Below are 72,089 nucleotides of genomic sequence, written 5' to 3'. Positions count from 1 at the left end.
GACCAAACTAAGATAGATGTAGTTGAAAAAATTACAGTGATGTATGTCAATTATTTCTCAATGAAACTAAAAAAAAGGGAGGAAAAAATAAAGTAAAAAAAATTAAAATATGATGAAAATGTTGGCTGTAATTAAAGAGAGCCTATGAGCTTCTTACAGTATCCATCAAGGTAGAAGTTCCCAAACTTACACAATCAGAAGAATAATCTAAGGTTCTTATTTAAAAAACACATATCCCCAGGTCCTACCATTGAAAATTCCAATTCTATTGTCTGTGGGGAAGCTCAAGTATGTAATTAAGTACCCCAAAGATACTTACAATCATGTCAGTTTAAGGATACTCCATGCTATGCAATGGAATTTGGGACACATAAGAGAGAATATGCAAACTCTACCCCCATCACCAATATTATCATACAGAAGAGCACATCTATATCATTACTGTAACTACAAATGACTCATGGCAAGTATTTCCCAGTCATGTAACTCCCTTCCCTTCCTCCTAACAGTTTGTGTAAAACATGAGACTGAGTTGATGTTATGTGCACTACAATCTATAAAAATGTTTGAGACGCAAACGCTTGAGACGTCCAATACAGTGAAGTATTTTTCCTAATAACCTTACAATCAGCAAATTGCTCCTACTTGAAGAAATTTCTTTAAACTTTATCCTCAAAAGTGAGCAAATTAATGAGTCACTTAAAGACATAATCTGGTAACTATTTCCTTCTGAAGCTGTGCTATATTAGGCTTCTAGAAGGTGTGGGAAGGTGTGTAAATGTTCGAGAGAAGAACATTTACTTAACGACAACTAGGTATTCGGTATTATGCTTGTTATGTTTATGTAACGTGTCCATGACTAAAACAACATCTATGTACCTATTTATAACTGCCATATGAAGACTCACAGGTGGAGAGCACAAGTACACATACACACATTGCATTACCTCAGAACATTTCTTACCTGGGAGTCACAACCAGCTGGATGGGTCCTCTTATATCTCCCTCACAGAACCAGACCCATAAGCTCTGTAACCAGGTTAGATTCAGACTAAATTGCTTAGAGAATCCAATCAAATAAAACTGTCAGTTCAATTGTAAAATACTGCTTTAGTCAGAAGGAGGTAAACGTCCAGATCTTATTATCCCTAGAGGTGCTGAAAACATCAGGCTGAAAACATCACTTGATTTAAGATAAATCTTTTGATAGATTGTGAATGGAGAAATTAAGGACCTTTGGGAACCAGCCTTTACCTTGAAGGCTGACTGAAGGAGGATGACCAGATGCCTGCAGGATGACCTGGGGTGAATGTTACAGGCAGACTGGTCAGACTGGGCAGACTCTGTATCTGAGCCAATCAGCAGTTGCTAAAGGTTTGTTGCTATTTGTTCTTAATCTCATTTTTCCAATGTGGTCAAAACTCTATAGGTTTAGCCCTATAAGCATCTCCCCGACTACTAATAACCAGAGCAAAAAATACGTGTGTAACACAACACGCTATCCAGAGAGCAAACCGTTTTATAGAAGCTTCAAGAACGTTAATTTCTTTTAGCAAACAAAGACACATCCTTCAAACACATGAATGTAAGATTCTCCACTTTGCTCTCAGCCTGATTACAGATTAATTTCATCTCTAACAGATTTGATCTCTTCCCCAAATTATCACTTACAGAATATTTTGAAAACTAAAGAAAAAGTAATGGTAACTGATTTATTAATAAAAGAAATATATTTTAAGTCACTATGATTGCCGGACACCAGAGAATTAAAAAGATGTCAATAGGTACAGAAGACAAATTCACAAAGCAGTTAAATTGCAGAGTACTTGCATGAGGCAATCAGGCCTGTTTCACTTCGCAATGAAAACTGTGTACTGATGATTTTAGATAAAAGGCAGCTAAGACCTAAACCAGGAAGTCAGTCTATTGTCCTGTTTTGAAAGGGCAGGGAGAGGCGGACAAATGTTACACATCACAACTGTCCTCCTAGACCGAGTGTTTTCTTGGGAATGTTTGTGAGATGCTCATAAATGCTGACAACTACTCATAACCATCACACACTAGAAGAGATCCCTGAGAAGCTTTCAAAGAAAATTCAGAATCAAAGTTCTAGTTCTTGCTTATCCCCAGCCCTAAGTGAGCCTGGGCTTCCTCACCTACTTAATGGGAAGAATGTCTGTGCTCTGTGTCTTGGAGGATTACCATGGTGATGAATGAGTTCATGTATAAAGGTAGCACAATCTCAAATAATGTTGACTTTACCATAATTTTTCTGCTAAACACTATCAGCTTCCGAGTTTTTAGTCCGTGTTTCAATTTAGTCTTTATTCTCCTCGCCTAATGCCCCTTGTAACTAGTGTGCTGATCTTCCTGGTTTGTAATTCCATAAGGTTCCTTTTATTTTCATTTTTTATTTCCCCTGCATAACCTCCAGCCCTTGCTCCAGTACAGTACTCCATTCTTGAAGCTACACCATCACTGGCCAACAGGACTTTTATGCTCACTGATTAGCCAGTAGAACATAGCCTGGTCAGGAGGTTTTCACACTTACCCAAAGGACCAGAGCAAAGGTGTTTCCCCAGATGAGTGGCTAAACTATGGGTGACCAGAGCAAAAAGCACTGGAGCAGAATTATTTATCTTCTAATAGTTAGAGCTGCATCAAGCAATTTTTATCAGAAGCTTCACAGCAAAGGTATTCCCATTAAACCATGAAGGAGTCTGGAGTAATGGCCTATTTCCAAAGCTGCCAAGTTCATTGAGTGAAATGGAGCAAATCTCACCTACACTTTCTCACTTCCTGATATATTTTTCAGAGATTAAGTAGTTATTTTCATCATAATCATAGACAAGCCTTGCCTATGAAGCATTCACTCACTATGTGTTTGTGATTACATGGTACAAATCTCCCCCCATCAACCCCTTTTAGACTTAACAGAAAAGTAGCTTGAAATAGAAAACAAACAAACAACAAATTACACGCTCTTAAAAGTATGCACCCTTCAACTACAAAACATTGCAGTACATCTTTAGGACAGTGCGGTTAACAAAGAAAGGATGTCATTTCAGTCAGCTGTCACTCCACACTGCTTCCACCCCTAGGCAACAATTGACTTACTACAATCAAGCTCATTAATTTGGTCAATACCATTTAAATCCTTCCAATAAAACACAGAATATACACTTGACTCTCCCATAGTCTCAACTTTTTGAAAGTCTGGCATGAGGAAAAGGGAACTGAGTGAGAAAACGGGCAATGAAGTAGATTGCAAAGAATATTATGAAATTGTTCATTTCTGCTTTTTTATTATTTTTGCCCTCCTCTGAAAGTAACCACTGAATTACTTCATCTTTCTGTCTGTCTACATACAGGTTGTTTGTGCACATGGAGATACACAGTTAAAGCCAATGGTTAATTCACACAACACTAAATCTCAACAGAGGAGGGAAAACAGGTTTACTGTCTTTACCCAAAACAAACTTGGAGAAACTATTTTCCATTACTAAAAGCATAGTAAAAAATGAAACCGATCCAAGAGTGAAGAGAGTATTTTTTTATGTGAAATATATATGTATTTTAGCCAGGCATTGTAACATCAGTAAATCTCTTTGGAAACCAAATTTCCATTCTGTAACTGGGCCTCTGGTGATTTAGAACTGAGTCAATTCAAACGTGATGCCTTTGGAATGCCAACTGGCAGCAGAGTGCAAGGAAGCCTGCATAGTCACCGACACTTCTGAGGCACTTGCAGTCCTGAAGGAAGGACATCCCAGGAACACCTCCTAGGTGCTGTGTGAAGTCACAAACAGGTAGAGCACTTCCACTCCTCTAAAGGAAAGAGAATGTAGCCCGACCTTGCCAGGAGGAAGAATCTGACAAGTTTCCCAATAAGGCAATTCTCTCAACGTGAGTCGCCCACACTCCTCGGGCACAGGTGAAGTTTACAGGAAGTACCATTCCACCTTCCAGGCAGCAGGAACCATGTAATCAGGTTCTGAATCCCAGTATTCAACTCATCTCCAAACATATTTTTATTCAAATTTCTAAAGCCAAAGAATAATATACCTAATCACTGCCCCCAGCCTTCTCTCCTTTTATAGGATTGTTCATTCCATAAATATTTAAGTGCCTATTGTGTGCAAGACATTGTATTTGCTCCTAGATAGAGAATGATTAACAGAAGAAGAAAAAAAAAATGTCCTGCATTCTTGAGTCAAGAGGGAAAAAAAAGAAAAAGAACTGAGACAAGTTCTAAGAAGGAAACAAACAGGCCAATTTAATAGAGATTCACAGGGAGGCATTACTTGGGGCAGTCCCCTGTTCTGCCTTTAATGTACATTCCTGGTCAAGGCGGGGACGAAGGATTATGCGTCTCTTACAGGCTCCAAGGTCTGCAGCTGCTCCACAAACCACATTTCTGAATAACAGAGGCATGATGGTTTCTCTGTACTGGTGGTTCTCAAAGTGTGGTCACCGGACCAGCAGCACCAGAATCACCTAGAAACGTGTGGGAAATGCAAATTCTCAGGCCCCACGCCAAACTTAATGAGTCAGAAGCTCTGGGGGCGGACTAGCAGCTGACATTTTAACCAACCCTCAAGTTGATTCTGATGCCCACTAAACCCCAAGACAGTAGTCACTGGCCACATTTTGAGGCTACTGAGTACTCAAAACGTGGCTAGTCTGAACTGAAATATGCTGAGGTGTAAATCACACACCAGATTGCAAGGACTTGAAAAGAATGTAAAAATATCTTATTAATAATATTTATATTGAATGCATGCTGAAATACTATTTTGAATATACTGGGTTAAATTAACTAAATTATTAACATTAATTTCATCTGTTTTTTTTAGTTTATTTTCATGGGGCTACTAAATTTTTTAATTGAGCTATAGTTGATTATTTACAATATTGCATTAGTTTAAGATGTACAGCATTGTGATTCAAAATTTTTATAGATTATACTCCATTTAAAGTTATCATAGAGGGAGACCTTCAAGATGGCAGAGGAGTAAGACATGGAGATCACCTTCCACCCCACAAATACATCAGAAATACATCTACATGTGGAACAACTCCTACAGAACACCTGCTGAACGCTGGCAGAAGACCTCAGACTTCCCAAAAGGCAAGAAACTCCCCACGTAGGTGGGTAAAACAAAAGAATAAAGAAAAAACAGAGACAAAAGAATAGGGTTCTCTGCACCTCGGGGAGGCAGCTGTGAAGGAGGAAAAGTTTCCACACACTAGGAAGCCCCTTCCCTGGTGGAGACGAGGGGTGGCAGGGAGAAGCTTCGGAGCCACGGAGGAGAGCGCAGCCAGAGGGGTGCGGAGGGCAAAGCGGAGAGACTCCCGCACAGAGGATCGGTGCCGACCAGCACTCACCAGCCCGAGAGGCTTGTCTGCTCACCCGCCGGGGCGGGCGGGGGCTGGGAGCTGAGGCTCAGGCTTCGGAGGTCAGACCCCAGGGAGAGGACTGGTGTTGGCGGCGTGAACACAGCCAGAAGGGGGCTAGTGCGCCACAGCTAGCCGGGAGGGAGTCCAGGAAAAGGTCTGGAGCTGCCGAAGAGGCAAGAAACTTTTTCTTGCCTCTTTGTTTCCTGGTGCCAGAGGAGAGGGGATTAAGAGCACCGCTTAAATGAGCTCCAGAGACGGGTGCGAGCCGCAGCGATCAGCGCGGACCCCAGAGACGGGCATGAGACGCTAAGGCCGCTGCTGCTGCCACCAAGAAGCCTGTGTGCGAGCACAGGTCACTCTCCACACCTCCCCTCCCAGGAGCCTGTGCAGCCCGCCACTGCCAGGGTCCCGCGATCCAGGGACAACTTCCCCGGGAGAACGCACGGCGCGCCTCAGGCTGCTGCAACGTCACGCCGGCTTCTGCCACCGCAGGCTCGCCCCGCCTCCTCCGTACCGCTCCCTCCCCCAGGCCTGAGTGAGCCAGAGCCCCCCAAGCAGCTGCTCCTTTAACCCCGTCCTGTCTGAGTGGGAACAGACGCCCTCAGGCGACCTACACGCAGAGGCGGGGCCAAATCCGAAGCTGAACCCCGGGAGCTGTGCGAACAAAGAAGAGAAAGGGAAATCTCTCCCAGCAGCCTCAGGAGCAGTGGATTAAATCTCCACAATCAACTTGATGTATGCTGCATCTGTGGAATACCTGAATAGACAACAAATCATCCCAAAATTGAGGTGGTGGACTTTGGGAGCAACTGTAGACTTGGGGTTTGCTGTCTAATTTGTTTCTGGTTTTATATTTACCTTAGTTTAGTATTTAGAGTTTATTACCATTGGTATATTTGTTTATTGATTTGGTTGCTCTCTTCCTTTCTTTTTATATACAGATATATAATTTTTCCCCCTTTTTCTCTTTTTGTGAGTATGTATGTGTATGCTTCTTTGTGTGATTCTGTCTGTACAGCTTTGCTTTTACCATTTGTCCTAGGGTTCTGTCGGCCCTTTTTTTTTTGTATAATTTTTAGTGCTTGTTATCATTGGTGGATTTCTTTTTTTTGTCATTAACCTTATTTATTTCAGGGACCAGCTGAAGTTCACCAAAATCCCCAAGATATTTTCCTACTTGACGGTGAAGTCTAGAGGTGCCAGTTAAAATGTTAAAATACAGCGTGCCCAATTAAATTTTAATTTTTCAGATAAACAATGGAAATTGGCAACCATTGGTAGATTTTCTTTTTGGTTTGGTTGCTCTCTTCTTTCTTTCTTTCTTTTTTATTATTAATTTTTAATATTTTTATTTTTAATAATTTTTTTAATTTTAATAACTTTATTTTACTTTTTTTTCTTTCTTTCTTTCTTTCTTTCTTTCTCCCTTTTCTTCTGAGCCTTGTGGCTGACAGGGTCCTGGTGCTCTGGCCAGGTGTCAGGCCTGTGCCTCTGAGGTGGGAGAGCCAAGTTCAGGACATTGGTCCACCTGAGACATCCCAGCTCCACGTAATATCAAACGAAGCAAGCTCTCCCAGACATGTCCATCTCAACACTAAGGCCCAGCTCCACGCAAAGACCAGCAAGCTACAGTGCTGGACACCCTATGCCAAACAACTAGCAAGACAGGAACACAACCCCACCCATTAGCAGAGAGGTTGCCTAAAATCATAGTAAGGTCACAGACACCCCAAAACACACCACCGGACGTGGTCCTGCCCACCAGAAAGACAAGATCCAGCCTCATCCACCAGAACACAGGCACCAGTCCCCTCCATCAGGAAACATACACAAGCCACTGAACCAACCGTAGCCACTGGGAGCAGACACCAAAAACAACAGGAACTACGAACCTGCAGCCTGCGAAAAGGAGACCCCAAACACAGTAAGTTGAGCAAACTGAGAAGACAGAGAAACATACAGCAGATGAAAGAGCAAGGCAAAAACCCACTGGCCCAAACAAATGAAGAGGAAATAGGCAGTCTACCTGAAAAAGAATTCAGAGTAATGATAGTAAAGATGATCCAAAATCTTAGAAATAGAATGGAGAAAATACAAGAAACGTTTAACAAGGACCTAGAAGAACTAAAGAGCAAACAAACAATGATGAACAACACAATGAATGAAATTAAAAGTTCTCTAGAAGGAATCAATAGAATAACTGAGGCAGAAGAACGGATAAGTTACATGGAAGATAAAATAGTGGAAATAACTACCACAGAGCAAAATAAAGAAAAAAGAATGAAAAGACTTGAGGACAGTCTCAGAGACATCTGGGACAACATTAAATGCACCAACATTTGAATTATAGGGGTCCCAGAAGAAGAAGAGAAAAAGAAAGGGTCTGAGAAAATATTTGAAGAGATTATAGTTGAAAACTTCCCTAATATGGGAAAGGAAATAGTTAATCAAGTCCAGGAAGCACAGAGAGTCCCATACAGGATAAATCCAAGGAGAAACATGCCAAGACACATATTAATCAAACTATCAAAAATTAAATACAAAGAAAAAGTATTAAAAGCAGCAAGGAAAAACCAACAAATAACATACAAGGGAATCCCCATAAGGTTAACAGCTGATCTTTCAGCAGAAACTCTGCAAGCCAGAAGGCAGTGGCAAGACATATTTAAAGCGATGAAAGGGAAAAACCTACAGCCAACATTACTCTACCCAGCAAGGATCTAGTTTAAATTCGACAGAGAAATTAAAACCTTTACAGACAAGCAAAAGCTAAGAGAATTCAGCACCACTAAACCAGCTTTACAACAAGTGCTAAAGGAACTTCTCTAGGCAGGAAACACAAGAAAAGGAAAAGACCTACAAAAACAAACCCAAAACAATTAAGAAATGGTAATAGGAACATAAATTTTAATTTTTCAGATAAACAATGAATATTGGTAACAATGAATATTGATAACTACCTTAAATGTAAATGGATTAAACACTCCAAACAAAAGACACACACTGGCTGAATGGATACAAAAACAAGACCCGTATATATGCTGTCTACAAGAGACCCACTTCAGACCTAGGGACACATACAGACTGAAAGTGAGGGCATGGAAAAAGATATTCCATGCAAATGGAAATCAAAAGAAAGCTGGAGTAGCAATTCTCATATCAGACAAAATAGACTTTAAAACAAAGACTATTACAAGAGACAAAGAAGGACACTACATAATGATCAAGGGATCAATCCAAGAAGAAGATAGAACAACTGTAAATATTTATGCACCCAACATAGGAGCACCTCAGTACATAAGGCAAATACTAACAGCCATGAAAGGGGAAATCAACAGTAACACAATCATAGTAGGGGACTTTAACACCCCACTTTCACCAATGGACAGATCATCCAAAATGAAAATAAATAAGGAAACACAGCTTTAAATGATACATTAAACAAGATGGACTTAATTGATATTTATAGGACATTCCATCCAAAAACAAAAGAATACACTTTCTTCTCAAGTGCTCATGGAACATTCTCCAGCACAGATCATATGTTGGGTCACAAATCAAGCCTTGGTAAATTTAAGAAAATTGAAATCGTATCAAGTATCTTTTCAACCACAACGCTATGAGACTAGGTATCAATTACAGGAAAACAACTGTAAAAAATATAAACACATGGAGACTAAACAATATGCTACTAAATAACCAAGAGATCACTGAAGAAATCAAAGAGGAAATGAAAAAATACCTATAAATAAATGACAATGAAAACGTGATGACCCAAAACAGTGCAAGAGGGAAAGGGAACCCTCTTGCACTGTTGGTAGGAATGTAAATTGATACAGCCACTATGGAGAACAGTATGGAGGTTCCTTAAAACACTAAAAATAGAACTACCATACGACCCAGCAATCCCACTACTGGGCACATACCCTGAGAAAACCGTAATTCAAAAAGAGTCATGTACCAATGTTCATTGCAGTTCTATTTACAATAGCCAGGACATGCAAGTGTCCATCGACAGATGAATGGATAAAGAAGATGTGGCACATATATACAATGGAATATTACTCAGCCATAAAAAGAAACAAAATTGAGTTATTTGTAGTGACTTGGATGGACCTAGAGTCTGTCATACAGAGTGAAGTAAGTCAGAAAGAGAAAAACAAATACCATATGCTAACACATATACATGGAATCTAAAAAAAGAAAAAAAAATGGTTCTGAAGAACCTAGGGGCAGGACAGGAATAAAGATGCAGACGTAGAGAATGGACTTGAGGACATAGGGATGGAGAAGGGTAAGCTGGGACGAAGTGAGAGAGTGGCGTGGACATATATACACTAGGGAGGGTGGGAGGGCAACACAAGACGGAGGAGATTGGGGATATATGTATATTATAGCTGATTCACTCTGTTATAAAGCAGAAACTAACACACCATTGTAAAGCAGTTATACTCCAATAAAGATGTTTAAAAAAAAAAAAAACACGATCGTAGAGCAAAGTATTGTCAAGCCTGGAGCAGCAATGTTAGGGGTTATTACGACTAGAGATGACTCCTTCAGGAGTTCCCTCACATGGAGATAATCAGATAAGGGTTAGCTCCTAAGTAATGTATTGCTTTATTCCCTCAAGTAGAATGGCAAGAGACTACCCTCTTCTATGTATCTCTGAGGTGGTCAAACAACAGTATTAAGTCATTGTTACAAATGTAAAAAAAATATTAAAAAATAAAGTTATCATAAAACATTGGCTGTATTCCCTGTGCTGTACAATATATTCTTGTAGCTTATTTATTTTATACATAGTAGTTTGTACCTCTTAATCTCCTACTCCTAACTTGCTCCTTCCCTCATCTCTCTCTCCACTGGTAACCACTAGTTTGTTCTCTATAACTGTGAATCTGTTTCTGTTTTATTATATTCATTCATTTGCTTTATTTTTTAGATTCTACATATAAGTGATAACTTACAATATTTGTCTTTCTCTGTCTGACTTATTTCACTAAGCACAGTACCCGCCAGATCCATCCATGTTGTTGCAAATGTCAAAATGCCATTCTTTTTTGTGGCTGAGTAGTATTCCATTGTATACATACACCACATCTTCTTTATCCATTTATCTGCTGAAGGACACTTAGGTTGCTTTCATATCTTGGCTATTGTAAATAATACTGCTATGAACGCTGGGGTGAATGTATCTTTTCAAATAAGTATTTTCATTTTCTTTGGTATATACCAAAGTGTGGAATTGCTGGTCATATGGTAATTCTATTTTTAGTTTTTTGAGAAACCTTCTTATTGTTTTCCATAGTGGCTGTACCAATTTACATTCCCACCAATAGTATACAAGGGTTCCCTTTCTCTACATCCTTGCCAACATTTATTTGCAGTCTCTTTGGTGACAGCCATTCTGACAGATGTGAGGTTTTATTTTGCTTATTTTCATGTGGCAACTAAAAATTTTTAAATTACACGAGACTAGTATTATAATTCTACTGGGCAGTTCTGCACTAAACTTTGAGAATGATTCCTGTGGAGCAACAGTCCACAACTAGGACAATTTTGCTCCCCTGGGAACATCTGGAGATATCTGGAGACGTTTTTGGTTGTCACAGACTGGAGCAGGGGTTTGATGGACATCTCACAGATAAAGGCCAGGGATGCGGCTAAACATCCTGTAATTCACGAAACAGTACCGCACAACAAAGAACCACCCAGCTCAAAATGTCAGTAGTGCCGAGGTGGAGAAATATGTTCTACCACAGTGATTCTGCACATCCGCATCACTCAGGGAGACTTGAAATATACAGTGGCCCTTGCCCTTGGCCTATCCCTGGACTAATTAAATTGGAATCTCTGGTACAGAGGCCATGGCATGGTTGTTCATTTTGTTTTGCTTTTTTAAATTCCTCAGGGATTCTAATGTATAGCCAGGGTTGAGAACCTCTGTTCCGGAGGGAAGGACAGAGGCCTCACTCATTTATAAATACTGTGTGCCGCCAGCACCCACCACCCCCTATCCCCAGACCTGAGAATTTACATTTCTTTCAAGTTTCCAGGTGATGCTTAAGCGGCTGGTTCAGTGTCCTATGGAGCACTTATGTACCATTCAACACAGCACCAGGCACTTCTACTCTCCGGATGGCCCATCACACAGAGAAAGGAGAGATCCTCATCAGACTAGGGCAGTCATTTCCTGCATAGGAGAGGACAACCCCACTACCAAACGTCTCCCTTGACTGGAATCTGAGGCTCTATCAAAGTGACTTCTCCGTTTTGCTGAGACAGATGCAGCTCTTTTAGAGAGGGGAAGTGGGTAAAGATGTTAAATATTTACTTAAATCTTGTCTGCCCTGCATTGCAAGCAGGAAACAAAAGTATCAGTGACTGGGTCATCTTAGTGAAACCCCTTTCGCTTTGCTCTTCAATTCCTGCCGGTACACAATTGAAATCACTTTAAGTTTTTACAGATTATGAAATTTTAAAGATTAAAACACCTTCTTCCTAACATTCCTAAGAAGGCAGGAGCCAGGGAAAACAAGCTTTAAACAGTTAATGGTTCTGTACTCAATAATTAACTTTTGAAAAATAGATATATAAATCTAAAATAGATGACCTCACACACACACACACACACACACACACACACACACACACACACACATCTCTTTACCTGCTGAACACTTTGCCCACTTGCTCTGCTCCAGTCACCCTGGGCTGGCATCCTGCCTGTGCCTCCCACATGCCAGGCACAAAGACCCTTCCCCCAACATCGTCTGAATGGGGATAACTTCCCACATCCTCCTGGTCTTTGCTCAAATGTCACCTTCTCTCTTCCATCTGGACCCCTCTTCCTCAACCCCTTTTTCTCTGTTCTACTGTTTTTTCCATAGCACATATTACATATAACCAGTACTACGTGATTTACTTACTCTGTTTATTGTCTGTCTTTCATGAAGGAATCTAAGCTCTGTGAGGGTAGAAATCTTTGTTTTGTTCACTGACAGGACTCAAATGCCTAAAATAATGCCTGGCACATGGTCGGTCTGCATTAAATATTTGTTGACCGAATAGCTGTCTCTTAAAATCCAAAAATATTTCATTTTTCCCACAACTGTATTGCTTTTACTAAATTATTTCCAAAATTCTTTTTAGAGTGTGTATCTTTATACTGCATCCCAAGCAAACGAAGAGAAAGCCTACTTGACAGGCCATTACCAACTGAACTAAGAATTCAAGGACCTTCTGGAACTGAAATGCTGTCACTGTGACCGTACCACAGTGGATGAGGGGAAATGATCAAAGTCAAGGTCAAAGAAGCCAGGATATTAAGGGTCTCATGAAGCAGGGTAAAGAGTTTGAATTATGTTTTCAGGTCATTAGGAGGCCACCAAAGGTTTTAGGCAGTGGGTTAAGCAAAGATACTGAGTATCATAACAGGTGATGGAATAAGGCCCCCCAGACTGCTCTAAGAGTGGCATTGACCACGTTTTTATTCAACGATCTATCTGTCCTGATCATCTGATGATGCATAATTTAGCAGGCATGGCTGTTCTTAGTAGGACTGTATCAGCTAGAAGTGCAGAGTCAACCCATCTTCAGAGGAACTGATTTAACCCCTAGATCCCTGCGACTCAATGTGTGGTCTATGGATAAACAGCAGCAGCATCGCCTGGGAGCTGGGAAGAAATACAGAATCCTAGGTCCCACTCTGGACCAAAGAAACTGAAATCTGCATTTTAACATGATCTCCAGGTGACTCGGATGCACATTAGAGTTGAAGAAATACTGCCCTAGGGTACGGACTAGACTGATCCCTTCACTTCCAGCTCTGTGGGGACCATAGTGGAAAGGGGTGGATAAGAGAACTTTCTCCCCATTCTCTAGGTTATAGGCTCATCAGCTAGCTGTCTGTGGCAGTGACTTACATCCTTAACTAAAGAGCCCAAAGAGACAACAAAACCTCCCTGCCTGGTGGTCCTTTCTGACTGCCACTGAAGCAGAAGCATTAGAAAGTTCTCTAAGTTCAAGGTTTCCTCATGCAACATCATTATTTCCAAACTGTTTTCACAGACATTTTCTCTTCATCTTATTAATGCTTCAGAGTGTGGTCAGGGGACTCCGGTGGTCCCCAAGACCCCTTCAGGGGTCTCAAAGTCAAAACTATTTTCACAGTAATACTATGACATCACGTGATGAGTGTACAAAGTATAAAAAGCTCACTGAAGGGGCTTCATATTCCACACTGCAATTAACCCTTCAGAAATAGTACCACTTGCCCATTTTGCAGTGTCAAGGAAGACTATCCTCAGTTATCTGAAAGGTTAATACAATACTTCTCACTCTTTCAACTATATATCTGGGTGAGGCCGGATTTTCTTCATATGCTGCAACCCAAACAACATAGTGCAACAGATTAAACACAGAAGCAGGTGTGAGAATCCAGCTGTCTTCTATCAAGCCAACCATTAAGGAGATTTGCAAAAATGTAAAATAATGCCACTATTCTCCCTATTTTGGGGGTTTTGGAAACAGTCACTTTTCATGAAAATATGTTATTTATATTAACATGCAACAGGTTTATCATTTTTAACAAATTAATCAATATTTTTTAAATTTGTTTTAATTTCTAATACATTGTATGTCAATAAACATAGTCCATGTAAACAACAGCTCTGAGTCCTCAACAATTTTTAAGAGTGTAAAAGTGTCTGGAGATCAGAAAGTTCTGAGAACTGCTACATTAGAGCAAAGTAAAATAAAGACTGAAAAGCCTCTTGTGGGAAAGAAACTTTTCAAGTAGACTTCTGGGTAAGCAGGGTGGAACATACTGATAAGAAAGAAAAAAGTCAACCTGCTTATAAGATAAATAAATAACCATGAGCAGGAATGGAAGTGTCTAAATTAGGTTCTCAATGTTCTCTTTATTGCGGTTATTTCCTCTGTCATAAATAACCAAACTGCTAAAACCAGGCGCATTCCCCACTGAGGATCCTGCTGTTCTCTCTACCCAGAATGCTCTGCTAACAGCTATTTATATAACTAATTTCCTCACCCCACCCCCTCAGGTCCTTGATCAAAAATTATCATCCCAGTGATGCCCACCCTGAACTCCCAACCCAAAATTGCAACCCACCCCATTCCATTCACACTCATTTCCAACTCCCTTCACCCAGCTCTGCTTTTTCTTTTTCACAGACTTACCACCTGCTAAAATACCAAATAACATGTTTGTTTATTACATCTGCTGATACTATCCTCTCTTGCTAGAATAAGCTGCATAAAGGAAACTTTTTTTCTGTTTTGTAATCTATCCCCATCATCTCTTCTAGAGCAGTGCCTGGTACCTGGTAACTTACAGTAAGTATTTGTTAAGTATAAGGAGAGTGAGTTTTGCAGATAGAGGAGGTAGAGCTTAGAAGATCAAGATTGGCTGTTAGACCCAAGCAAAACTTGGATTTGAATCCTGATTCAGACAATTACCAGGCTCAAGCTCTTCAGCAAGTTATTAAACACTCTAGCCCTCAATTTCCTCACATGTAAAATCTACGTCACAGGATTGTGGTAAGAATAAATAAGATAATATCTGAAAACAACATATTGCCTGGAACTTAGTAATTGATCATTAATCACACTGTTATGGTTATTGCACCATTATTAGCTACTTTATCTTTTATGCTCCCAGTAACCAGTGTTGAGGGTTTACTGATTGGATTAAAGGCAATGGACAGCCCCAGGTTCACTTTTGCTACATAAAGAGTAGCTCAATTTTCCATTGCTCAAGAAGATACCTTTCCAGACTCAGGGATATAAGTAAAATAGATTTAACTCATTACATGTCCGTGCTAGAAGCATCATGAGAGGTCATTTAGTTCAACCTTTATTTTATCTTAACAGGTAAGTAAATGGGGGCCTGAGGTGAAAAGGTGTTCTAAGATCACATAGCTTGTTATACAGAAAAGAACCTAAAAATCCAGATTTCTGGATTCCCAGGACAATATTCTTTCTAATCCAACTGTCATGGAAACTGTTTATTGGAATACTTAAAAAATTCTCAACTTTTCATCCTGTGCAAGATTAACAAAGAGAACTAGGAGATAATTGAGATTATGTCTGCATGGACCGAGGATGCCTCTCTAGCACTCAGTAGCCGCTGATAAGACATGCCCATTTTCTTTACAACTCATAATTAATGGTTTGCACAGGAATAAACACTGAACAAATAAATCCTACTATACACTGAAAGAACACTAACTTCATTCATATAACCATCCAGAAGATTCTAATCAAGGAAAGATAAATCAGTGAAGTTATTCCTTCAGAGTTTTTTTCAACCTTAGTATGTTAATTTTAGCTCTTTCAGGCTGCATCTATAAACTGCACATTTGGGCTAAAATTCATTAGTCAATTTAGTCAACTATTTTGGCTAACATTTTTCCCTGAATATTTCTAAAAAGTGTCAGAAATATTAAAATCCATGGAATTTAGTTCTACTCTTATTAGTAGCACCTCCAAAATATATGTTCAAAATTGGCCCACATACTTATATACAGGTAATTATAAAGTTGGCTCTTCCACTTGCACAGGCAAATGACCAAATGATATGCATAAAACGAGAAGCTGTATAAAATTCAAATATCCAAGATGTGACAGTCTAGCCTCTGATCAAGCCTCAAAAAAAAAAAAAAAAAGATATTAAAAATAAACCAAGGAAGCAAACAAAAGAGTTGTTATGAAAACATACTTGAATCACTGAAAGCAAATTAAAGATCCCTCCTATTTGCCAAATATAACCACTTAGACTCTACTGCACAATACAGGCCTGTGCAAATCAACATCATAAAACAATACATGGAAGGCAGCACCATGGTAGACCTCCAAGGTAGCGCAAAACACTGAACAATAGGAAAAGTCCCCTCTGGTAGTTGATTATGAAGTGCTTTACCTGAAGAATCTAATCTTTAATTCAGCTTGAATTCATTCATTTAACAAGTATTTATTAAGCACCTGCCAAGGAGGGTTTGGAACATCTGGAGTTCAAAGATGAATGACATTTTGATATATTACCCAGCTTAGAATTTAGGAAAGAAAGTCCAGACCAAATCTGTTCTGAAAGCAATGGGTAGATAAGGAAATGAAAATGAAAACATCCAAGTTTAGCTGGGGTAGATGTCACACAACCCCCTCCACTGGGCAAAGGCTAAATATATAATTATACAGAGTTGATTTAAGAAAAAAAACAAACAGGAAATGTAAACATTGTTCTAACAGATCAAATTTCAGGGGTTGAACAGGAGGTGCAAGCAGTAATTTCATCATGGCTAAACAGGAAACACATGATCAAGGAAAGGCAAACCAATGATAAGTACGTAGAATGAGAAGGGATGAATAAATGCTGTGTGAGTCTAAAGGATATTTAAGCACCCACTGAGGAAACCAATCATGATATAGTCACAGATGATGTTCTCCTACATGGGCAGTAGGACATCTCAGTAATAAAGTACATTTATTCCCACTCCATTTCTTACCCAACAAGATAATACTCAGACAGGGCCAACACAAAATACATAACAGATTAGGGGGTAATTGGCAAAATACCAAGTACTATGGAATAACAAAACATCTTGGGCCATTCTAGTCTTCTGGAAATCAAATGAATAAATGTCGCCTATTCACTGAGCTCTGGAAAGTTAAGGAATGGGCAGCATTTGGCAATGCAACTTACTTTCCCCAGCTGCAAATAAAAGATTCTGGAAAGGAGGGTTCTTTAGCTTTCAGGGCCCTAAACTTCTATCTACCAGCTCCGAAATCATGGCAGTCAACCAGTTTCTCAAATAATCCTATGAAAACAATTCAGAACTATTCATTCACATTTATCTGCTTGCATGTTTCTCCAGTTCTCCTTCCTGAGGAGATAACATACACTGTGGGTAGGGGCATAAACTCTGAAGTTGGACAGCCTGGATCAGAATCAGGCCCACCCCTGCTGGTTGTGTGATCTAAGAAGAGTTAATATTGCCAAGCTTCAACTTCCTCATCTGTAAAAGGGAAAAGATAGGAGGAAACTACCACTAGGGATTGTTGTGAGGCTTAAAAATGGCTATCACATGGTAGGAGTTCAATAATCTTGGCAATGATTAGCAAATGGTATTCTTAGCAAAGATGAATGTCGTGCCAATGACTATCACTAGCCTGAAAAGAGAGTGCAGTCAGCATGGCTTTTTAATATTTTATTGTCCTTCTTACTAGGCTCCTGTTTAAATGAATTCAAATATAATTATGTATGCACTATTTAGTTCATCTGTGCTATATGGCCCTGTAGAGGTTTTGTGGGATCTTTCTGAACGTCCCCTTTCACCTGTGCTGATGCTCGCATCTAGAAGGATTATGCGTCCATGTCCCTAATGAGTAAGGTTCTGAGAAGGTCAGTTCTCATTCTAGCACTTCTTTTGATGTCCAAGGAAGGCAGATTACACAACTTAGCCCTCACCTCCAAATTCATCCAGTAGGGGCATGGACAGTGTATATCTTCAGGGCACTGCCCTGTGCAGCCTGGCTCAGGGGCAAAGTGAAGCAAGAAGTGGGGAAAATGACTCTGAGAATGGTTTCAAGGAGAGTGAAGGCTTCTAGAACCAAGGGCCCTGCTGGCCTTGGTTGGCTTGGTTTCCTTCTATCCTCGCCAGTGCCTGGACCACAAACTATCATTGAATCCATGGAGGAGAATTATTATAAGGCACTTTAATGAGTCCATGCATGCTCAGAATGCACAAATTATGTTCAATGTACAGTAAATAATTAGATCTTCAAATTATCAAACCAAAGGTAACTATCAAAGTAGAAACAAACCAAGAAAAAAAAGTCTTTTAAGCAGGGGGAAAAAACCAATAACAGGAAGCAGAGTCAACTTTCCTGACCTCTTGGGTATCTTTTACCAGGTTACTTATTTAATTAACTTTTTAACATTTTTATTGGAGTATAATTGCTTTACAATGTTGTCGTACTTTCTGCTGTATAACAAAAGTGAATCAGCTATATGTATACATATATCCCCATATCCCTTCCCTGTTGCATCTCCCTCCCACAATCCTTATCCCTCCCCTCTAGGTGGTCACAAAGCACCGAGCTGATCTCCCTGTGCTATGTAGCTGCTTCCCACTAGCTATCTATTTTATATTTGGTAGACTATATATGTCAATGCTACTCTCTCAGTTCGTCCCAGCTTACCCTTCCCAATCCCCGTGTCCTCAAGTCCATTCTCTACGGCTGCGTCTTTATTCCTGTCCTGCCCCTAGGTTCTTCAGAACCATTCTTTTCTTTTTTTTTTAGATTCCATATATATGTGTTAGCATACGGTATTTTTCTCTTTCTGACTTAACTCACTCTGTATGACAGACTCTAGGTCCATCCACCTTACTACAAATAACTCAATTTCGTTTCTTTCTATGGCTGAGTAATAGTCCATTGTATATATGTGCCAATCTTCTTTATCCATTCATCTGTCGATGGACACCTAGGTTGTTTCCATGTCCTGGCTATTGTAAATAGTGCTGCAATGAACATTGTGCTACATGACTCTTTTTGAATTATGGTTTTCTCCGGGTATATGCCCAGTAGTGGGATTGCTGGGTCATACAGTAGTTCTATTTTCAGTTTTTTAAGGAACCTCCATACTGTTCTCCATAGTAGCTGTATCAATTTACACTCCCACCAACAGTGCAGGAGGGTTCCCTTTCCTCCACACCCTCTCGAGCATTTATTGTTTGTAGATGTTTTGATGATGGCCATTCCGACAGGTGTGAGGTGATACCTCATTGTAGTTCTGATTTGCATTTCTCTAATGATTAGTGATGTTGAGCACCCTTTCATGTGTTTGTTGGCAATCCGTATATCTTCTTTGGAGAAATGTCTATTTAGATCTTCTGCCCATTTTTGGATTGGGTTGTTTGTTTCTTTGATATTGAGCTGCATGAGCTGCTTCTATATTTTGCAGATTAATTCTTTGTCAGTTGCTTCATTTCCAAATATTTTCTCCCGTTCTGAGGGTTGTCTTTTCGTCTTGTTTATGGTTTCCTTTGCTGTGCAAAAGCTTTGAAGTTTCATTAGGTCCCATTTGTTTATTTTTGTTTTTATTTCTATTTCTCTAAGAGGTGGTCCAAAAAGGATCTCTCTGTGATTTATGTCAAAGAGTGTTCTGCCTACATTTTCCTCTGTGTGTTTTATAGTGTCTGGCCTTATATTTAGGTCTTTTATCCATTTTGAGTTTATTTTTGTGTATGGTGTCAGGATGTGTTCTAATTTCATTCTTTTATATGTAGCTGTCCAGTTTTCCCAGCACCACTTATTGAAGAGGTGGTCTTTTCTCCATTGTATATTCTTGCCTCCTTTCTCAAAGATAAGGTGACCATATGTGCGTGGGTTTATCTCTGGGCTTTCTATCCTGTTCCATTGATCTACATTTCTGTTTTTGTGTCAGTACCATACTGTCTTGATTACTGTAGCTTTGTAGTATAGTCTGAAGTCCAGAAGCCTGATTCCTCCACCTCCGTTTTTCTTTCTCAAGATTTCTTGGGCTATTTGGGGTCTTTTGTGCTTCCATACAAATTGTGAAATGTTTTGTTCTAGATCTGTGAAAAATGCTGTTGGTAGTTTGATAAGGATTGCTTTGAATCTGTAGATTGCTTTGGGCTGTATAGTCATTTTCACAATGTTGAGTCTTCCAATCCAAGAACGTGGTATATCTCTCCATCTGTTTGTATCATCTTTAATTTCTTTCATCAGTGTCTTATAGTTTTCTGCATACATGTCTTTTTTCTCCTTAGGTAGGTTTATTCCTAGGTATTTTATTCTTTTTGTTGAAATGGTAAATGGGAGTGTTTCCTTAAATTCTGTTTCAGATTTTTCATCATTAGTGTATAGGAATGCAAGAGATTTCTGTGCATTAATTTTGTATCCTGCTACTTCACCAAATTCATTGATTAGCTCTAGTAGTTTTCTGGTAGCATCTTTAGGATTCTCTATGTATAGTATCATGTCATCTGCAAACAGTAACAGCTTTATTTCTTCTTTTCCAATTTGGGTTCCTTTTATTTCTTTTTCTTCTCTGATTACTCGACTGCTGTGGCTAAAACTTCCAAAACTATGTTGGATAACAGTGGTGAGAGTGGGCATCCTTGTCTTGTACCTGATTTTAGAGGAAATGGTTTCAGTTTTTTACCATTGAGAATGATGTTGGCTGTGGGTTTGTTATATATGGCTTTATTATGTTGAGGTAAGTTCCCTCTATGTCTACTTTCAGAAGAGTTTTTAACATAAAGGGGTGTTGAATTTTGTCAAAAACTTTTTGTGCCTCTATTGAGATTATTATATGGTTTTATCCTTCATTTTGTTAATATAGTGTATCACATTGATTGATCTGCATATACTGAAGAATCCTTGCATTCCTGAGATAAACCCCACTTGATCATGGTGTATGATCCTTTTAAAGTGCTGTTGGATTCTGTTTGCTAGTATTTTGTTGAGGATTTTTGCATGTATGTTCATCAGTGATAATGGTCTGTAGTTTTCTTTTTTTGTGACATCTTTCTCTGGTTTTGGTGTCAGGGTGATGCTGGCCTCGTAGAATGAGTTTGGGAGTGCTCCTCCCTCTGCTATATTTTGGAAGAGTTTGAGAAGGACAGGTGTAAGCTCTTCTCTAAATGTTTGATAGAATTCGCCTGTGAAGCCATCTGGTCCTGGGCTTTGGTTTGTTGGAAGATTTTTAATCACAGTTTCAATTTCAGTGCTTGTGATTGGTCTGTTCATATTTTCGATTTCTTTCTGGGTCAGTCTCAGAAGGTTGTGCTTTTCTAAGAATTTGTCCATTTCTTCCAGGCTGTCCATATTATTGTCATATAGTTGCTTGTAGTAATCCCTCATGATTCTTTGTATTTCTGCAGGGTCAGTTGTTACTTCCTCTTTTTCATTTCTAATTCTGTTGATTTGAGTCTTATCCCTTTTTTTCTTGATGAATCTAGCTAGTGGTTTATCAGTTTTGTTTATCTTCTCAAAGAACCAGCTTTTAGTTTTATTGATCCTTGAGGATGCTTGAGAAGACCCAAGAATTTGCATTTAAAACAAGCATTCTAGGAATATGATACATATATAATTAAAGGGGTGGAAATAGGGCCTGCAGGTAAGAGCCAAGAATGTGACTTATTTAGAAAAATAGAGACAGGATTTCATTTTTTTCAAGTACTGTATATATAGATTATAGATTATAAAGGAACAATTCTCTATTTCCACCACACTGAACAACTTCGAATTGCAACAGGAGACATTTAGTGCAATATAGACTGAAATATACCTGTTTCTGAAATGCCCTAATTAGCAGCATTTCAGAGTCTCTTCTTCTGTCCTGTTGTTTAGACATGGCAATACACTAGCAAGGATAGGTAAGCTTTCAGCAGCAGTCATGAGTAGGGCACACAAGACCGGGAAAATCATTGCAGATCATAACCCACCATAGGAATTCCAAAGAGAGAGAAAACTGGTATAGAGCCAGCGTGTTCCCAGGTACCAATAACTCATCGACAACCAACAGTGGCCACAGAAAGGGACCAGAGTCATGGCTATGCCACTACCTGCCCTTTGCTCAGGCTGATCCTCTTCTGTACCCAGGCCTGAATGTACATAAAGATGTGATGTAAGCAGTGTTTGCTTTGGTTACCACCTTGGTAACTTGGTGTCCTCAAGTCATGGGTTTTCGAGTCACACTAACAGAAGTTCAGAGTTTAGTTTACTAGCTTTTGTGATCTTCCAACAAATTGCTTAACCTCTGCAAGTCTCAGTTCCCTCATCTGTAAGGTTAGAAAAATATAGTCAACCCCACAGGGTGTCATGAGGGGGAATTAAAGTATGTAAAACCCCACAGGGTGTCATGAGGGGGAATTAAAGTATGTAAAACAGAGGCCCAACATATACTCAACAAATTATAATTTTCTGTCATTTCTGTTGTTGCTGTTGCACTACTTAAATCATTGATATTACTATTGTTATTATTATCAACATCATTATTCCAATGGATCCTGAAATTCTTAGACTCCAATGAGTTCAGGAATTCCAGGCCAGGGACCACTGCTTCAGCCCACTGGCACTTTTTCTCTTTCATATCTAAGAAATCCCTAAAATCTTCTAACTTAACTCCAATAAGTGAATTCATCGTGAAGTGTTATCCTCTTTGTCACCGACCCAATTGTCTTCACCAATTTTATGAATATCTTTAAAAGAGTGACTTCTATGTCTTAAATTGAAACCATAATCCTAATGATGGAAATTTCAGTCATTGCAACAGATTTGAGGTCAGAATTTGAGGGTTAGGAGGATGTATCAGTTATTCTTCACTCACAGCAGTTTGTAAGAGACCACCTAAGAATAAGCAGAATCAGTTCTTCCAGTATCTCCAACTTTATTTAGTGCTGGGATAAGAGAGGGTGAAGGTTGAGACTGGGACAGAGAGTTCGGCTACTGATAACGTCTGATTGTGATCTTCCAGTTTCAACACCCCTTTTATCCTTCCACCCGTGTCTACTTTCCAGAAAAAACTGCATACTTCTCACAGCCTGGAAAAGCCACGTCCCTCTTCCCTCCTAGAGGAATCTCAATCATTCTTCAAAGATCAACTCAGAAGTCCCCCTCTTTTAAAACTTCCCTGATAACACAGAGTTGAAGGTAATCACTCATAGAACTAAAGAGTTGGAAGAAAGCTTCTCTAATTTTATGGCTTGAATAAATGCCATGTTTTAAAGATGTAGTCAAGATGTAGGGCTTTTAGTAGGAAAAAACTGTCTGATTTCAACACTCAGCATTCTACTTAGAATTATGAATTGTTTTTTTCAATGTTTCAGCTGCTTGTTTCATCTGCACATACTTGCCTAGGGACCTGCTTTCACAGGAAACCAAGAAAAGCCAGTTCATAATATTCATGCTTTTGAGGGTGTAAGGAAATGATCAGACTCATATACTGTGTGGTAAGAACACACATTCTTACAGACCTTTTTAGGGTAATGAAATAGACTACCAATATTTTTAAAATGCATACCCTGTGAACAAGGCATCCTTCTAAGACTCTCTCTTAGAGTAATCCACATAGGAGCACAAAGAAAGAACTATGAGGATGCTCTCTGTAGAATACTATGTAATAGAGAAATGTTGGAAATATCTGTCAATATATCTGTCAAAATATCTGTAAATAGGAGAATGATTAAGTAAATTACAGTATAAGCATTCTATGAAACATTGTGAAGCTATTTAAAAAGCATGAGTTTGATCTATATTTACTGGTAAGGAAAGATGTTTATGATATACCAATAAGCAAAAAAAATTAAATTAAAAAAGCATGGGTATTGTGTTCTATATCTGTTATTTTCCTCTCTCTTTCTGGAAATACACACACACACACACACACACACACACACACACACATCAAACTATTAGCATGGTTACCACTGGGGAGGCAGATGGCTTAGGGGTAGAAGTGTTAGAGATGGTACAGAAGGGGTTACAAAGGGGAATGCCTCTCTATTTTTTTTTATAAGTGCATATTACCTTTAAAATTGAAAAAGAAAATAAAGGTAATGCATTTGGAAATTAACATCTGAAACATTCTTCACCATTTTAATTTTTCTTAAACTTCACAATCAACATTGGCAGCAAAAAAACTCAGGGGATTTTAGCTGTACATTCTCCTTCTGTCTCACATATATCAGTGTAAAAATGTGTTGTAACCAAATTTAAGCATATAAGTAACCTAAAAAGTAATTAATAAGGGAAATTATCTGTTGACACTATTGTCTTGTATACAATTGCTCGCTCTTTTAAGATGAGAAAATCCACACAAACAAAATATATTTCAAACACTATTATATTTTTCACAAGCAAAATAAGGAAAACCACAATTACAAGGGCAAACAGGAAATTAAAACCAACTATAAATGTACACTTAAACCTCCTGCATTTTTTTGTTTCTTTATTCAGGAAATTAAATGATACCGAATGACAAAGATCTGCAACCTCTCAAGTGTTTAAGAGGAAGTACAGCATTCACTTAGGAGAAAACTACAGCAAACGATGCTATTGTCAGGAGGATTTAATAGATTTGAAAAAAAAAATGCTGTGAAAGACTACCCCCAAAAGCCAACCCATCGTGGCCCATGTGTTTTTGTCTCCAGAATTTGCTTTCCATAGAATTCTATGAGTGCAGGTGAGTTTCAGAGAGAACCTAATGACTAGTTACAGTGAATCCCATAATGCAATGAGAAAGGCATGGGGTGGTGGTGAGAAACATGGCCCCTGCTTGGCTGTGTGATTATGAGCAAAGAATACTAAGCCTTGACTTTCTGTAAACTAGGAATAAATATATAAAATGACAAGGTCGCTCTGAGGATTAACAGAAAAAATGTGCACCAAAGCACTTAATCTAGCTAACGCTACTCAGGTATTGATTTTTGTCATTATTCCATTTCTATTTTTAAAAACTCCTGTGTTGGGATGAATAATAGTAAGATGATCAAAAGATGTAAAAGATTTCAATAATATATCATTTTTGTAAAACTACTCCTATTGACCTACAACTTGATCAATGTGACTGGCAGATATCTATGGAAACTTAAGAGGACTATATAGGCTGATATTGACAAGCAGCAGTAAATAATGTCTATTAAAACTGCTTGGTTAATGATACAGGGTCCATTCATTTGGCTAATGTTTACTGAATATGAACTATGCTTCACACACTGTGTTAGATGCTGTGGACAGACAGTATTGTGTAAAACAGGGCTCCTACCCTAACAACTTAGAATCTACTGCAGATGAAAGGTATTGAAAAAAATACATAATTCCAAGTATGCAGTAGTTTATTTAGGAGATGACCCCAGAAATCACTGTGAGAAAATGGGGAAGTGAGACAGGGAAGGGAGAAAAACCAATAAAGAGTACACTGAGTAGCCAGTTACCTCTATGGTAGAACGGTCAACTATCCCAGTTTACCAGGATTGAGGGGCTTCCCAGGACACAGGACTTTCTATGCTAAAACTGGGACAGTTCCAAGAAATCTGGGATCAGTTGATCACCCTACTCTATGAACAGCTGGGTCTCAATCATTCTGGAAGCCTCCTGAGAGGCTGCATGGAACACAACTTAGAATTATCTCAATGAAAGGCAAGGAAGTAGAGTATTTATCCACCGACCCAGCAGTGAGTTGAGGATCACTCCAAGGCATTATATTTCAGTTACTCCCAATCTGACCTGTGCAGGGGCAGGGCATGCTCCTGTGCCCAGAGAATGCCCCCTGAAAGAAAGACACAGGAAGATGTTGGCATGTTTATGAAGTGTCTGCAGGCAAACTCTGGGGTCAGCCAAGGGGACATGGGCAGGGCATCAACACTATCTGATACATGATTATTTTTTCCCAATCTGATGGGCAAAAGAATGAGCTCAATGTTGTTTTCATTGGGATTCCCTATTTAGTGGGGAGTTTAGAACTAACTTCATATTTGCATCCCTTTTTGAGCATCTAAAGACAGTTTAACGGTAGTTTATTTTCTCAGCCTCAGACAACTGCCCCCGTAATAGAAAACACTAAAAAAATTTCACTGAATTTATCTAGAATATGTGTGTATCAGGGTGGGGATAGAGGTGGGGAGCAGGGCAAACTCTTTCATGTGAACTGAAGGTGAGAACTGACAACTCAGTCATAGTGTTCCCAGTGCCATGATCCTTGCTACACTTCCCTTTACCTTTAAAGGAGAATTGAGATCCTTGAGTTTTATATATCACATTTTTTAGGTTCCCAATGAGTTGACTGATAGTCATGATTCATACTTGTTCCTCTTCCAAGGCTCTTCTCCCATACTCATTTCCTCCCAGGTATATTTTCGGATCACTCCTAATTCCCTGTAAGCCTGAAACCTGTAAGCCTGGGTGTGCACTACTTCCTTTCACTTCTGCTGTGACCATAGCAGGCCATTTCTATTTTCTTCAAGCCTCACTCACTGCAGCCTATTTTGAATTATATTCTAGCTGACTACTAGGGAAATCGGGGATGTTTAATGGAGCTCTCGTAACAGTCATTACCGAAACCCAACATACTCAAATCTCTTGTGTAATTCAAAACCCATGATATGCTTAGTCTAAAAGCTACAGTCGGGGGGACTCACTGTATCATAATAAGAACATGAGCTTTGCACACTCAGAAGATAACTAAATCATAAATTTAAACTGTAGATTCTGTCACTTCACTGATTAAGCTCTCAAACATTTCCCCAACTACCTAAGACCTGTCATTATTAATCCTACCTGGTTTTATGCATTCCGTCTCACATTTCTCAGCACATGTTATGGCCTTTTACCAAGCTTATCCTCCAATCATGATTATAGACAGTATTTTAGAATGATAATCTTTTGATAGTTTTATTACTGAGCAGGAAGCAATCTGTATAATTCCTGTCCCATAAATTAATTGCCTAGACTTTTCTTGCTAACCTTTCATTTCAAAACTTGTCCCTTGGTTTCAAAGAATAAACCAGTCCTTATCTTACAAATACAGCAACTGAGATTCCAAGATGTAAAGTGACTTACCTGAGGTCACCCAACTCGCAGCCAAGGCCAGAAGTCCTCTTCCTAGGCTATCATCCATCTTCTCTTCTTGCTTCTCTGGAAAGAAGAGAACATCTCAGGCAGTAATCTTGCCATCCACGTGCCCGGCTTAGACCTTGGTGCTTTAAGACTCCGTCACCACCATTACCCACCCTTCAGTCATTCCATTTCAGAGACGTTAATACTAGCTTCTTTGCAAGTGCCCCGCAGGGCATGGGCCTCCATATGTGTGACATGAATGCCAGTTGCACTTACAGTCTCTTCCAGACATTTGGTACTTGCTGTGTCCTATGTGGATAGCTATTCACCTCTTTATAAATAATGCATCTGTCTGCACAACTCAAATTCAAGGCCCCTGAGGGCACAAATCATATTTATATATTTCTTTTCATTTTCCATCATGCCTAAATACCTGTCACTATGCATATGGAGATGTTTCACAAATATTTAATAAGGATGATAATGATAACTTCATGGGCACAATCAGTTTTCTTAAATGATGTTCTGGGGCCCAAAATTATATATATATATGCATAATTCATATGTATATATTATAAATAATAATATATATGCATTGTACACATAATAGCTTTAATTTTTTTATTCTTGAGATTAAAATTAATTATATTTAATATTGAAAAACTAATAAGAGATATTGGCTTCCAAATACAGTGCTGCGTGTGCAGAAACCAGAGCAGATCCCACACAAGTGCTCTATTATAATAAGGCAATGGAGTTGTTCTTTTTGTTATGTTTTGGTCTTTGTGTTTGTTACAAGCAATCACATTACAGAACTGAAGAGACACATTTGCATTTACAGAGCTGACAATTTTAGTAGACTCCTGATGCGATATGCTTTATTCGATTTACTTCCCCAGAGGTGACAAAGACCCTGAAGCTGAAGTCGCATTCTACAACATCGAGGAAACTGATGAAACCCAAAGGCGACTTTGTTCTGGAGTTAAAGGTCAAAGGAATACTAGACACAGAAGGACTCTTCTATGGGTCAGTGAACAACAGGGCCAGAGAAAAGCAAATCACATGTTTAATCTTGCCACTGCTTTGGCAAGGTGGTAGGAATTTGAAATTCTGCCTGCATTTCTTCTGTAAGGTACATGTGGAGACCTTTAAAGTGAGTGGTGAAGAAAAGGTTAAGATATAAGACTTAAAGTAGAAGATGTAAAGAAAAGGAAAAAAGAATGGGAGGCTTTAGCTAAACAAAGATCAGAGGTGGTTTTGATCTTCAGGTATTTAAAGGTAAGCCGTGGTTTTACATTTTTACCAAAGTAAGACAAGTGTGAATAGCCACAGGGAAATTAGGCATTTTGTAGGCAAAGGAGAAAGCATGTAATTATGAGAAGAAAATGTATTGCTAAGTTCACAAGGTACTATAAATGCTCCAAACTGGGATTTATGCAAAGCAAGGAGTTTGAGCTGCCATGTGGTAGACTGGTGCAATGAGAATAGAAGTTGGCATGCCTGGGTATGCACAAAATTGTCAAAGTGACTATCTTAGCTTGGATTTTTGACCCAAGTCTTCTACTTCCCTAAAGGAAGGTTAATAGTAAGAGCCCAGTGTTTCAGAGGCCGTGGAGTGGGTGGTATCTGGGGAAAACAGCTGCTGGCATGACACTGGGGGTAACTTACTCAGCATGCCTGAAGCCATCAACGTGTCTGTCAATCAAAGTCTAGACATTTGGGGCTTTCAGGACTTAAAATTATCATTTTGAAAGTAGCCGACAAAAATTAATGAATTTAATAAACTCTGCCCAACTACAAAACATATGACACCACAGAAGGATATGGACACTAACACTGATACCCATTCCATCAGATAACCATTCCATCTGTTCAGAAGCAGAGCTAGAAAGAATGAGGACCAGAAACTGTCACAGAAACCACTGATCTACATGGTTCTGTGGTGCTGGAGAGAAAGCAAAATAGAGACGTTCACATTTGTGAAAACTGGAAACACATGTACATACACATACAGTTAATGAGGTAGTGTAAAGTGAGGAAATCTGGCTTTCCTACTTGGATAGAGTTGACGCGGTTTGGCATAATCCCATGGAAGAATAAAGTGTCAAACTTTTCCTTATGTAAGGTGGTTTTAGAAAAAGACATTGTCTGGGGTATAATCTGCCTTTCTCTACAAGGAAGACCTCAGGACACCAAGGTCAACATGAGACTTTGCATGGAAAATACTTTGGTATTCTGCTTCAAATTATTTTTGGAAGTGGGTAGAGTATAAAGCATAATTTATTTTTTTAATAATATGGAACTTAAAGGTTAAGCATGGTACAATAGCAAGGAAATGTATTTAATTCTGTCTTCACACCTGGACTTGAAAAAGAACAGTAACCATTCCGAACATTTGTCCTTCTCAGAACTAGACATCAAGTTCTAAAGGCCAAAAAGCTGGCACTGATGTAAGACCCCAAAAAGAACCTAGTAGGCTGGACTTCAGCAAGCTAAACTATGTTTACATTCTTAGATCAAGTTTATTCTGAGTTAACTCCCGCATTTTATAATAAGTTATCAAATGCATTTTATCACGAGTTATCCCATGTGGCTACCAGTCAGACCAGGGACAGCACTGCGATAAGAAAAACTTTCTCTTTTTCACCTTCCTGTGATTCAAGGAAATGCAATCCTAAAATATGACAGGACAGTACACTGACAAAGGGTCAACTTTTGAACCTCATGCTTTGGGTATTCAGAATTCACTGATTAGAATACAAACGCCCTTGTCACATCTATCACCTTAGGCCTTATCAGCAGACAACAAAGCTGCCTTGTATCTGTACACAGACAGCCTTTTAATCAAGCCTTCAGTATAACTCATATACATTTTTATAATTTCCTTGCTGGAAAAGTTATCTGAAAAATTTGAAAATAACTGGGGTATTACATAGAAGACTTGTTTAACCTTATAAAGTTGAATCATTATAATCATTGAATTTTAGGAAGAATTAATGATCAAGCATACATAAAATACTAAATTTAAGTAAACTTCATATTGGCCAACACCAGGATGTATTGTATGAAAGTAATGTTTAATGTTCCCAAATGTTTTAAGTGTTTGATATAATTTGTAAAAAAACAAAAGTTTATTTTCAATGTTTTCTTTAAATTTAAAATAAAGCTTATATTCTTGGCCACCAGCAGACAGCAAAACTCTTGTGGGACTTGGGGTCCAAGTTTAGTACAGAGGTGGTGGTTTGGGACAGTGGGAAGTGGAGACCGAAAGAAGCCAAAAAGACAATCAAGGGCAATATTTGCCCCTTAACACTCAACCTAACTCAAAGTTAAGACCTTGCAAGTATAAATTCCAAAGAAAATGAACAATCAGAAATACAATCAGACTACCTGGAGAAAGACAGGTACTGAAGTCAGGATCCTGGAAAAAGCAGGGAGTGAGATATTCATAAACAAAGGAAATCTGGCCCAGGAAAGAGCAGAGGAGACACCAAGAGGCAAAGTGACCAATAGAAACAAGGGGAAATCACTGATTTAGGTGGTAGGGCAGGGGATGTTTTTAGTGAGCAGGCTGCAAGTGGCCATGTCTCTTCTATGCCTTGACACAAGCTTACTGTTCATTGCTCAGCCAGCCTCATTCTCCACTGGGTTTCAACAATCTCAGTGACATCCTGGGTTCTTCTCTCCTTGGTACCAGTATAGCCAGAATAAAGTACCTAATTCTTACCTGTCATCTAGCATGTGCTCAAAAACTATTAATTGGTTTCCTTCCTCCTCTTAACCACAAAATAAGAACCCAGGTTCAGATGTATTTTCCAATTAAGAATTAGAATGAACATATACATACTAAAATCCCCAAAATATTTTTGAACAGTGGAGAGGGTAGGGCTATATCTGAGAAGTTTTACAGACACCTTTGAAGGCTGAGCTCTTAAAACCACCTTGTCAATGAATCTTGAAGAACCAGAAGTTTGGATAAAACTCCCTTGTTATGCTAACATGCTTCTGATTAGTCTCCAAACCACTGACACCCCAGAGAAGGAATTTGAGCTCTCCAGAGCCTTCTTCCCACAACCAAAGAACTTTAATTGTTCGTCTTTGAGGCGACTTGTGGCCACCGTTCCACTAGAAAGCTTCTTTTGAAATCTATGCAGCGTGTTACTGTGTCAAATTCTGAAATGCTGCATGTGCTAAAATAAGTCAGAGATGGTTGGCCAGATTAGGAAAATATACTGTGGGCAGGCAACCAGAAAAGATGTTGGCAAGAAAGGATGTCAGAGGGGATTTCCAAAGTCTCCACACTGAAGAATAGTGATACTGATTACAAATAATTCAACAGTGAGTGAGGAGAATCCACTAGTGGCAGAAACCATACTATTTTTGAAGGAAAAGGAACTTAAGGACTGTAAAGAACAAATATCAAGAAATTTCCCTATAATTATCAATTCTGCCATGAAGAAACAAGGGGAAAAACAGCTGCTTCATGACAAACAATAAAACTCCTCTCCAGTCAAGGTCCTACCACAGATGTTTTTCGGGTCTCTGAAGAAGAGTTTCCAGTAGTTTTGATCTCCACTATACCAGAAAGCATTCTTCCAAGGTTTGTACTATCTCTGTTTATAATATCTGATAATCATGGAACAGACTTCATTTTCAGACAATGGAAGGACTCTTCACAAGGATATGAATTTGTTTGACCCCAGACAAGCTACCAAAAGTACAGGCTCAAATGAATGTTCAAAGTTCTCCAAACACACACACACACACACACACACACCCCAACAACAATATAGACAGGAACCAAAGATCAGTTTCCTCAGTTTTGAGTTGTTGCTTCATCATGAAGAGTTCCCCCCACCATGTATCTCTGCATCATAGAGAAAAGGAAAAGATGTGTATGAGATCCTAGTTTTACCACTACATCAGGTCCTTTCTTTGTGTGAAAACGTCAAGAGTTTCTCATTGCCCGCAGAAAATTTACTACCAAGCCTACAACCCTATGTGGCTTTTTAAAGAACAAGGAAGTGCTGGTGCCTTCCCGTGTGCTCCCACCACAGGCCACACACTCAGGCTGCCCCACGTGGGCCACGGCACCTTCTGGGTGCTAACAATCCTGACCACCAGAGGAAATGTGCAGAGAGGCTCCCAGCCCCTAGCCATCGAAAGCGAAAACAAATACCCCCAAAGGGCACACAGAGAAAGCAACTGCTCTGGCAGGATGTGGTCTAGGGTGGCAAGAAAAGGAAATACAGTTACCAAACCAGACCCAGGGCAGCAGAAGGGCCTGGAATTTCCTTCAGCTGGTGAACCCGTGTAGGGCTATCACCTTGCTGACCTCATAACTCAACAAAATATAGCAGATGAATTGTCCTAGTAGATGGGGAAATACAACTCTTTGAAAGGCCTTCCATCTCCATAAAGTTTTGGTGTATTTAAATAATACTTATATCCTGTATGTTTATCACACGTGTTTTGTGTATTGTAAACAACTGCATTTTCTCTCAAAAACTCTGTAACACAAGCCAAGAAAATCGTCCAAAAGTTATTTCCATTGGAAAAATTACTAAGATTGTTCTCTCTCCTATACAGTCACATGTAGAAGGTAGCCTTTTGGATGGTTACAGCTCTCTGATTTCTAATCTCCAGGTCAGAAAATTAGCCAAAACAAAGGCATCTTCAGAAAACTTGACCTTATTTCTTTAGAGCAAATCACAACAGCATGCTAGCAATACTCCCAAGAATAGAAGATGGCAGACAGGAGGAAAACCAGGCCCTGAGCTGACATTACCTTGGCTTGTGTATGCTTTAGCTACCTGTCTCTATCCAGTGAGGGGAAGCGCTGATTTTTCTTTCCAATGAATGAAGAAACTGGTGTATCTTCCAAACTGTATGACGTAAGATGTCATTAAGTATTATGGGAATGTACTTTAGGACTTCCCTCCCTGACAGCTGGAGTCAGAGTGAGCCTGCAGACCTCCTAGCTCCTATCTGAGGTATTGTAGGAGGCAGACAGGCTGCTTTGGGGCTGAATCACTTTCTTTCTTTTTTTTTTTTTTAATTTTTGGCTGTGTTGGGTCTTCGTTTCTGTGCGAGGGCTTTCTCTAGTTGCGGCGAGCGGGGGCCACTCTTCATCGCGGTGCGCGGGCCTCTCACTATCGCGGCCTCTCGTTGCCGAGCACAGGCTCCAGACGCGCAGGCTCAGTAGCTGTGGCTCACGGGCCTAGTTGCTCTGCGGCATGTGGGATCTTCCCAGACCAGGGCTCGAACCCGTGTCCCCTGCATTGGCAGGCAGATTCTCAACCACTGTGCCACCAGGGAAGCCCCTGAATCACTTTCTTAAGAAGGTACTCAGTGTACTTCAGCCAATCCCTCATAGCTCTGCCTGTTCTGAGTGGCTCTTCTCCTTTTCTAGACACCTGACAATTCCAGAGCTCAGAGAGGAGACCATGAAAAACAGCTGAAAAAAGATCATGTGTTAGGAACACTGGGAGGAAGCTATTGTAGTTAGAATTAATAAAGTTAAAAATCAAACTAGAAGCAGCCCATAGCAGATTAAAGATGGCCAGAAATTCCTTAACATTCTTCTCTTTGAGAGGTGGGGTCTCTTTTCCTTCCTCTTGAATCTGGGTTGGCTGGTAATCACTATCAGAGGAAGACAGTGTGGCAGGAATGACACTCTGCCAGCTCTGGACCTTGTCTCTCAGGTAATGGGCAGTTTCCACCTTAGTCTCTACGAGTGCTAAGCTGCATGTTAGCAGTCTGACTACCCTGCTGGAGAGATCCTGAGACTACATGCAGAAGGACGGCGGCCCAGCTGAACCTTACCTTCCAGCCATCCCCTCCAAGGTAGCAGGCACGTGACCCAACAGGGCAGCCTGGACACCAGGTGAATACCACTAACTCCAGTGGATGCTGTGTGGGGCAGAGGAATCACCCAGCTAAGCCCTGCCTGAATTCCTAGCCACCAAAACAGTGCAATATAACAAAATGGTTGTTATTTTAAATCACCAGGTTTTAGGGTAGTTTGCATTCAGCAGTAGAAAACACATACACAGCCTCCGGGAAGAGTTCATAATTTTAAAAACAAAATCTCCAATTATGGAAAACTTGATATATTCTAAATTTTAGCCACCAGTTAAAAAGTAGATTACAACTAAGTGTATATGCTTCAAAATATGTAAGGAAGAGGAAAGCTAGAGAGAAAAGATAGGCACCTCTTGCCCATTGGCAAGGCTTCCCAAAACAAATGCCATATAATAGGTATGTTTCTGAAAGTTTTAAGTAAACTGTATTATTGTAAATCTTTGCAACAAATATCCAGAGAGTAACTATTACACGTCAGTCACTGTGTTAACCACCAAGGTCATAATAATGATCAAAATAATGATCAGAATCTTGTTTTCTGGTAGGCAACTTAATATGTAAATGTAAAGATTGGCTTAAAACAGGAGTTGGCAAACTTTTTCTGTAAAGGCCCAGACAGCAAATGTTTCAGGCTTTGCAGGCCAACTTTGCCAAAATAGTGCAAAAGCAGCTTTAGACAATATATTAAAAAATGAGAGCAACTGAGTTCCAATAAAACCTTTTTTGTGGGGGGGGGGACACTAAAATTTGAATGTCATATAACTTTCATGTATTATTCTTCTTTTGATTTTTTTTCAACCATTTGAAAATGTAAAAATAATTCTTAGCTTCCAAGCTGTACAATAGGCAGTGGGCTGGATCTGACATTCATACCGTAGCCTGCCAACCTTTGGTTTTTCAATTTGATCAGATGGACCTAAAGCAGGTAGAACTTGCAAAACAAATAAATGAAAGGTTAGTACCATCAGATGAATTTACTGTTTTGGATTGCCATGAATACAAATATCTCCTTTCTATTTCTGATTTCTCCCACGAATAAGGGCATAAACCATCTGGAAGAGCAGGCTCAGATGATTTACCAGGGAGGAGCTCTGGGAAGCATCAAAAACCCAGACGAGGGCTTCCCTGGTGGCGCAGTGGTTGAGAATCTGCCTGCTAATGCAGGGGACACGGGTTCGAGCCCTGGTCTGGGAGGATCCCACATGCCACGGAGCAGCTGGGCCCGTGAGCCACAACTACTGAGCCTGCACGTCTGGAGCCTGTGCCCTGCAACGGGAGGGGCCGCGATAGTGAAAGGCCCGCGCACCGCGATGAAGAGCGGTCCCCGCACCGCGATGAAGAGTGGCCCCCACTTGCCGCAACTAGAGAAAGCCCTCGCACGAACCGAAGACCCAGCACAGCCAAAAATAAAAATAAATAAAAAAAAAAACCCAGACGAGAGGAGATGCTGGCCAAGGAGGGCAGGAACCATAGAGACTGAGAGGGAGGGAGCATCAGCAAAGGCAGCCTGGGGCTGTGTTAGCTTCAAGCAAGAAGCACACAAAGAGCAAAAGTGGGATTTGGACAGAGTGTGATATGTATGAAAAATCTCCCTGCTTTGCAAAATGCCCAGTGCCTGTAAGTATAGCTCCTCTTGGAACAAACTTTAGACGCCTAAAACCATATAAATTGGAAGCACAGAATTAAATAAAGAAGAGAATTTAAGACGAAGACATGCTTCTTATTGAGTGGCTATTTCTGGGGTTTTTTCACCAGGTTGCCACCCACCTTTCCTTTAAACTTTGCCATTCCACTTTATGCTGAAATAAGCTTGCTTTGGCAAGAGACTTGCTAAAGGTTTGATGCTCTGCATATTACAATTTTGTTTGTGCTTTGTTTTTATACAAAGCCTTAAAAGTTATTGTAAAAATTGAAAAATCTATAGAGTAGCTCTCCACAGGAAGCCTGTTGCCCACCCCACCTCCCCCAGCTAGCCCACCCTCTCTGTCCTCCAAGTATGACTGCACGAAAGAGCTATCCCTCCTGGGAGAGAGAATCTAACACACACACACATCTACCCTTTGTAGTTGAGAATGATGTGTATCCTAGCGTATATCCTTCCTGCCTCCTTCCCAAGCTTTCAGTGGCATGAAAGTGTGTTCCCTATGCCCTGGCTAGCAGCTGTGACCTACATTTTCACATTCTGATGTTCTTTGCGGCTTCCTCTTCCCCTCGTGGGGCCTATGATGCCTTCGTTCAAAAGACTCTTTCCAATAGCTGGTGGCTTCGTGTCAGGCAAGTCCCCAACTGCCTCCACCATTCTGTGTAGGCAGACACCCAAACAACAAAAATTAGGTAAGCACGTAAAACAAAACCAACCTAAAAGAGGTCTGAAATGCTTTGGAGAAAAAAAAAATGAAGCTTTTAACAATATTCAGGCAGCATTCTGCATGATTTATATAATAGCAACTAGATGACTAATGTCTTGTAGGTTCCTTTTCACTCAGAAGGTCACATGATTCTTCTCTTGGGTACAAATAAACCACTTCCACTTTGCTTAACTTATGAAAACAAAGGCCTCCAACAGTCAACAGTATCATTTTTTAAGTAGATTCTGTAACACCTCCCTCACCCTGAAAATCATGCTCTTTTTTCACTTAATGCTTTAGCTCTTATTGGCAGAACATAATAAAAATTTTAAAATGAGAATGTGGATAAAGTTTTGCTCTTATGTTTGTGTTTTATGTTAGAATAAGCCTAACTTCGACCCTATGGACACATAACCTATTAGATAAGAGTAGTGCTTATGTAATCATAGTTTCCCCAAACACATAGACAGCACTAATTTGAAAGCTAGAAGGAAGAAAAGAAGGAAGGGAGGGAGGGAGGAGGGAGGGAACATGAGCCAAATACATCAATCAAAGACACATTTGGCTCATATTTCCACCTTTTTAAATTGGGATTCCAACTCTATAAATGTTCTTCCCCACCCATCCCTCTATGCCTGACTTGGTGAGCAGCTTGGCTTTTCCCCTTATTAAGAGAAAAACTCTTCGTACCTTCCTTCTCTACAAACATTAGAAACACCACCATGAAGTCAGGGCATAGAAGGGAGTCCTCAGCCAACAAACGAGGACCCTTCAGCCCTTCCGACTATGACACCGCCTCTGCCCTCCTCGCTCTGCCAGCCAGCTCACCGTCTTTCCACCATCGCTGCTCTTCCAGCATCTGCAGCTGTCAAGAAGAGGAGCAAGAGGCTTTCCTTTCAAGTCAAACAATAGCCTTGGATGATCAAGCCCTACATCCTGGAACATGACCCTATTCCCCACTCATCTTACTCTACGGAGCTGTGGTAGGCAGAGAGAGATCTCCCCCAAAATATCCATGTCCACCTCCTACTGCCTGGAACCTGTGAATACACTGGGTTACACAGCAGAGAGGAATTTAAGGCTGCAGACAGAATAAAAGTTGTTAATAAACTGACCTTAGAAAGATCATCCTCCATTATCTGAGTGGGCCCAACATAAGCACAAGTGTTCTTAACAGTGGAACAGGAAATCAGAGGGATGCAACGTGAAAACAACTCAACCTGCCAGGGCTGGCTTTGAAGATGGAGAGAGATGGGCCATGAGCCAAGGAATGTGGGCAGCTTCTAAAGGCAGGAAAGGGCAAAGAAGAGGTTTCTCTCCTAGAGCCTCCAAAAAGGAACACAGCTCTGCTGACACTTTAACTTTAGACCAGTGAGATCTGCATCATATTTCTGACCTACAGAGCTGAAGATTATAAATGGGTGCTGTTTCAAGCCACTAAGTTTGTGGTTATTTGTTACAGCAGCAATAGAAAACAAATACTGAAACCACTGGTACAAAGCACGTCAATGCTGCTTGGGTAGCCATCCTCCACTCATCCTAGACCCTCCCTGAGGTTGAGGCCCAGGCACACAGCTCATCCCACCTGGGCATGTGGTCCCAGTCTTCCCACTGCCCCCTTCCTGGAGGCTGACATTGGACCACATCTGCATGGCCTAATCCCTCTAGATTTGCTTGCTTCTAAAGCAACTTGCTTCTAAAGTTCCCTTCACAATTCTAAGGATGTTTATGCAAATTACTGTTCAGACTGGCCTGCAGAACATCCCTGCAGATGTGCAGAATCCACCCAATTCTTCATTCATTCATTGAAGAAACTCTTATTGTTGCGCTGAATGATCCCTAAAGACTCTAAAAGAAGTTAAGCACTCATATCAGTGCAAAGATTGTAATTATTACTTCTGAGAGGGAATGTTCAAGAAAATAACTGCTTAAGTAAATGCCTTTGCTATTACTTTCATTTTCTCTCATGTTGATCTCTAGAAATCCTAAAAACTATAGATCAAAAAGCTCTAACTGGCATGCAGTTCATGGCTTTGTATTCGTAAGAATTCGTCTTAATATAAAAAGCCCTATGTTGAGTCGAAACATAAATGAGTTTCCCAGAGAACCAGTCCTTTACCGGTGGCCCAGGGCACTGGTGGAGGCCCAGATACTGTGTTAGACTGCTCAGGTTCACATCCATCCTGGATCTGTTTCTCACAAGCTATGAAGGGATCAAGTTACTGAACTTCTTACTGCCTCGATTTCCCCGTTTGTAAAATGAGCAAAACAATAACATCTACTTTATAGGATAGTTGTAAGGTTAAATAAGTTAACCAGTGTGCATATAAGAAGCTTAGCACACTGCCTGGCATAGAGTAAATGCCACTGACCACTGTCGTACTTTGTCACTCCTTCGGTTCTCTCATCATCATGGTTTTGGATATCCCGATAACTTGTGGTCTCACCAAAGGCCAGCATTTTTCCAAAACATGGCTGTCCAAAAGGAAACACGATGATGTACTTATTCCCAGTGGCCAACCAAATGCAAAATCTATGCTTGGAAAATTGTAAGGTTCCTTTTGTACTGCTAAACTCTTCTTAATTAAGGTTCCAAATAAGTTCCTCCAATGGTTTTAAAGCATAGGTCACTTGAAATTAACTCCCTTAAGCTGTTTTATAAAATTCCTTAGAGTAATTCTTTCAAGTATGGAAGTCGGGCCATCAGCATCAAAAGTACCTGGGTGTTTGTTAAAATTAAATTCCCAGGCCTCACTTAAGATTTAATGAGTTGAAATGGAGGTCCATAAATCTGAATATTAATGAACACGTTATATAGTATGTAATTCTTACGCATACAGGGTTTAAGAAGCATTGCCTTAGCACATTTTTAATTAAGAACCTACACTCACTTTATTATGTTCAATAATTCAGCATGTAAAAACAACTATGAAGAAAGGCCAGCCTTAGCTGACTTGTACATCATTCTCTTACAAGATTCTCTTAAAATAAATCACTCATCTGCTTTCTCAAGAAAGAGAAATACAAAAGCGTGACATACTGAAGAAAGTGACTCATTAACAGAGAAAAGGATTGTTACTTCATAGCTCAGACACCACTGAGATGAATGAATCTTAAAATTCAGTCTAGCAACACAATTACATGTGGTTTTCACAGTAAATATTCCATTATCAGAATCTATATTCTAATATTAGAGTGTTTGAAACATACTCACATGTAATAATAATATTGAAAATTCTAGCTATAGCTGAATGCATTCCTTATTAATTTTCCTTCAACATGTGATATAATTAACTAGCAATCCTCAGCTCTAAAAATAAAAAGAACATTGCCTCAGCATGTTTATTGTGAAATAAAGGGTTACGTGTCAAAAATGTTCTAGGAATACAAGGACTGACATCATCTACAGCTTGGTGATAGGTTTTTCTTACATATCTCCAAAGAAGGAAAAGAAACACCATGTTTTGGTAAGCAATGCCAAATATTTCTTAATTTTTTTTTTCATTTTTATTGGGTTTGTTTTGTTTTATTTTGTTTTTATTGTGGTAGATTAATGTTCAACCCCAAATACTTAAGGTAAATAGTTTTGGGCACATATGTCTTCATGTGGCTGTCTCTAATTTTTCAAAGTATGCACAGTAGCCCAGCTGCATCAGAATCTTCTGTTTTCCTTCTGTCAAATGTAGATGTCCAAACCATACCTCTAGTCTCGGAGGTTAGGGCCAAGAAACCTGCATTTGTAATAAGCTTCCCAGGTGATTCCTACACCCATTACATTTTCAGAACCACTTCTTTGAGAATATATAACAAAATTTAAACTTAATGATGTATCTTTTTTCCTTATTTTTGAAGTACTTTAAAATGATCTTAATGGTGAGCTCAGTAAACAGAAATCCAGAAAATTCACTCATGACATATCCCATTTCACAAGAAATCAAGTCTAAGACTGCAATAAGAATCAATAAATGTTTTCCAAACAAATGAGTAAAATTAATTATTAATACATGAGGAAATAAAATTGAGACAATCACCTTATGAATTTTTGACTTCACCAGTATCAGAACAATGAGTCATTAAAACTATATCATCTCTATTAAACTTGTAGTCACAGGCCAAAGTAACACATAATAACATTTAAACCTATGTATCCCACTGATAGTCTTCATTTTTTTTCACTTATCAAGGGGGAAAATAAAAGCCTATTATGTGCTGACCAGGAACATGAATAAAATGTAAACCAAACCAACAAAGTTTTGCAATGTGTTACTGTTGTTGTTGTGTTTTTTTTAATAGAGAAAATATGTTTTTAATATTATGAAATTATAAGAAACAACCTATTTATTAAACTATCAAATCTTGTAAAATGTGACCAACAAAAAGCAATATTTAGGAACTAAAGTTTAATACATCTTTTTTTTTTTAACATCTTTCTGGGAGTATAATTGCTTTACAATGGTGTGTTAGCTTCTGCTGTATCACAAAGTGAATCAGCTATATGTATACATATATCCCCAAATCCCCTCCCTCTTGCATCTCCCTCCCACCCTCCCTATCCCAACTCTCTCGGCGGTCACAAAGTACCAAGGTGATCTCACTGTGCTACGTGGCTGCTTCCCACTAGCTATCTATTTTACATTTGGTAGTGTATATATGTCCATGCCACTCTCTCACTTCGTCCCAGCTTACCCTCCCCTCTTCCCGTGTCCTCAAGTCCATTCTCTACGACTGCATCTTTATTCCTGTCCTGCCCCTAGGTTCTTCAGAACCATTTTATTTGTTATATTCCATATATATGTGTTACCATACAGTATTTGTTTTTCTCTTTCTGACTTAATTCACTCTGTATGACAGACTCTAAGTCCACCCACCTCACTACAAATAACTCAATTTCGTTTCTTTTTATGGCTGAGTAATATTCCATTATATATATGTGCCACTTCTTCTTTATCCATTCATCTGTCGATGGACACTTAGGCTGCTTCCATATCCTGGCTACTGTAAATAGTGCTGCAATGAACATTGTGGTACATGACTCTTTTTGAATTATGGTTTTCTCAGGGTATATGCCCAGTAGTGGGATTGCTGTGTCATATGGTAGTTCTCTTTTTCGTTTTTTAAGGAAACTCCATACCGTTCTCCGTAGTGGATGCATCAATTTACATTCCCAACAACAGTGCAAGAGGGTTCCCTTTTCTCCACACCCTCTCCAGCATTTATTGTTTGTAGATTTTTTGATGATGGCCATTCTGACCGGTATGAGGTGATACCTCATTGTAGTTTTGATTTGCATTTCTCTAATGATAAGTGATGTTCAGCATCCTTTCATGCATTTGTTGGCAATCTGTATATCTTCTTTGGAGAAGGGTCTATTTAGGTCTTCTTCCCATTTTTGGAATGGTTTGTTTTTTTTGATATTGAGCTGCATGAGCTGCTTATATATCTTGGAGGCTAATCCTTTGTCAATTGTTCCATTTGCAAGTATTTTCTCCCATTCTGAGGGTTGTCTTTTCATCTTGTTTATGGTTACCTTTGCTGTGCAAAAGCTTTTAAGTTTCATTAGGTCCCACTTGTTTATATTTGTTTTTATTTCCCCTTTCTCTAGGAGATGGGTCAAACAGGATGTTGCTGTGATTTATGCCATACAGTGTTCTGTTTTCATCTAAGAGTTTTACAGTGTCTGGTCTTACATTTAGGTCTTCAATCCATTTTGAGTTTATTTTTGTGTATGGTGTTAGGGAGTGTTCTAATTTCATTCTTCTACATGTAGCTGTCCAGTTTTCCCAGCACCACTTACTGAAGAGGCTGTCTTTTCTCCATTGTATATTCTTGCCTCCTTTATCAAAGATAAGGTGACCATATGTGCATGGGTTTATCTCTGGGCTTTCTATCCTGTTCCACTGATCTATATTTCTTTTATTGTGCAAGTACTATACTGTCTTGATTACTGTAGCTTTGTAGTATAGACTGAAGTCAGGGAGCCTGATTCCTCCAGCTCTGTTTTTCTTTCTCAAGATTGCTTTGGCTATTCGGGGTCATCTGTGTTTCCACACAAATTGTGAAATTTTTTGTTCTAGTTCTGTGAAAAATACCATTGGTAGTTTGATAGGGATTGCATTGAAACTGTTGATTGCTTTGGGTAGTATAGTCATTTTTACAATGTTGATTCTTCCAATCCAAGAACATGGTATATCTCTCCATCAGTTTGTATCATCTTTAATTTCTTTCATCAGTGTCTTATAGTTTTCTGCATACAGGTCTTTTGTCTCCTTAGGTAGGTTTATTCCTAGGTATTTTATTCTTTTTGTTGAAATGGTAAATGGGAGTGTTTCCTTAAATTGTTTCAGATTTTTCATCATTAGTGTATAGGAATGCAAGAGATTTCTGTGCATTAATTTTGTATCCTGCTACTTTACCAAATTCATTGATTAGCTCTAGTAGTTTGCTGATAGCATCTTCAGGATTCTCTATGTATAGTATCATGTCATCTGCAAACAGTGACAGCTTTACTTCTTCTTTTCTGATTTGGATTCCTTTTATTTCTTTTTCTTCTCTGATTGCCATGGCTGAAACTTCCAAAACTATGTTGAATAATAGTGTTGAGAGTGGACAGCCTTGTTTTGTTCCTGATCTTAGTGGAAATGGTTTCAGTTTTTCACCATTGAGAACGATGCTGCCTGTGGGTTTGTCATATACGGCCTTCATTATGTTGAGGTAAGTTCCCTCTATGCCTACTTTCTGGAGGGTTTTTATCATAAATGGGTGATGAATTTTGTCAAAAGCTTTTTCTGCATCTATTGAGATGATCATAAGGTTTTTATTCTTCAGTTTGTTAATATGGTGTATCACATTGATTGATTTGCGTATATTGAAGAATCCTTGCATTCCTGACATAAACCCCACTTGACCATGTTATATGATGCTTTTAATGTGCTGTTGGATTCTGTTCACTATTATTTTGTTGAGGATTTTTGCACCTATGTTCATCACTGATATTGGCCTGTAGTTTTCTTTTTTTGTGACATCTTTGTGTGGTTTTTGTATCAGGGTGATTGTGGCCTTGTAGAATGAGTTTGGGAGTGTTCCTCCCCTTGCTATATTTTGGAAGAGTTTGAGAAGGATACGTGTTAGCGCTTCTCTAAATGTTTGATAGAATTCGCCTGTGAAGCCATCTGGTCCTGGGCTTTTGTTTGTTGGAAGATTTTTAATCACAGTTTCAATTTCAGTGCTTGTGACTGGTCTGTTTATATTTTCTATTTTTCCTGGGTCAATCTCAGAAGGTTGTGCTTTTCTAAGAATTTGTCCGTTTCTTCCAAGTTGTCCATTTTATTGGCATATAGTTGCTTGTAGTAATCCCTCATGATTCTTTGTATTTCTGCTGGGTCAACTGTTACTTCCCCTTTGTCATTTCTCATTCTGTTGATTTGAGTCTTCTCCCTTTTTTCTTGATGAATCTAGCTAGTGGTTTATCAGTTTTGTTTATCTTCTCAAAGAACCACCTTTTAGTTTTATTGATCTTTGCTATCATTTCCTTCATTTCTTTCTCATTTATTTCTGATCTGATTTTTATGATTTCTTTCCTTCTGCTAACTTTGGGGGTTTTTTTGTTCTTCTTTCTCTAATTGCTTTAGTTGTAAGGTTTGGGTTTTTTATTTGAGATGTTTCTTGTTTCTTGAGGTAGGATTGTATTGCTATAAACTTCCCTCTTAGAACTGCTTTTGCTGCATCCCATAGGTTTTGGGTCATCATGTTTTCATTGTCATTTGTTTCTAGGTACTTTTTGATTTCCTCTTTGATTTCTTCAGTGATCTCTTCCTTATTTAGTAGCATATTGTTTAGCCTCAATGTGTTTGTATTTTTTACATTTTTTTCCTGTAACTGATATCTAGTCTTATAGCATTGTGGTCCAAAAAGATACTTGATATGATTTCAATTTTCTTAAATTTACCAAGGCTTGATTTGTGACCCAAGATATGATCTATCCTGGAGAATGTTCCATGAGCACTTGAGAAGAAAGTGTATTCTTTTGTTTTTGGATGGAATGTCCTATAAATATCAGTTAAGTCCATCTTGTTTAATGCATCATTTAAAGCTTGTGTTTCCTTATATATTTTCATTTTGGATGATCTGTCCACTGGTGAAAGTGGGGTGTTAAAGTCCCCTACTATTATTGTGTTGCTGTCGATTTCCCCTTTTATGGCTGTTAGCATTTGCCTTATGTATTGAGGTGCTCCTAAGTTAGGTGCATAAATATTCACAATTGTTATACCTTCTTCTTTGATTGATCCCTTGATCATTATGTAGTGTCCTTCCTTGTCTGTTTTAACATTCTTTATTTTAAAGTCCATTTTACCTAATATGAGGATGGCTACTCCAGCTTTCTTTTGATTTCCATTTGCATGCAATATCTTTTCCATCCCCTCACTTTCAGTCTGTATGTGTCCCTAGGTCTGAAGTGGGTCTCTTGTAGGCAGCATATATACGGTCTTGTTTTTGTATCCATTCAGCCAGTCTATGTATTTTGGTTGGAGCATTTAATCCATTTACATTTATGGTATTTATAGATATGTATGTTCCTATTACCATTTTCTTAATTGTTTTTGGTTTGTTATTGTAGTCTTTTCTACTCTTGTGTTTCCTGCCTACAGAAGTTCCTTTAGCATTTGTTGTAAAGCTGGTTTAGTGGTGCTCAATTCTCTCAGCTTTTGCTTGTCTGTAAAGGTTTTAATTTCTCCATCAAATCTGAATGAGATCCTTGCTGGGTAGAGTAATCTTGGCTGTAGGTTTTTCCCTTTCATCACTTTAAATATGTCCTGCTACACCCTTCTGGCTTGCAGAGTTTCTGCTGAAAGATCAGCTGTTAACCTTATGGGGATTCCTTTGTATGTTATCTGTTGCTTTTCCCTTGCTGCTTTTAATATTTTTTCTTTGTATTTAATTTTTGATAGTTTGATTAATATGTGTCTTGGCGTGTTTCTCCTTGGATTTATCCTGTATCTGTGCTTCGTGGACTTGATTGACTATTTCCTTTCCCATATTAGGGAAGTTTTCAACTATAATCTCTTCAAATATTTTCTCAGTCCCTTTCTTTTTCTCTTCTTCTTCTGGGACCCCTATAATTCGAATGTTGGTGCGTTTAATGGTGTCCCAGAGGTCTCTGACGCTGCCTTAAGTCTTTTCATTCTTTTTTCTTTATTCTGCTTTATGGTAGTTATTTCCACTATTTTATCTTCCAGGTCACTTATCCATTCTTCTGCTTCAGTTATTCTGCTATTATTTCCTTCTAGAGAATTTTAAATTTCATTTATTGTGTTGTTCATCATTGTTTGTTTGCACTTTAGTTCTTCTATGTCCTTGTTAAACGTTTCTTGTATTTTCTCCATTCTATTTCCAAGATTCTGAATCATCTTTACTATCATTACTCTGAATTCTTTTTCAGGTAGACTGCCTATTTCCTCTTCATTTGTTTGGTCTGGCGGGTTTTTACCTTGCTCCTTCATCTGCTGTGTATTTCTCTATCTTCTCACTTTGTTTAACTTACTGTGTTTGGGGTCTCCTTTTCACAGGCTGCAGGTTCGTAGTTCCCGTTGTTTTTGGTGCCTGCCCCCAGTGGCTAAGGTTAGTCAATGGGTTGTGTAGGCTTCCTGGCAGAGGGGACTGGTTGCCTGTGTTTTGATGGATGAGGCTGTATCTTGTCTTTCTGGTGGGCAGGACCGCATCCGGTGGTGTGTTTTGGGGTGTCTGTGAACTTATTATGATTTTAGGCAGCCTCTCTGCTAATGGGTGGGGTTGTGTTCCTGTCTTGCTAGTTGTTTGGCATAGGGTGTCCAGAACTGGAGCTTGCGGCTCATTGAGTGGAGCGGCGTCTTAACGTTGAGATGGAGACCTCTGGGAGAGCTCTCACCGATTGATATTATGAGGGGCTGGGAGGTCTCTGGTGGACCAATGTCCTGAATTTGGCTCTCCCACCTCTGAGTCTCAGGCCTGACACCTGGCCAGATCACCAAGACCCTGTCAGCCACACAGCTCAGAAGAAAAGGGAGAAAAGAAAAAAAAAGAAAGAAAGAAAGAAAGAAAGAAAATAAAGTTATTAAAATAAAAAATATATATATTATAAAAATAAAAATATTAAAAAGTAATTTAAAAAAAAGAGAGAGAGCTACCAAACCAATAAACAAATCCACCAACGATAACAAGCGTTAAAAACTATACTAAAAACAAATGGACAGACAGAACACTTGGAGAAATGGTAAAAGCAAACCTATACAGACAAAAATCACACAAAGAAGCATACACATACACACTGACAGAAAGAGAAAAAGAAAAAATATATGTGTACTTATATATATTAAAAAAGGAAGAGAGCAACCAAATCAATAAACAAATCTACCAATGATAATAAGCTCTAAATACTAAACTAAGATAAACATATAAATCAGAAACTAGTCAGTCGCATACAGCAAACCCCAAGTCTACAGTTGCTCCCAAAGTCCACCGCCTCAATTTTGGGATAATTCGTTGTCTATTCAGGTATTCCACAGATGCAGAGTACATCAAGCTGATTGTAGAGATTTAATCCACTGCTCCTGAGGCTACCTTGAGAGATTTCCCTTTCTCTTCTTTGTTCACACAGCTCCTGGGGTTCAGCTTTGGATTTGGCTCTGCCTCTGCATGTAGGTCACCTGCGTGTGTCTGTTCCCGCTCAGACAGGACGGGGTTAAAGTAGCAGCTGATTAGGGGGCTCTGGCTCACTCAGTCCACAGGGAGGGAGGGGTACAGAATGCGGGGCGAGCCTGCGGTGGCAAGGCCAACATGACGTTGCAACAGCCTGAGGCGTGCTGTGTCTTCTCCCGGGAAGTTGTCCCTGGATCACGGGACCCTGGCAGTGAGGGCTCCCAGGAGGGGAGGTGTGGATAGTGACCTGTGCTTGCACACAGGCTTCTTGGCGGCTGCAGCAGCAGCCTTAGCGTCTCATGCCTGTCTCTGGTGTCTGTGCTGATAGCCGTGGCTCACGCCCATCTCTGGAGCTCATTTAGGTGGTGCTCTGAATCCCCTCTCCTCGTGCACCCCAAAACAATGGTCTCTTGCATCTTAGTCAGGTCCAGACTTTTTCCTGGACTCCCTCCCGGCTAGCTGTGGTGCACTAGCCCCCTTCAGGCTGTGTTCACGCAGCCAACCCCAGTCCTCTCCCTGGGATCTGACCTCCAAAGCCCGAGCCTCAGCTCCCAGCTGCCACCCATCCCGGCGGGTGAGCCGACAAGTCTCTCAGGCTGGTGAGTGCTGGTCGGCACTGATCCTCTGTGCGGGAATCTCTCCGCTTTGCCCTCTGCACCCCTGTTGCTGCGCCCTCCTCCGTGGCTCTGATGCTTCCCCTATGCCACCCACCCCACCCACCCGCGTCTCCGCCAGTGAAGGGGCTTCCTAGTGTGTGGAAAGTTTTCCACCTTCACAGCTCCCTTCCAGAGGTTCAGGTCCCGGCCTTATTCTTTGTCTCTGTTTTCTCTTTTTTCTTTTGCCCTACCCAGGTACGTGGGGAGTTTCTTGCCTTTTGGGAGGTCTGAGGTCTTCTGCCAGCATTCAGTAGGTGTTCTGCAGGAGTTGTTCCACTTGTACATGTATTTTTGATGTATTTGTGTGGAGCAAGGTGATCTCCACGTCTTAGTCCTCCACCATCTTGAAGGTCCTCTCTGTTTTGTTACCTTTGTTTTAACTTTTTAGATTTCTCTTGATGCAGGTAGTGTTACCATCCATCCAAGAATCAATACCCATCCAAATGGATTCTTCTTCATGGAGAAGAGTATCTATCTATGGTCAGGTGTTAGTCACTGGCCCCATAATTCATGAGTCCATTTCACTGGCAATGTATAATAAGTAGTAATCACCTGACTGATTACTCTTCCCATGATACTGGTTTGTCCTAGTCTGTTTGAGAAATGACACCTGCCCCCAACTTGCCTCCACCTAATGCCACAAGCATCACAGGCCCTATCCAGCCCCCAACAGATGAGCTAAGATATGTACAGCACCTCTCACCCAATTCTATCGATTACCTCGTTATATTAGTGGCTTCCTCATTTAAATTACAAAAAAAATTTTTTAACTATAGGAAAGTTACAATCGAAAAAAATTTAGATCATTTTGACATTACACCATTATGCTTATTACAACTGCATATGAATGCAATTATTAATCCTTTCACTTAATATATCATAGATATCTATTATTATATCTACATTTATTTTGATAATTTTATCATGTTTCTTCAAAAGGGCAAACCATGGTTTACCTAAACTTTTAATACCTCTACTCTTAGGCTTTTATGTTGTTTCCAATGTTTTCCTATTATAAATCATGTTTTAATGAGTATTTGTGGTGTTTTCTGTAGTTCAAATTATTACTTTAGAACAGATTCCCAGTTCTGAGATGTATAAAGCAAAGGTATAATATTTTTATTGACTTTTGGAAAAGATTATGCCAGTTTACTGAGCTCCAACAAAGATACTATTATTCACTTTTTCACAGTATCCTTGTCAAAATTGAATATATTTCTTTGTTTTTGCTAATTAAATAAGGAAAAAACAGTCTCTTCGCTGATACTGTATTCTGTAGTACTTTGTTGGTTTTTTCTCCAAGTATTTGAATAGTAAAGCTTTTTGAAAATGAGAACTGGGAAAGCTGCAAACAAACAGAATCTGAATGGACGGAAAAACGCACAATTACAACCAGACAGTGAAGAAGGCTGGGAACATATGAGAATAACTGCAAAAAGAGGAAGATGCTGACTGAGTAAAAACAAAATGAGTTCAGGATCTGGAGGAGTTCCAAGTGGCCAAGAGAGGATACCATGGGGCTGGGGGTTGGAAAGGAAAGGAAAGAAAGGAAGGAAGAGAATATTTTTTGAGCACCTACTATGTGCCAACAACCATGCTCTATTATTTACAGATAATGTATTATTTATTCCTTGCAATAGTCCTGTACCCTGGTGTACTGGGTTAAATAGTATCCCTCCAAAACTTCACGTCCACCCAGAACTTGACCTTGTTTGGAAACAGTCTTCGCAGATGTAATTAGTTAAGATGAGGTCATACTGGATCAAAGTGGACCCTAAATCCAATGACTAATGTCCTTGCAGAAAAATCATGTGAAGACACAGACACCATAACACCCTGGGGAAAAGACCATGTGACGACAGAGGCAGAAACTGGAGGGATACAGCTATATGCCAAGGAACCCCAAGGATTGCCGACAATCACCCCAAGAAACTTGGAAGAGATAAGGAAGCATCCTTCCTAGAGACTTCAGAGGGAGCAGGGCTCTGCTGACACCTTAATTTTGGACTTCTGGCCTCTAGAACTGTGAGACAATAATTTTTGTTGTTTTAAGGCACCAAGTTTGTGGTAATTAATTATAGCAGCATGAGGAAACTAATAAAAATCAGGTATTTTATTCTGGTTTTACAGATGAAAATGAAGTTCAGAGAGATTCAACATCCTCCAAGGACCTATGGCAGAACCAGGTTTCAAACAAAAGCAGCCTGACTCCAAACTGTGTTCTTTCTTCCACATTTTGCTGCTTCATAGGAACCTTTGGTCCTAAGCCTAGTAATGCCACCAATTAGCTATGTGAAACTAATTAAGAAGTTCATATAATCTCTTTTGGTCTTACTACCATATGTGTAAAACAAAGTTACTGGGTTGGGTGATTTTTGACAGCATGCTACCAATCAGCTGCCCAGCTACAGCTGCAATCCTAGGAACACCAACTAGAGAGGGAGGCTCTAGGACCCAAGGAATCCTTGACCATGGCTCCACTAAAGACATTTTCTATGCCCTATCTCCAACCCCCCAATCCAGGTCCACAACAGCTCTATAGATAGGGATCTACAAGGAAGAAAGGACGCTTGAGATCCTTAACATGATGGAGTTTGAGTCACAGACCTGCTGGTATCAGAGAGCAAATTGTATCTTATTAGAGAAACAGCTTGAGAATAAAGTCACCACTCTCAGAGCAGAACACTGTAACCAACTATATTTTTCTCTATTCCTGACTTCAGTGACAGCTTTTGCCAAAACAACACCATTCCTACGTTAGGATTTACAGTCCATTCCCGTGCTCTGGGAGTTGTAACCACCTTGTATTAGACTTACTACCTGTCTCCAAACTGTAAGTAAATACCATCATGAATAATTTCAAATCCTCTGAACCAGAATATTTAGTATCTCTCTCTCTTTTCAATGAGAAATAAAGTAACAATAACAGCTTCGATGGCAATGAATGAGTACTACATCGCTAGCATCTCATTCAACTCTCAGAACTCTGGATGCTATAGTTGCTGTCACTGTTTTCATTTTCTCTAGGAAGGTTCTGAAGATCAAGAAGTTCAAGGCCATTTATTCACTTAACATGCATTAATTAAACCAGGCACTAGGGATAAAAGACATGGTCATGAAATAACAACAATTTTGATTAACTATATACACACACAAAGGGAAAAATCTGGAAAGATGTGTCACAAAATGTTAAGGGCTATAATATTTGGCTAAAGGATGATTTTTATTTCCTACTTTGTTCTTCCATTTTCTACCATGAATACTGATTATATTTGTAATCATAAAAACGTTTTTTAAACGACAAAATCTCTGCCTTCCAGGGACTTATAGTGAGAGAAGCAGGCATATCAACAGCCTGCTCAGCCTCACTGCAGCTCATAAGTCATGAGCGCAGATTCCAACTTAGGGTTGCCAGAATTCCAAATCCCACTTTGTCTTCCCTACCTTATACTGCCTCTGGAGATATGTTCATTTGCCTGGAGGGTTGCTCATATTTATTTTGCTTCATTGAAATTAAGTTACAGACTTGTGAGGGCAGTGCCAACAACGCAATCTCAAAGATCTGCCGTTTGTGGCCTCACCCAAGGTTGCCAGGTGAGCAACCTCCTTTCCTTCTCCACCCACAGATCTTTGTACCAAAGGAAATGCGGAGGTGGTGACTGTGAGCATTTTATCTGACATTCCAGCCCCCTAGAGAGGTGTTTCAGACACAATTAAATGCTTCTAAAATATTCATCACACAAATTATATTTTGCCTGTCCTATCACTTAAATCTGAACTACACTACATATTCCTTAACAATAACTATGTCATCCTAATATCACTGCTGATAAAAGAAAGTTCAAAAGGAAACTCCAAACTCTTTCTCTTTATCTACTTTCTTCATCTACAAAAGAAATATTCAGTGAGAGCCTAAGATCTCAAAATCTGTCCTTCTCAAAGACCCACTAAGTCATAGGATTTGAGTCTTGATACATGTTCGTCTATGACTGATTTACTTTCCAGTCCTACAGCAAGAGTCTCATGGGAATAATTAAAATTATTTTGATTTTTCTAACTTTATAAACATTTTTAGTCTCTGTCCTTATAATTAGGTTAGGGATCATGGCCAATATGGCCACATTGCTGACAGTCATTGTAGTACTGAGCACAGAATGAGTAATGGATAAACACTGACCAGTGGATGAATTTATTGTCACAATTAGGCTCAGGAGATCTTTTTTTTAAATCTCAAAAATGATATAGAATAATTATCTTCCTATTATAAACCATACAATGATTAACTCTTAATCTTACAGTTATTCAGCAGCAAAGTCTCCCAAATTCCCTGCTTTACCTGCTAATATTTTTTCCTATGCTCCATCTCCTTCATCCACTTGATCCAGAATGGAATTCTTCTCCACAAAGTGGAAGAAGCAATCAAAGCATAAACGTGATTCGGAGTCCATGTTGGACCAGTTTGTTTCCCTGTCCTCCCATAACCCTATCTTCCGTTATTCAGTTCAGTTTCTGTATAAAATATTGCTTGTCATTGAAAGTCTGTGTCAGTTAGGGTCACTCTCCTCAAAAATAAGCAGCAACGTGGGAGTATAATGAGCACATGTTATTTAGAACATGTATCACAGAGGGACTTGAGCTCACGTCTCATGCCACAGCCTGGCTCGCTCTGTAAAGTAAGGACCTGCTCATTATTTTTTCCTTTCTTAATCACAAAACGTACATTCCTAAAGGGAAAGAGATAAGAAACTGTGAGGATCGGGGGAAGTGGGGAATAGGATGGGGTGGCAAGAGACAATCACCTGGCAGATTCAGGATTTTATCGAACTCACCATACAAATATCTCACTATGAAAATTAAACTCACTATGGAAGTATCTGCATCATCCCGGAAGCTGCACTGGGCTTGGGTTTACACGCAATGCTGAGAGCTGACATTAGCTGTTGAAGGTCTGAGAAAGGTATGTGAGGACTCAGAAAATTCGAGATAAATGTTTTCGCACACACATTCTCCAAGGCTCAGCCCCTGGCTAGTGTCACAGGGGCTGGCACGCTGGCTGGCCACGGCCCCTGCAGGCATCCAGGCCACACACTGGTACCGTCCCACAGTGTGGCTGCTGAGGACAATGATGGCGAGGGTCCCTGGTGATGAGGACACCCGGAGCCATCATATGAACCATTCTGCTCCTTCCCATTTAGGCCGCAAGTGGTGTTCATCACCGGAAGCCTCACCACATGGCCCAGGATCACAGTTCCTCTGGGCTTCGAAAGGAACCAACCTCTCCTGCAGTCAGTCATCAAAAAGAGGAAAAAAGAAAGAAAAAGAAAAAAAAAAAAAAAGAGTGAAGGGAAAGGGAAATATAAGAAAGAATGGAATACTGAATCCATTCACAAAATGGAGCTCTTCCCTGATCTATGCTAAAAGGATTATGAGGGGCTCCCCTGGTGGCGCAGTGGTTGAGAATCCGCCTGCCAATGCAGGGGACACAGGTTCGAGCTCTGGTCCGGGAAGATCCCACATGCCGTGGAGCAACTAAGCCCGCGAGCCACAACTACTGAACCCACGCGCCACAACGACTGAAGGCCTCACGCCTAGAGCCCGTGCTCTGCAATGAGAAGCCACTGCAATGAGAAGCACACTCACCGCGAGGAAGAGTAGCCCCCGCTCGCGAGGAAGAGTAGCCCCCGCTCGCCGCAACTAGAGAAAGTCCACGCGCAGCAACGAAGACCCAACGCAGCCACAAGTAAGTAAATAAAAGGATTATCAGATTTACGAATAGTGAAGATATTTGGTTTTTTGATCTAAACCTGACTTCAGAGAAGCAGCACACCACTGGGAATATCTAGCAGAAACCCATGAAAAAGGTTTCATCCCTTTCCATGAGGGATGTTTCCAGGATTGCTGTTTCTACTTATAAACTGAATTATTTGAAATGCTATATGCCTTGGATGAAGAAGAAAAATTGCAGCCCCTAAGAAAAAAGATTTTATGCTATTGGTTAGGACCAAGGATGAATATAAGCTAAAATCTATTTTTAGGCAGCTATATAAGTCACAGGCATTTTTGAAGGCCAGCAGTACATTTAAGTACAATATATGATTATAAAACAAATACTTTCATATTTTGCAGAATAAGTACATTTGGCAAATTTAGCACAAAACAAAATATTGTAGGACAATTCTATTTTCCCTGAGAGTTAGATTTTTAAATCTCAGATTTAAATTTTCACATTTTAAAATGTCCTTTAGTGAACTCAATTGAAAACGACAGTAAAAAAAGATTGAGGTGATAGCACCTAAAAATCAAAGTCCAAAAGAGGAACATACCCACTGGCAGCCATAGCTTTTCCCCCAACCCACCCCCAACTTGTTCTTTTCATTTGCAGCTTTTCTGTGATTCATCTCCTTTCCTTTGCCTCACACCTCTAACTTCATCCATCACCACAAATCACTTCCTGCCACACTTAAACCATAAAACCTGCCCCAGACTTGGGATTCTTAACAATGTCAGCTCCCTTGAGTCTGCCTCTTGTCTAGGACACCCTATATAATGTATGGCATGTATATATATATATATATATATATATATATATATATATTTATACAATATATATGTTATATATAAAGTATATATTTATTTTCATATATAATTATATATGATATATAATGTCACCCCAATAGTGGGTGCTACTTCCCAAAACTCCACATTCTAGAGTCTTAATTCTGTCCATTCAGGCTGCCAAGGTACGTAAAATAAGCTAACTACCTCATTTATTCTATGAAATTAAAAAATCTTCTATGGTTGGAATTTCTTTAGCAAAAACAATAATAACATTCACTGAGAACTATTATGTAAGGAATAATTCCTATGCATTATCTCATTTAATCCTCACACAACCCCATAAGGGGGATACTCATATTACGCCTCACTTGAAGTTATTCAGAAATCCCCTGTAGTTAAGGAGATAGTTGGTAATGGCAGAGATGAGTTTCAGTCAGCCATCCTTTAAGCCCCTCCTCCAACCCACTGCACTATACCACCTCGGAGATCTGATAGACAGTTGAAAAACCCACAAATTCCTGATATTACCAAAAAGTCTCACCACAGAAAGCAGGTACGTTGCAAGAAAATCAATTAAGAATAATCATCGTCTTGGCATTTTAATTATATCCTTTTTTGCTGTCAGTTATGAACTGTTGAGTTAATATACTACTTCACAACTGCCCTGATTGCTCCTTCTCCAAGCCCCAGTCAAAAGTAAATATTACAAAAAAAAACAAAGGAAATATTACAAACTTGCAATTCTGGAATCCTGGGGTTATTACAGCTTTAGGAAAAGCTAAATTGAGAGAGATTGAGACCACTCAATCATTGTTTTGAGGATAAAATGATTTTCTGCCAGAACTGATACAGAGCCAGTAAAAATATACAAGCGATGATGCACCTGAGTCAGCCTTTGAAGCCATAAATCAGATGATATCACTTCCATGTGCAAATCCTTATAAGGTTTCCCAGCCAGCCAAGATCAAAGTCCTCCAGGATCTCGCCCCTGTCCCTCTCTCCCTAGTTTCCTTCCCTCCACACCCTCTCCCTCTCCCAGGTTTCCATCTGGTTGCCTCCTGCACTTCATTCAGGTTTCTACTTACTTTTCCTCGTCTCTCTCACCTTACCTGAAATTATATTTTATGTTCATATGTTTACTTGTTTGCTTTCTCTCCCCCCAGCACACTCCATGAGGTCTAGCCTTCATCCTGTTTACTACAGTAACCTCAGCACCTAATAAATGTGTTGACAACATTCACTTGCCTTCTAATGCCCTTGCCCATCTCCACAGCAGCAAAGATCAGCCACATTTTAACTCAATACCCAAAAGCTGGAAGGTAAAAATCAAACTTTTCCCTCTCAATCTTGCTTATTCGGCTCCTTCCTCTTTCTGTTAGTGGCAGCACTCACAGTCTCCCTTTAGAACCTGCCAGATGATAACTTCAAATTGTTGCCATTTTTCCACAGCAAAAGAACTACTCTGCTGAAACACTGAAGAGCTAGACTGCATTTGCATAGCTTACCCGCCACCCCACCGCACACACACATACACAAAATTTGCAAACATGGTAGAAACTTATGGAAAACACCTACCCAGGGGTGCAGGATTAAGCAGAAGGAGACACAAGAAAATATACCACAATCACATACATTACTTTACAACTGAAAAACAAGGATTGTCAGTCATTCTACGACAGATAAAATGAAAATCTCACTGCCATTAAAGAAATAATTATTACCAAGCCACCCATATCTGTTTTTAAATCCGGTCCAACTCCAGAAATAGCCACAGATGTGATCAACAGAACCCTTCATGACCAGACTGGCGGTAAAGGGAACGTGGTCGTTTCAAGAACTTACACACCCAAACCCCAAACATGTTATAACAGCCACTGATAACTGCAGTCACCAAACCCTGCTTTTATCTTCAAAGAAACTTGTATCACCCACAAAAACTGACCTAGATTATAAATTGTGGATAGTTGTAAAGATAAAATTTTTTAAGGTTTTGATGTCTTTAGTTTCCAGTTTCCCAGACATCACGAGCTTTTTCCAGAAAACTTAGTGCCTCTCTCTTTGTGTGCCCCCTGGTGCGGACTAAGGGGTGGCCAGCACCAGGGTGAGGTATCTGCCTCCTGGTGTCCATGACCTTGACTCTCTTCATGCTGCTCACCACTGGCTCCAGTTGTGGCTGCCAAGAAAATGCCAAGAGATGGAGGACGCGAAGCAAATGCAGGCCACACACCAGCTTCAAAGACGGTTCACCACTGCCATTTACTTGGATTCTCCTAAAGCAAAAGTTCTCGTCCCATTACCCTGAGTTACTCATCTTCCTTTCTGAGACAAAAGCCCAAAAGGCATTTGGGAAGTGACTTGTCAGATGATATCACCAACAACTGAAGATAAAGCAGACTCAAAGGGGGAAAAAATTGTGTTTACTCAATTTATATCAGTGATACGGCTATCCCAAAGTTGCTCTGAAAGAGGAGTCAGCCACAAAGCAGTATAACAACAAACACAGCTACTCACAGTCACTCATCAGGCCGAGAGCGTCCTCCTTCTGGAGTGCCTCTCCATCCAGCTGGGAGAACTCATTCCACTACCCCGGTTCTCACTAAACGCTCTACCCGCAGGACCACACACATTGCCTCGCCAAGGCAAAGGGGCAGGGAAATGATACAGGCTTCACTCTTGCCCTTGACCCACGCAGCTAATCCAAAGGAACAGAAAAATCCCTCATTTGAGACGTTCACCACATGGAGTAGGCCCCTGCTGGGAGTGAGTAAGAACTCTGGTCGCCTGTCCCCACATTCCCTTCCGGAAAGATCATCACATCGGCCAGGCAGAGGACAGTACGGCTGCCCAAACATGCTTTCTCTTTCACCCCTCAACCCTTCTTCCTTCGGTTGTCCATGGCAACCTGAGTTTCCCGAGAATTCCAAAGTGACTATGAGAAGTTGTCTGTGCTCTCTCAGTCTGCTGAAGACATTTAAAATAAGGCGTTACAGTGAATTAGGGAGTCGAAAAATAAAATTCTTTGGAGTGTATGGCAAATTGACCCAAGCCATTTTGACCGTGCCCAGTTCTTAGATTCTTTCTGGTAGATAATGTTAGTTGCTAAAAATGTTGGATGTAGACATGTATTAGCTACTATTCCCCAACCTCTCTACCAGGTTAGAAGGAAATCAAATCCTGTGCCCAATTCTGCCATCATGTTGACTAACCTCATTAGCAAGCAAGAACAAAGGAGTTGATTCAAACTTCTCTGTTAGCTCCAAGTCCTAGTTCTCTGTCCTTGTTGGTGTCGAACCATCCACTTCCATGACAGGTTTCTGTGAGGTGGACAGAACATTCCAAAGGCAGGGCTCTAGTACTCTGACATTGGTATTAACCAGCCAGAAATCCTCCTCAATAACGGCTCGTCATAGGATTGTTTAAAGATTAAGCCTCAAGCACTATCCTACAGAATAGTCTATAGGACTCACTAACTCTAAGAATGTGTTTATGCAAAAGTGGAAAGTGTCTTTTAAAATATTTTAGCCCTCTTGCACCAAGCTGATCTCCCTGTGCTATGCGGCTGCTTCCCACTAGCTATCGGTTTTACATTTGGTAGTGTATATATGTCCACACCACTCTCTCACTTCGTCCCAGCTTACCCTTCCGCCTCCCCATGTCCTCAAGTCCATTCCATGGTAGGTCTGCGTCTTTATTCCCGTCCTGCCCCTAGGTTCTTCATGACCATTTTTTTTTTTTTTTTAAGATTCCATATATTTGTGTAGACATACGGGGATATATGTATACATATGGCTGATTCACTTTGTTACAAAGCAGAAACTAACACACCATTGTAAAGCAATTACACTCCAATAAAGATGTTAAATAAATAAATAAATTTAAATATATATATATATATTTTAGCCACTCTATATGTCTTCATGACCTTCAATTTTATCAATGCAAGTCCATGTCTAGTATCCATTATGCTAACAAACCAAAAATTTCACCAAATAAAAAAATACATCTGGCATTCACCATCTGGTGTTGATCAATGCAGGGACAGCTGAAGCACCTGTGTTAGCCAACTCTGGAGAGTGGCTTCTCTGACATAATGCCTGCTGTCCACCCTTCGGCTGGGGATTCTCCATTAGGGCACCTGACTACTCCAAGAGTAGATGCTCTAGCCAACCAGAAACTATATAATATCACACTGTTCTAGGCTGCAATATTTGGAATTAAGTTGCCCATATCGTAACTGGATGAGGAAGAATAGAGTTTTAATAATGAATAATGAATCAGAATTATTTTCAAAACTAATTCAACCCTCATCCTCAGTCAGCTGGCAGACAAGAAAGAAGGCAATGCAGAAGCTCAGAGACCTCTGCCAATGGGCCAAAAAGTAGAGCCCTCTAAAACTCTATGTGAAAGGCCTCTCACTGCTGGAGAGTGAGGTCAGAGCGACAGAGTGGTGCGTGTGTGTGTGTGCCGGGGTGTGTGCGTGCATGCGGTGTGCATGTACCCTGCCCAATGAGGTAAATATTTTCTTTTCATTTTTATTGTGGTTTGTTGGTTTGTTCCCTGTCTGGATTGAGTTTAACTTTCAATCTCAATTCTACCCTTGAGTGGAAGAATCCTTCCTGGAAGAGGAAACCAGAATTAAGGCAAAATCTTTGAGGTTAAATACCAAGAGACTCTAGTGCTTAGAATTGTAGATACTTCCACTTAAAGCTGCTTCATCGTTTGAGTTTCAAAGGCAGAAAAGAGAAATTCAACAGGACTAACAACTGTTTATGAACATACTATTAAGCTGATACTTAATTCTAATATCATTGAAAAGGAATTGTTTGGAAATGTTTACAGTATGTAATTTGATTAATGATGATTGTTTTCATCAACAGTTTTTCCTATAGAAGTCTTTGGATTGCGAACACATTCTTTGGTCCCTCAAAATTGTGCCAAATATAATCTTAGCTTTGAATTTGAGAAGTTGTCTTACCGAAGAAGGAATTTATTTGCTTTCTTGTTCCTGGAGGCAAAACTTAACTCAGCAGGTAGAGATAACCTGAGAGAACCTTTCTCACCATTAGAGCTGTCCCACAATGGAATGAAATTTTTTAAAGAAAATTATATTCGGGTCACTACAGGTAAGTTGGTGTGGATTCTTTCTTTTCCTACGTTTCCAGATGCTTTTCTTGCATTCTCCTTTTCTTCCTTGCCTAATGACACTCTTCCACCACCACCTCCAAACACAAATTCATAAACACAAGCCCTTACACAAGCAAGCACACATCATCCTGAACACATATGCATCTTGATTTCTTCTGAGATATGATTTCAAAAAAGCCTTTTGCTAACAAATTAAGCACACAGCATAAAGAGCAGGAAGAAATAAAGCACAGGAACACAGGAAGAGATCTATTTGTGAAATATAATTGGTCTGTAAGCTAAAGAAAGGCATTTTTCTAGCTCCAGTTGGGGCCTCAATGCCTCTTAAATTCTATTTCTTAATACCGCCAAGATTATCATTTCTAACTGTGATATACTTGGCCTACACAAATCCTGTTCTTACTTCTACCCCCAAAGATTCTCTCTGAACTGTGAATACTCTACAACTATCTTCTTTGTCTCCCTTGAAACTCACGATTACTGGACTCCAGGAGTACCTTGTCATGCTTATCGCCTGAAGTACATGTACTGGAGCAGGTTTTGGCTGATTATACCTTTTATGATACTTAGGTTGTTTTGCCTACTGCTCCAAGCTGGTGCTATGTAGCCTTGATGGCATCCTGCCTCAGGGGTGTCCAACCACCACGTCTCCCCTTATTGTGACGCCCAGTTTCCCTTTTGGGATGCCCGCTAAGTACCTTTTTTTCCATTAGAGGATGCTCCCAACTCTTAGCTCACTCAAAAACTGGAGATAATAGACATATCCTGAACCCACCTACTTAAGCCTTGCCTGACCCAGGGTGGTAACTGTTAACTTCCTCAGGTTCTCTTTTGGTGACTTAATCCTTGACAACTCTCAAGGAAATGGTTTACCAAACTTTTATGTCTATGATGTCAGAATACTTAATTATGGATTAAGAGAAAGACGCATACTTTTCCCCTAAGGGAAGAAAGAAATTTCATTACTTCACTCAAAGATACCTTCCAACGAAGCATAATTAAATAATAAAAAGCACAGCCCCTGTCTACCTAAGAAGCTTTAAGGGCAGGTAGAATAAAATCAATGCTAAAAATCCAATATGTGTGTTTAAAAACAGTGACGTTCTGAGAAACATTTAGAATGTGTGACCCCCGAGCTTGTGCAAAACTGTTGTACAGCAATTGGGAAATCAAATAAAGAGGCCCTTCCTAGGGGGTCTGATACAAACCTGAGTTCCCATGACGCACACTGGAAAGTATTCCCAGGAAAAGAGACATGAAAAGTGAAGATCAAGAACACAATCAGCCTAATGGGACTATCTCAAACTAAACTAGTTTTTGGAAAGGAAAGTTAGAACAATTGTTGCTGTTGGGGAAAATTTTAGCCCTCCTTACTGCTGAAAGATATAAAGAAAAGAAAGAAAACGCTGAGACTAATAAGATTGAGAAAGCTGGAAAGCAAACAAAACAGAAGACCTGTAAGAAGCTGGCTAGACATACACATCAACCACAATGGCACCCAACCAGCAGTCTGAAGCAGCAAAGATTTCTCAGAAAAATCTAATGTCACACGCATCATTCCTCTTCATCTCTCTCTCCATTTATCAGGGTTTTCATGGAGCAGTATGTGGTACAAATGAAACTTCAGTTCCACAATAGACCATTCCTGCATATTGAAGTATGTTTTCTAATTAATATTTTTATATTGCTATGTTTATTCTACTTTTTGAATTGATTCCTTTTAGGTATAAATTCTCTTCCTTCTCCCCTCTGTCGTTTTGGTAGTGATATTCATGATACAATAAATTCAAGTAATGTTTAAAGATGTCTCTCCAGTGAATTTTTTGGTATTTACTGAGAGAGACACAAAAATAAATTTGGCAGTTCTTCATTCAAGTTATTTAAATTCTAACATATAAAAGCATTATAAAATAAATTGAAGTAATAAATATAATATACAATAAATTCAAAATACATATATTTATACAAAGTACAATCAATTTAAGTAATAAATACAATATACAAAAAATAATGCAATATAAAACAAATAAATATTACACAATAAACACAATAAATAAATAAATGGATATACCAACAATATACAATAAATTCAAGTAATAAATACAATATACAATACATTCAAATAATTCAAGTAATTTACATGCTAGCATATACAATGAAGAACAAATGTAATACCCACCATAAGCGATGTAAGAATTAAGTTTCCCATTTCTCTCTTCCCTGACTCTAAATAGAAAACTCAGTATTTCTGGTCTTTGGTGACCTTATCTGTAAAATGAGAAGGAAATATTGGTCTGCATTATCTCTAAGGTTTTTGTAACTAAATACAGTTCTACAAATATTTGATGTTTGAGAAGGAAAAGTGAGAGAGTGCAAACACTGCTGTTGGTCTACTCAATACCAGGGCTCCTTCTTCCTTACTAAGAGAACTCCAATTTTATTAGGGACAGCAGTATGCATGTGCTAAAGGTGGCCATGTGAGATCTAGACAATGAGATATAAACAAATTGATGAGTGGAGTTTTAGGGAAAGTCTTTTAAGGTAGTGAGATTTGGCTGACCTTCCCCTTGGGCCCTTTACACTTTATCCATATGCCTGGAACATGCATGTGAATCTGAAGGTGCAGCAGCCATCTTGTGACCATGAGTTGGCAAACAAGAGATCAATATCTTACATTTTTGGAGAGAGGAATAGAGTCAGCCTGAGTGCCTATGGCATCCCTGGATTATCGTCCCCCAGATTTATTGTGTGTGTGTGTGTGTGTGTGTGTGTGTGTGTGTGTGTAAAACACAAATAAATTTCTATTTATCTAAGCCACTGCCAGTTGTAACTCCTAACAGAAACTCAATTCTAAGTGATACAGAGAGTGAAGGAAGATAGAATCACACCCATATAATTATCATTATATTATATTTAAAATGAAACTCAGATGTCTGCATCCAAAGGGGCTTAATTGTCTTTGGAAACAGGGATTAGATAAGAAAACATGAAGAGGAAAATTTCCTCACTATCCAAAAAAAAGTAACTGTATAATGAAGCACTTGTCAAGCACTCTTACTTTTGAATCCTGAATAATATCTAGCACCACCCCTCATTTCAATCACAAATGACTCTTCATCAAGTGGGGCCTGACTTGGGATTTCAATTATGCCGACAGCCACCATCTCCAACAGGTCATTCCTTTGGGATTAGAGCTTCTGCTTCCAGTGGAACTTGTGCTCACTGTGACTGGTCAGCAAGTGGTGGCCCCGTGTGGAGATGAAGTTTAGGAGGAGCACAAAGTGGAGGTGGGTTTAACATTATGAAAGACAGGAAGGAACCCCTGCAGATACCTAGATCTCAAATTCTGAATTGTATTGTTGTCCCCCCAAAAAAATCAGCAGAACAGTCAAAAAGCTGATTTAAAAAAAAAAAACATTAAATAATGAATGTTCCCTTAGGAAATCCTATAAGCTTTATTCAGGTGTTGGGTATAACCACACGGAAAGCTTTCATCCTCGTCTCCTTTCCCCTAGTGAAAATTAGAGCATCTTGGGGATATCAACCATGTCTTATTTCACCCTTCCTTCCCGCATGCACGCTCATGTGCATACACACACGCGTGCACACACACACACACAAACACATCCCTTCCCCAAATGGGAATTTGAGCACTTTGAAGAAAACATTTTTTTAATTTATCTTTTTACCTCTATTTCCTATAGTGCTTAGCTCAATAAATGTATATGAAGCTTTTGAAAATATCTGTGGAGATGACTGAGCCAAACTGCCTAGGTCCAAATCTCAGTTCCACTCTTAGTAGCTGTGTGACCTAGCCAAGTTAATTAACTTCCTGTGCCTCAGACTTCTGATCTGTAAAATGGGGATATAATGGTTCCTGCCTCAATGTTGTGAGAATTAAATGAGTTGGGCAAGTCACTTAATCTTTCTGTGTCTCAAAGGCTCCAGGTTGTTAGTGGATTAAATAATTGCATACATCTGATGTACTTAGAACAGTATTAGGCAAAGAACAAGTGCTCATCAAATGCCTGCTATAATTACCAAGACAATTTAGGGACAAATTGAAAAACTGTTTAAAAAACTGCTGAGCTTGATACAACGTTCTTTTTCTGTAATTACAAGAATTTATACTTTAACAAGAGAGTACATATAGTATGTAATAATATTGCTTGTATATGTTTTCATAATGCCCTGTTTCTAAGCTCCATATTGGATTTTCCTTCCTGTAATGGCTGCCTTTGAAAGATTTTTCACCCTCCTGGCTGAACACTGTTTCAGTTTCTTTATTCCAAAGCACCACTGACCAAATTGTGTGCAGCAAACTTTTACTAAATTTTAGGGCGTTATGGACAGAGATTACAATACAGTTTGAAATTGTATATACAATACAGTATGAAAACTTAAAACTAAATATTAGACTCACTGTTTAAAAAAAAACCACTAGCCATTTCCTGCAATAAGTAATTTTTCTCTGGCTTGTTCCTCTCTCAACCACTCCATACCATCTCCTCAGCCTCTCTACCTTCCAAATACCCTTCTCTCCTTGCCTTTCTAGCTGCCGACTTCTAACGCCTCAGTTCTGTTCATTTCTTACCCTGTCTACAGGGTAGACATTTTAGTCCTCAACTGTCTACCTCAAGCTAAATTGCAAGCTTAGGTTTGTATATTCAAAATTTCTAAAGTCATCTTCCTTCAACCCTGTTCCAGCTCAAAGAACAGGCAGGTGCTTTGAAATTTGAAATTATGAAGTTAGATTCCCTCCCTACTAGTCTCTTTCAGTAGAGGCTCCTGTGCATCATGAGTTCTTTTTTCCTCTTTCTGCCTCCTATTCTTAAATAAGACACACTCAATACATCAAACCTTATAACTGCTCTGTAGGTAGCAGACACTGTTTAGTATTGGAGAAACAGAAAGAAAAATACACAGTACCTTCCTTGAGAAGCTCAAAGAGTAGCTGAAGACACGGATGTTGACACATAACTAAAACACTGTGATCATTGCCACAAGAAAATTGTGTATAAAGTGTTATGGGAATAAAGCTAAGTTCTATCAAATATGATCTTCAAAAACTTAAATATGCCTTCAGCACAGAGGTAGCTACAACGCGCCTGCACAAATGCCTTCTGGCATACGACTGAATCTATGCAATTCTTCTCCCACCGGATTGTGCTAAGCTTCACAATATAAATATTGTTAAAAGTAGGAAGTAACATTTTCACTTCTGCTGTGGTATTTCCTCCAGGTTTCACTAAAGCGATAACGTCAGTGGGTTCTCCTGACACTCTTTCTTATACCAAACCAGTGATGTATCTATCCTCTACAGTAGTTCATACAGAGATAGCCCAGCACCACAGGCTAACATCCACCAACTATGCTGCTCCCACCCTGCTTTTATCACTTACACAGTCAGCTTGATAAACACTGATTCAGCAATCCTTGGTACCCTGGTAGGGAAAGGGCCATCACCCTCAGTATTTCTCAAGAGAATTGTCTGGTGGTTAGAATGCGACCGTGAGTCACAGAGATGCTAATCCTAGCCCAGGCCCTGACTCATTCTGTGGCCCTTGCCCTACACTCTCCACCCCTGGGTTTCCCAAGATACTGGGATACACTCCTGTATTTACCTGTCACAAGTAAATGAGCTATATTCAGAGATTATTTGCAAGGCAGCTAAAGTTGTGGGATTTGTGGGACCTTAAGTGGTAGAGACTATGTGACACAGGTTCAGAAACATAAAATAGTTGTTCATAACAGTTTTCAACGCTCAAACATCTAGTAGAGAAAGAATTCAAATTTAGAAATTAGGCAAATATTACCAAAGTATACAAGGAGCAAGTCCGGCTGGTCACCTTTATCTCCTGCTCTTCAGGGATGTTTGTGCTGAAGCCCAGAAAGTTAAAAGACCTGTCCAAGAAGGCACAGCTCTGAAGTGCCCAGCTCAGCGTGATCCAATAGAAATATAATGCAAGCCACAAATGTGAACCACATGTATAATTTTAAATTTTCCAGTAAAGTAAAAAAAAAAAAAAAAAACAGGTGAAATTAACTTTAAAGATAGATTTTATTTAACCTAACATATTGTAAATATTATTTCAATATACACTTTTTAAAAATTATTAACTAAGGACCACATAACTTCTTTAAGCCTGTCAGAGCCCTATTCTGACCTATTCTTTTATTCCCTTATGACCCTTTTAAAAAAGAATTTCATCCTTTTACGTAACTCCTCTCCCCCATCCCATTCTGAGGCTTCTTCACTCTGATTAAATTCCTCTGAAATTCACTCTGAAAAATTCATTTTCTGTTTATCTGGGATCCCTGAGTATGTGTAGGGGGATTATTAGTAGGGATTCTCTTATTATTTAGCTATTCTCTTTAATTCCTAAAATTTCTGCGTGTCTGAAAGCATTCCCAACAGAAACGAGCCACAGAACCAGCTTCTGCTTCTTCCATCATCAGTTGGTGACCTCATGGGGAAAACAAAGAATTGTTATTTTCATTCCTTCCAGAAGGTTGATCGAACTATGTTAACAGGTTCATTCTCAACAATACCATGCCTTAAAATGATGTCTCCTTGGATTCTTAAACAGAATGAGGCATGAGTCTAAGTTTAGTGATTTCCAGCGATGAATATTTCAACTGAGTGGTATTACAAGAACCTAGATGTCCACAGAAAATTAGGTGGTAAATGGATAAGACTTGGGGATCATGTTCCTTTCTCTCTGCTCTACAAGACAGACCACATTCCAAGAACTGCCGGGTTCACCACGGACAGTTGCTAGGGTTGTAATGGCCCAAGTAAGCTATTCAATGTGCAACTGGGTTGTATTTCAAATTTCTTTTGATACCTTTTTTTTCCCCACAAACAGCAGAATGTAACTAAAATAGGCCCTAGACAAAACTGTGAAATCTGTAGGCCTGGATTCCATGCCACCAGAATTCATTTTCCCACTTACAAAACCACTGTCTGATCTGTATTACACATAAGATGCTGAAATCCAGCTGAAGGTCAACAAGTTCATGGCAATAAGAAAAGGGTAATTTCAGGGAAGTCTTTCAAAGAATGAAAAGGCAGGACAATATGGGTCTCAGAGAAGAAACTGAAACCATGCCCCAAAGGGTTAAAAAAAGCCCATCCTGAAACCATGTTTCATAGAGTTAACAGAAACTGATGACTAACAGAAATTCCTGAGTTTGTCTTACAGACAAGCAGGTAAGGGAACAGCTTGTTAAAAACCTTTCTGCTTGTAACCTGCCTTCACTGACCAAGCTTGCCTTAATTATGACTCCTTAACCACCCCTATAGATAACACCTCTGACTCTGGGTCACTATAGTAACAGGGGTCTTAAGTTGTGTTCTAGGATCTTGGAGTCAGCTTCTGCCCAGTTCAAGCCAGCTAAGACTGGTTGGGACCACCGTCCCTAAAACTGGGCCTGAGCAGATGTCCAATGAATGATCTTTTGATACCAGAGAGCCAAAAACTCCACCCTCAGAACATGCTAAGATCCTCCATTTTTGAACATGCATCCCATGAAGAAGCATGCAACTCAGATACACCTGCACAGAACACCAATTGCCTCACCTTTTCTCTACCTCCAATCACCTTTCCCCATGCCTAAGACCACCCTGCTTCTTTATCCCATAAATATCTCAAGCCCCTTGCCTTTGGGGAGGCAGATCTGAGATTTGTTCTACCATCTCCTCACTTGGTTGCTTCATGAATAAACCCTTTCTCTGCTGCCTCAGTGTCTCAGCATTTTACTTGCTGTGCATCAGCCAAACAAACCTGGTTTGGTAACAAAACTATCTCAATGGCTAACAAAATGTTTGTATGTGTGTCTTTGGAAAAGGAGGAGAATGTCTTAAAACATTTAAAACATTTTTTTTTTAATCATGCTGAGACCTACCAGCTCTGCAAAACAGACTGCAGGATGCCAGAAAAGAGGCTATTATGGGCTATTAGAAAGATATACTGTATGGAGGACACCTGGATTCTCCTCACAGTTCTGTCTTTAAGGGGTTGTATGATTTAGATCATGTAGCTGATCTTCATTTGCAGAATTTAGTCACCTTTTAAGTTCCCTTAATGTTCTATAATGTAAAATTTATGAATAGAAGCACAGAGATGCCTTGTAAAAAGAAAAGCTTATGAGACAGAGTTGGGAAGATTGGCAGGAAATAAACTAGATGTTGTTATCACCCTCCCACTTATTTCCAACCACAACACCTCCTTTCAGAGAGCAAATTTTCTCTTCTGGCACCCAGCTAGGTCTTGGCAAAGTTTAGGGAAAAAAATATCCTGCCCCCTCAATTCACATCCAGCCACATTTGCTATCACCAAGGAGATCCTGGAAACATAAAGGTAACACAACCAGGAAGAGTAGGAGGCAGGGCTAGACAGGGAAGTCCATGCTAACACAACACAAAGTATTTGTTACTACTGCCTCCTCCCACCCTCTTCCGGGTACTTCATGCCCAACTCTTTTTATTTACAGAGTTGTTATGAAAGCACCAAATATTGGACATAAAATATAAATTTGAGTTTTATTGTTCATAAAATTTAAATTTCACAATTTTTAAGTCTATAAGCTATACTGAATGAAATAACCACTAACCAGTCAGGATGAAATCTACTTTTTGGTTATCAGCATTAGTTCCCAAGATAAATTCACCCAGCTCTGGTCCTTGGAGAAAGAAAGTCCTCCTTAATCCTTGAGGTCCCAAAGCAACAACATAAAGCAATAGAACATCAAATAGTATCTGTATGAGAAGCCCAAAACATCATATGATTAAAATTTGTTTCTATTTGTTTGCTATCATGATATGAATTTCCCTTCTCTGTGGTGTTGCTGACTTCATCCCTAACATCTGTACTGTTTTGAAATACATTGTATGCCTAGTAATAGAAACTATGGAAAGGTTTCAAGGCAGCCTTGTTGTTTCATGAGATTTGTGGCCACAAAAGCTAAACATTTAATCTGGCAGAAACTCAAAGTCCAGGCCACCTCTAGTTTTTGAGCAAACTGTGTTCTAAAAGTATGTAGATTTGTGCTTTGAACCTCGATACGAATTGCAATAGAAACAGTGCTGTGAATGGTGGTTAGGTTCCTTGGCCAGCCTACAATGCCCATGTTAGCTGGACACTGTATGGTTATAATAAATGTGATTAGAAAGAATATTACTTTTAAAATTCTGTACAATGATTCAGGTTTGCGTATGTCCCTGCTTTCGATTGCTCCTTAGAATATTGTAATAAATCTTCATCCATTCAGGCTCAGGACATTAATCCAGTATAAACTATAATAAAGGATAGCTGATAAGTCTTTCATCTGATGTGGGAATAGAACATGTATTTTATTTGGGAAATATCCAAAATTCTTCAGATGTAGGTCTAATAAATCAATTAACCTGAATGATTTGGTTTGGTCTCAAGAACAAGATGCAATCATCAACCATATTAGTGATTTCCCCAGAAATTTCCTTCAGAAGGCAATAACAAAACAGGAGTTCTAGAAATTAGCAATTGTAGCATCGCCCTATATGTTGAGGTTACTGTTAAGAAAAGACACAGTTCATTTGAATCTAGAAATCTAGATATGTTTTATGTTTTCTTTTTTATAGTCTCATCACAGCTACTGTAAGACTACCTCAAGTCATTTAAACATCTACATTTTAAAGATGTAATAAGATAATCAATCCTATGAATTCCATGACCTAGAATACTAAGTTACCTAACCAGCTCCCTCACACTCAGTCAAAAGAGGACAGATTCATCTCACATGTTAACTCCCAATCCCTAACTACGTATATCTCTTTCTTAAGAGAGGGAGGAAATAGGAAGGATTTTCAAAGATAACAGATGGCTTAGGAGTATGAGTGTACCCAGTACACACACTTAAGTACAAACTGATCTTACAATTAAAGGAAAGGGATTAAAAAACTTTGACTGGGACTTCCCTGGTGGCACAGTGGTTAAGAATCCACCTGCCAATGCAGGGGACACGGGTTCAATCCCTGGCCCAGGAACATCCCACATGCTGCAGAGCAACTAAGCCCATGCGCCACAACTACTGAGCCCACGTGCCACAATGACTGAAGCCTGAGCACCCTAGAGCCCGTGCAGCACAACTACTGAGCCCACACACCACAACTACTAAAGCCCGTGCACTCTAGGGCCCGCATGCTGCAACTACTGAGCCTATGCGCTGTAACTACTGAAGCCCACACACCTAGAGCCCGTGCTCCACAACAAGAGAAGCCACCGCAATGAGAAGCCCGCGCACTGCAACGAAGAGTAGCCCCCACTCACTGCAACCAGAGAAAGGCTGTGTGCAGCAACGAAGACCCAATGCAGCCAAAAATAAATAAAATTAAAAAAAAAAAAAAAAACTTTGGTCCCCAGTAAAAAACTAAGTTTCCTTTTCTGTAATTAGTTTATAATTACGGAAAGAAAAAAGTTAATTTCTCTACCTCAAAACACAAAATATAAACATAGGGTTCTGTTATGCACTGTTCTGTAGGTAAGAGGGAGGAAATGAATAAAATAATCAATACTTTCAAACTTTTAAGGATTTCATTTACAGACGCTTTCCCCTTGGGTGATCATTATTCCAATATCAAAGAATCACTGTTTTATTATCTCCCTCCTTTGGATCTGAGTAAGAACATGTTACCATCCACTTTATCATTTTTTTGTGATAAAGCTGCTTCTTACATTTCTAATTAACAATGATTCCTCTTCATATGCTTGAAGCCCTAGGCAATCAGATATAACAAATTTGGGGTTATTAACTTTATCTTGATTATATTTGCAAATGAGCCTTGAAAGTGAAGTTCAGAGTGGCCTAAATGAAAGAGTCCTCCTGCCAAAGATGTAGCAATACAGACAGAACTGAAAATCTGATATACTTCTAACTCCCAAAAATGAACAGGTTTAGCTTGCCACTGCAAATTCAAAATTCAATACCACAAAAAGAATAGTTGGAGACTTCAATATACCACTTTCAATAGTGGATAGAAAAAATAGGCAGAGGAACAACATGGTAATATGAGACTTAAATAACATTGAAAAACAACTAGACATAACAGACATCTATAAAACACTCCACCAAACAATGGCAGAATATATACTCTTCTCAAATGCACCTGGAACATTCTCCAGGACAGAACACATGCTAGGCCATAAAACAAACTTTGATACATTTTAATGGATTGAAATCATCCAAAGTATGTGCTCCAACCGTAATGGAATGAAATTAGAAATCAGTAACAAAAAGAAGTTTGGGAAACTCAAAAACATGTGGAAGATAAACAACATGCTCCTCAACAACCAATGGGTCAAAGAAGAAATTTTAAGATATTTTGAGATAAATAAAAAATGAAGATATAAAATACTAAAATATATGGGATTCAGCTAAAAAAGTGCTTAGAGGGAAATTTATAGCTGTAAATGCCTATTTTTTTTTTTTATAAAAAGAAATATCTCAAATCAAAAGCAAAGCTTCAACCTTAGGACATCAAAAAAGAAGAGCAAATTAAACCTAAAGCAAGAAGGAAGAAAATGATAAAGATTAGCAGGGAAATAAATAAAATATATAATTAAATACAGAGAAAATCAATGAAACAAAAAATGGGTACTCTGAAAATCAATAAAACTGACAAAATGGTAACTAGATTGATACTCAAATTACTAGAAATAATACTCAAATTACTACAATCAAAAATGAAAGAGGAGACATTACTAAAAACCTTACAGAAATAAAAAGGATTCTAAAGGAATACTCTGAACAACCGTATGCCAATAAATTAGATAATCTAGAAAAAATGGACAAGTTCATAGGAAAACTAAACTACAATACTGACTCAAGAAAAAATATACAATCTGAATAGATTTGTAACAAGAGATGGAATTAGTAATCAGAAAATTACCCACAAAGAAAAACCCAGGCCTAGGTGGTTCCACCAATAAGTTCTGCCAAACATTTAACAAAGAATTAATACCAATTCTTCACAAACTCTTCACAAAATAGAAAAGGAATGAACACTCCCCAACTCTTTTTATGAGGACAGTATAACTCTGAATGACAAAACCAGGCAAAGACATCACAAGAAAAGAAAACTACAGACCACTATCTCTTATAAATATGGATGCAAAAATCCCCAACAAAATAGCAAACTGAATCCAGCTACATATGACTAAGTGAGGTTTATCCCAGGAATCCAAGGTTGGATAAACATCTGAAAATCAATTAATGTAATTAACTGATTACATATCAGTTGAATTAAGAAACAAAACCCCATGATCTTTTCAATAAAGCAGAAAAAGCATTAAAGCATTAAAATTTGTTTCTACTTGTTTGTTATCATGATATGAATTTCCCTTCTCTGTGGTGTTGCTGACTTCATCCCTAACATCTGTACTGTTTTGAAATACACTGTATGCCTAGTAATAGAAACTATGGAAAGGTTTCAAGGCAAACGATAACGATAACGATTATTATAAAATCATTTTAATGATTAAAAGAAAAAAATCCAACTGAGAATAGAAGCGAACTTCTCCAACCTAAGGAAGGGCATCTATGAAAAACCCACAGCTAGCATCATACTTAATGATAAAAGACTGGACGCTTTTCCCCTAATATCAGGAACAAGGCAAGGACACTACCAAGAAAGTGAAAATACGAATTCCCTGGCAGTCCAGTGGTTAGGACTCCTCATGCTCACTGCCAAGGGCCCGGGTTCAAATCCTGGAACAAAGGCCCCACAAGCCATGCAGGATGACCAAAAAAAATAAAATAAAGTGAAAATACAAACCATGGAATGGAAGAAAATTTTTGAAAA

General features: G+C 39.3%; 1 long non-coding RNA gene across 1 annotated transcript; it reads right to left on the bottom strand.

The window, feature by feature from the left end:
• Positions 1-15,261: 15,261 nt before the first annotated feature.
• Positions 15,262-62,017, bottom strand: LOC309656904. The gene is made up of 2 exons (XR_014261598.1): positions 61,428-62,017; positions 15,262-27,084 (listed from the first exon to the last, which is right to left on the bottom strand). It is a non-coding gene; the product is annotated as an uncharacterized lncRNA (long non-coding RNA).
• Positions 62,018-72,089: the final 10,072 nt, after the last annotated feature.

Source organism: Balaenoptera physalus (genome assembly GCF_965194825.1).
Source record: "Balaenoptera physalus genome assembly, chromosome: 3".
NCBI classification, from domain to species: Eukaryota; Metazoa; Chordata; class Mammalia; order Artiodactyla; family Balaenopteridae; genus Balaenoptera; species Balaenoptera physalus.
Note: the sequence above shows the minus strand (reverse complement) of the source record. Positions and strands in the feature narration are given on the sequence as shown.